Source organism: Eurosta solidaginis, chromosome X (genome assembly GCF_040869045.1).
Source record: "Eurosta solidaginis isolate ZX-2024a chromosome X, ASM4086904v1, whole genome shotgun sequence".
In the NCBI taxonomy this organism is placed as follows: domain Eukaryota; kingdom Metazoa; phylum Arthropoda; class Insecta; order Diptera; family Tephritidae; genus Eurosta; species Eurosta solidaginis.
Genome location: NC_090324.1, coordinates 187,875,402 through 187,947,490, shown reverse-complemented (window position 1 = coordinate 187,947,490; position 72,089 = coordinate 187,875,402). Strand labels below are relative to the sequence as shown.

The window sequence follows — 72,089 nt, the reverse complement described above, 5'->3', positions numbered from 1 at the left end:
CCCGGTGTAGCAATGTATGGTGAGGATGCCCGCAGACCCGACAGCGTTCGGTGGAGGTGCACTCGTTGGTGCAATGGGACAGCGCCAAGCAATTGAGGCAGTACTGGTGTGCCCTAGCGATTAACGTACGTTGTTGCGGCTGCATAGTTGCGAAGACAGGGCACCTCAGGAGTGCGTGATGCCGCATGCACAATCGGCACTTTCGGTAATCCGGCACTGCCTCGTTACGTTGCGAGCGGGTCGCGGGCACCACCACTTGCGATGACAGCGAGCGTCGGGGTGTTGGAACCGGAGGGCGCTGACGATCCATCTGTCGGAAGAAAGCATATAGGTGTACGTTAGTTTTACGCCTGAGAAGACGCGTCGAGTTAGGGACTGCCTGTGAGAGACACGGGATGATTCAGTTGGGTTCTGAAATAGTGTCGATAGGTAAGCTCAGTGGACTGTAGTTGGTTCGGGAGATGATAGGGAACCATGCGGGGCTGAATCAGGTTCCGCTGGTGGCAGGAAACACAATTTTGTGATAGGCCTGGTGAGCACACCGTTTTGCGTGCGTACGTCGACTACTCGGATATGGCCGTCTCTTCCTAGATGGGTGTCTTCCACGCGTCCTAGGCGCCATTCGGTAGGGGGTAGGTTGTCTTCCTTGATGACGACTAGATCGCCGATTTTAGGGGGAGGCTGAGCGGTTTGCCATCGATAACGCTTGTGTAACTCCATGAGATAGTCATTCTTCCAGCGCTTGCTGAATTGGTGATGTAAAACTTTCAACCGGTCCCAACGGTTGGCCAGGAGGGGTGCGCCTTGGAGAAAGTGGCCAGGTGTGAGGGCGGTGAGATCCGCTGGGTCCTGGGAAAGCGGGGAGATAGGGCGAGAATTGAGAACGGCCTCGATACGGATCAATAGAGTTGAGAATTCTTCAAAGGTGAAACTGTGTGTTCCGGCAACCTTTTTAAAATGGGTTTTAAAGCTTTTGACGGCAGATTCCCATAATCCGCCCATGTGGGGTGCGCCGGGGGGTATAAATTTCCTATCGATGCCTTGTGGCGCATACTTTTGGACAATATCTGTCGAGACTTCGTTGAGGAAGGTGACGAACTCTATTTCGGTAGCTCGCTTAGCACCAATGAATGTTGTGCCGTTGTCGCTCATCATTTGCTTCGGGTACCCTCGACGCCCTACAAACCGGGCGAAGGCAACGAGAAAAGCCTTACTAGTGAGATCCGAACACAATTCCAGGTGAATCGCCTTGGTAGTGAAGCAAACGAAAACGGCCACTAACCTTTTACGAGGGTTGGAGATCGGAGCATCGAAGCTTTGATGTGAAACGGGCCGGTGAAGTCTACGCCAGTAGTAGTGAAGGGGGGCGCGAAATTGCATCGTTGGGGGGGTAAAGCTGCCATTATTTGGGATTGCGTGTGTCGCTTATGAATGGTGCAGACTTTACATTGGAATATACATTTTTTCAGTTGAGGTTTGAGTCGGGGGGTATAGAATTCCTGCCTCATAGCTTGTTGCAGGAGGCGGAGGTCCGCATGGAGGAAGCTCTCGTGTAGAAACCTTATATAAAGGGTAGTAAATCTAGCCTTTTCGGGGAGAATGATGGGATGACACTCATTGTAGGTCATGTCGGCATTTACTAATCTTCCGTTGGCCCGGAGAATCCCGTTTGTATCCAGGATGGGGTCAAGTGCCAGTAGGGGACTTCGCTTTCCGATTGGTTTTGAATTTTCGAGGGAGGCTCTTTCGGAAGCGAAGAATCTCGACTGAGTCAAGCTTAGCAGACGGTTTTTCGCGCGCATGACGTCGGCGTAAGAGAGGGCGGGATCGTTAGGGGTACGATTGCCTCCTACAGCATTTCTCAGCCGAGTTACAAACTTCAACATGTACGCTGTTACGCGTAGGGCGCGGGGATAGGAGGAGAACCGTTCCAAGCAGTCTTCTGACTCTTCCGCTGCATGCAGTGATTCGACTCGGCGAAGTTCGGGGGGTACAATATTTCTGGCCGTTGGTGTTGGCCAGTCCTCGGGGGGTCGGGATAGCCACTCTGGGCCATTCCACCATAGCGATGAGTTAGCTAGCTCGAGTGGGGTGCATCCTCTGTTGCCCATATCTGCGGGATTATCCTTGCTGCGTACATGTCGCCAAGTGGCATTGCCGATGAGGTCGATGATCTGCGCAGTTCGATTGGAGACATAGGTTTTCCAGGAATGAGGTGGTTTCTCAAGCCAGGCTAAAACGATTTCGGAGTCAGACCACAGGGTTAACTTTCGCTGATTGAGGCCGAGATGGGATTGGACAACTGCGACTAACTTGGCTAATAAGACCGCGCCGCATAACTCCAGTCGTGGCAAACTTACGGTTTTTAGGGGGGCCACTTTCCCTTTAGAGACTAAAAGGTGAGAGAATACTTGAGTTCCTACGGTGGTTCTTACGTAAAGTGTCGCGCAATAAGCCTTTTCCGAAGCGTCGCAGAAGCCATGGAGCTCAACTGGTTTATCGGGGTGGTAGTTTATCCAGCGTGGTATTTGAATATCCGAGATCGTTGGGAGATTGTCGGCGAACTGCGCCCACTTGATGAGACGGAGGGGTTTCACTGGCTCATCCCAGTCAGTCCCGTCTAGCCATAGCTCTTGCATCAAGACTTTTGCTTGGATTATAATTGGCGTTAGCCACCCTGCGGGATCGAAAAGTTTCGCAATGGAGGAGAGGATTTGCCGCTTCGTGGCTGCAGTGGATGCCGGATTTGAGTCGACGGTATACGAGAATGTATCCGTTAGGGCGTTCCACTGGATGCCCAGGGTCTTGGCTGTGCTAGTCTTTTCGAACTCGAGAAAGTTTGTTTCCAGCAGATCAGTTTTCGATATTTTTTGGAGGATGTTGGGATGGTTTGCCGTGATCTTTTTTAGGGGGAAGCCGGCTGAATTGAGAGCGTCTATAGTCTCTGTTAGGGATTGCTCGGCTGATTGAAGATCATGACTGCCAGATAAAATATCGTCAACATACGTCTCGGATTATAGTATTGGGGCTGCGCGTGGATGGGAATCGGCTATGTCTTTCGCCAGCTCGTGTAGAGTGCGAATAGCCAGGAAAGGCGCGCAGTTAACCCCGAAGGTGACCGTTTTTAACTTGTAGTCCTTTATTGGACTGTGTTCGGGGGTTCGGAATATTATCCGTTGGTAGTCTCGGTCATCGGGGTGCAAGAGAATTTGGCGGTACATTTTCTCGACATCGCCATTAAACACATATTTATATGTTCGCCATTTCAGCAACATAAGTCGGAGATCGGGTTGGAGGGTTGGTCCGGTGCATAAAACATCGTTGAGGGAGTGACCGGAACCCGACTTTTTGGAGGCGTTGAACACAACTCTGACTTTTGTTGTCTTTTTGTCTGGCCTTACGACTGCATGGTGAGGGAGATAGAATGAGCAGTATTTACCCAGGGATTCTATTTCATTGGGACTGCATTCTTCCATGTGGCCTAGGGACAGATATTCTTCGAGTACCTGGTCGTACTGCTGCTTGAGATCGCCCTTTTTTGAGAGGGAACGTTCCATGCCGTGGAACTGTCGTAGGGCTGCAGTACGGGACTGACCTAGGTCGACATCGTTCGGGAATGTTGGTTTAAAGGGGAGCCGAACCATATATCGACCGTCATCCATGCGAGTGGTTGTGCTTTGATAAAAGTCTTCGCACATTTTATCTTCTGGGGTTTCCACTCGCACTCTGGGTATTTCTTCGATTTCCCAGAATTGCCTTAGCTGTTCATTCACCTGGACATTCGTCACTTCCCACGCTTGAGAGGAGTGTGATCCGACCTTTTCGGGGGTTTGGCCACTTATTATCCAGCCAAATATCGTGTTTTGTGCTAGCAGTGTGGGCGAGATCTTTTCTATGCCATTTAGCATGATTTGAGGGATAAGATCACTGCCTAATACCAGATCAATTTGGGAGGGGTTATGAGTGTTCTGGTCTGCTAGCTTGAGATGGGACCATTTACGCATTTGGTCATTATTTAGCCGGAGTGTTGGGAGTTGCCTAGTGAGCCGAGGTAGCACGATTGCCTGGGCCTTTATTTTTACCTTGTGGTCATTTGAGACTAGGGTCAGTGAGCATAGCTTGTTGGAGGTTTGTACTACTCCGCCTCCCATTCCCGATATTTCAAATAGGGAGTGGGTATATGGGAGGCCTAGCTTGATTTGAGCTTTCGACAAGACGAAGCTACGCTCTGACCCTTGATCCACTAAGGCTCTGAGCCTGAAGCAGTCCCCTCGGTGTTCTATGGACACTATCGCTGTGGGGAGAATGATCTTGCTATCATTTTCCGCATACAAAGATTGAATGCGGGCAGCGTTTGAGGTGGTGGGAAGTTCCTCGTTGGGATCTGGGTTGGTAACGTCCTGAGTAGTTGCTACTTGGGCTGCCGTTCTTCGAGGGCCATTGGTTTGGTGTGATATTCCGGTATCGTGGAGGGTGGAGTTGTGGCGACCTTGGCAGTATAGACACGTTCCTGTGCTTGTGCAATCTTTTACGAGGTGGGCTTGTGACAGGCAGTTTTCGCAGAGATTGCTTTCTCTCACGAATTTTTTCCGTTCGGGGATTGCCAGCTTTTTATAATGCAAGCAGCTTTGTAGCTTGTGGGAGTTCTGCTTGCACTTTCTGCAGGCGTATACTTTTTGATGCTCGGCCACATGAGCATTTGTGCGAGTTTGAGAGTAGTTGTTGTTCTGCGGGGGGTTGCGGCTTTGGTTAGGGGTTTGAGCCTGCCTGAACTGGGGATTGTTTTGACTTGTGGGAGGCTTTGAGAAATTAGTGGAGGGTGGGTTATATCGGGATTTGGCTGGTCGCCATTGATCCACCCTTTCCACTATCTCGTAGCGAGTAGTCAAAAACTGATCCATTTGGGACCAGTTCGGTAGGTCTCTTCTGGAGCTTAAAGATTGCTCCCAAAGCGCAACTGTATTTTCCGGCAGTTTTGAGGTTACCAGATATATTAATATGGGGTCCCAACTGTCTGTCGAGACTTGTTGGGTTGCTAATATCTGGAGACAGTTATTAACGGAGGATTGCAATCGCTGGATGTCTTCGCTGTTTTCAGTCGGAATGGGCTTGAGGTTCATGAGTGCTTTTATTTGGTTGCCGACCAGGACTCTTTTATTTTCGAGAGTTTGGGGTGGTTGATATAGACCGCCGTGAACATGTCACGGAAGGACGGCCATTGATCATAACTCCCGTAAAATACTTCGGTGTCACAAGCGGGTACTTTGAGGTGCATCCCGGAATTTTCTTGGGGAGTGGTCGTTGTAGCGGGGACGGGATTGCTTAGTACCCTTAGCTGGAGCTGATCGCCTATTCTTGCCTTTGTGTCTTCATATGCTATAAGGCAGTCGCGGTATTTATTGAAGGCTGAGGCCTTAAAGTCGACGGGAAGATCATTGTCATCAGATTCCACGACAGCGTCATATGCGCTCTGTAGCCTTTCCCAGAACACATCAATATTTTTGTCTTTTATCTTTAGGGATGCCTCGGTGTTATCTTGGATCTCGGTTGTGCCGAACCGAGCGCAGTAATCAGTAAAGAGATCCGTTTCGGATATAAATTTATTTTCGACCACGGTAGCCATTCTGAACAGGGACTTGCTTAATTTTATTTTAGCTATTTTGGTTGTTTTTTGGGACTGCCTGGTGTTTATTTATGAGGGAATACCAAAGGCAGAAGCTTTCCTATCGGCCAAGAGTGGGTAGGTTAGGACCAGTTAGACTCAATTGGGATTAGTCTGGGACCAGTTGGGATGACCTGCAGAATTTACCGCTGGGTATTTTAAGCAAGGTAAATGTGGCCGAATTTACTGCTGGGTATCGCCAACAATGTAAAAGTGGGGATATATATTTAAATTATACCGCAAGGGACACAAGTTAATTTTGTAAAAGTATGAGTGGGATTTGCTGGGTCTGTACTGCACCGCGATATGTATATATGTATATATTTTTCTGGCGGGAAAGTGTATTTTTTGGCGGGAAATTTATGTAAATGGCGGGAAAATCTATATATGTAGCTCTTGGGAATCGCCAAATTTTAATTGGGGATATACTTTGAGGAGTATTATTATGTTTTAAGGGGGCTGGTTCCGTCAAAGGCGACGAAGGACCATTAGATAATTCGATAGCCTACTAATCGCCGTTGTGGGGTTAGTTGTGTGGCTCTCGCTTCACGGCTGCATGAAGATGAGCGTTAGGAGGCAGTACTCTAATACGGGTATGGCGTGCTCAATCAATAAAAGTACTGATTCGAAATAGCTATATTTTATTTCCTCACAAGGTGAGAGGCCAGTGTACGTAGGATGAAACAAATTACCTGGGATTGTGTCCAATGGGAAGATTGTGGCGATCCGAAGTACAAGTATATAAGAGCGATGAGCATCAATTGGTGTGGTAAAATGCAACTGGTGTTCTATAAAATGATGTAGTACGCAGCTTGTGCCACGGTCCGCACTTCCAATGGTTAGGAATTCAAATAGGTGATGACTCCGGTGTCTTGCCTTCTGCGTGTGAAGCTTATGTAATCTGTATTTGTAATCTGATTCCGTAACTTTATGCCAGGAGAGGTTGTTGCAATTTTCAGGGCAGCTTGCCTTTATTTTGTATTACATATGCCTTTCGAATTTCAAACACTGTGTTGTTTATAGATTTTTTCACATACGTAATTTAATTATGGATTGATATATATAATTTTGTTATTCACACTCAAAAGAACTTTTTGTTAACCGAAGCTGATTTGCAAAGATGACAATAAACAATGTATAAAATGTAACAAAAAGGTGGTGGTTTTCTGACAGATGTCGATCATGCCAGATCGCCATCCTGTACGTGCGGCGAATTCGATTTGGTGGATTTTGCGCGGTGGAGGCTGCCACACGGCCATGAGCATTCCCAATAGGGAATTTAAGGGTAAATGCCATGTATTGATTTTGGGGGTAATTCAATATAATATAATTCAATATATTCGAATACAATACAAGATACGGGATGTATATAAATTCATAGATATACATAGAGAAAAGGAGGGGGATGGGACGGGTGACAGCCCACACCGCGCAAACAGCTAGTTTTAGTTTTTCGAAAGCGTTTTCGCACGCTTCGTCCCAAACAAATTCAACTTTTTCCTATTTAAACGATTTAAAGGTGCTGCCAGTGACGCAAAATTCGGTATAAATCGCCTGTAATAATTTGCAAAGGCGACAAATCGCCTAACCGCATCTTTGTCTTTTGGCTTAGTATACCTTTTAATAGCGTCTATTTTCGAATCATCTGGCAGCAAACCTTTTGACGTGCATTTATGGCCTAGAAAAGTTACTTCGGAACGAAGGAAATTGCATTTGTTTGGATTCAGCTTTAAATCAAACTTTCTACAGGTTTCGAAAACTTTTTCTAAATTTTTAAGGTGGTGTGTCTCACTACAACCAATGACGATAACGTCGTCAATATACATAAAAGCCTGGTTTGGCGAAATGCCTGAAAATGCTATTGACATCATACGAGAAAAAGAGTTTGGTGCAATATTTAACCCGAAAGGTAAAACTTTCCAACGAAAAGCTCCTCGATCTGTACTGAAAGAAGTTACGTCTCTAGATTTAGGGTGAAGAGGTATTTGGTGAAAACCAGAAAAAGGGTCTAAAGTTGAAAAGTATTTGGCTCTGCCAAGATTGTCGAGTATGTCATCAACGCGTGCTAGTGGAAATTTGTCGGCTATAAGCTTTTTATTGACTGTTCTAAAATCTACGCACATGCGATACGCTTTTTTGCCTGCTGAATCTTTTTTCGGTACCAAAATTAAAGGACTGTTATAATTTGAAAAACTAGGTTCGATTAAATCATTCTGTAATAGGTTTTCGACTTGTTTATTTAGTTCTTCGCGTTGTGTGTATGGCAAACGGTAATTTTTAATATAGACAGGACTTTTGTCAGTTAATCTAAGTTTTTGTTCATAGAAATTATTAAGCGTCATTAAGTCGGTTTTTAATGCAAAAATATCAGAATATTTCAAACATAAATCAAGTAATTTCTGTTTAGCGTAAGAAGGCATTTGTTCGGCCTGAGTGCGTCGTAAACCGGCAGTGGGTAGGCGCACAAGGGTCGATCTCGCTCAATGGATGATGCACTCAAAAGGAAATAAAGAAGAACACGGGAGGAGTTTCCTCGTTATAAAAATGCACTTTATTGGGTAGAGGTAAAATAAACTTGTTACAATATTACCTGAATATGCTGGAACACAGTGGAGATCGCTGGCGGCAGATGTTAGCTGGTTGGCTGTTGAAATCAAAGAGGCCGGTTGTATAGCAAGCTACAACCGTTGACCCGCAAAATCCTCCGTTTTGGAGGGGAAAGGCACCCACACATCAACCCCGACATGCATATGCATGAGTGCTGACAAAAAACACACATACACGTACATGTAAATGCATGCACATGCATGTGGCGGTGATGGTGTGGGTGGTTACAAATTAATTCGAGTATCGAGTATCAATTCGCAGGGTTGCATTGGGGGGATCGCAGACAGATGCGGAAAAAGTTAGGCATCCTGCCTAAACATGCCGGCCCCCCTTGCGATGCGCAACATCATTTTCCGCCAACGACCTCCACTGAAACGAGAAAAATGAATATAAATGAATATAAGACTTACGCACTAAACTTAATCTAGATGAGGAGTTCGTCTGACGACGCAAAATGGCCGGGAATCCCTTCCGACTTGCTTCGCATGCCACCTGAGCTAAGATTTGTAAAATTAGCGGTTATGAACAGTTAACAGTGAATATTTCTTGCCATTGAATTATACATAAATATAGAAATTCAGAATGTAATATGTGTATAGTCGATGGCCAGTAAGGCTGGACGAAAGGCCGAGGTCTCCGTTCCAGAGTGGCACCATTTCTTGTTATTCTTTGGTTTTTTGTCGTTCCGGATGGAGAGGCCGAGGTCTCCATTCCAGATTTGCGGTTTTTTTTGTTGGTTGGACGAAGAGGCAGAGGTCTCCGTTCCAGACTCGAGGGTTTTGAGGTTTTTCTGGGCTGGACGAAGAGGCCGAGGTCTCCGTTCCAGCGTATAACGTGTCGTGTCGCTCTCAGGTCGACTGTGGCATTTTATGGATGTGCCAGGGCGAGTGGCCATGAGGTTGGTTGGGTGAAGCGAAGGTGTTTTATTACAAAAGCGTATATTAAAATAGATGAATAAAAGCGAGTTTAAAGCGAAGCGTAGGGGCCGACGAAGGTATGTATTTAATTTTGCGCGAAAGCTCATGACGAGCAGCGCAAATCGTAATTAAATTGGAAAGTGTACCAACTGCCGGTGCTTGCATGCAGATTGGCGATGCGTTCTCAACGACGCGTTTTATCTGCACGTACCATTTTGAGATGGCGTGCAACCCTGTCGTGTATTTATTGGTCAGCGGACAGCTGGTATGGTGAATTTGTGGCGTGCGAATATATATACATATATGTATTTGCTTGCCCTTGAAAAAAAACTAGGTCACTGGGGCAGTAGCACACTAGGCCGGTAGAAACAGTTGACTTTTTTCCATTTCGGGATTTTGTCGTGTCGGGATTCTTTTATTTCGGGACCCGTATTGTTTTTGTACCGAGCCCTTATAATGACTGTTTGTGATGTTTGTTGTTGAAAAACAACAAGTCCTGTCCCCCGCCAGAAAACAGTGCCCAAAAAAAACGGAAAGGGTAAAAAAAAAAAACAAAAAAAAAATTTCTTGTAAAAAAAAAAAAAAATTTTAATTTTTTTTGCGAGGAAAGGTTGTTTTCTTTGTTTTGTCCTCCCCTTTTTTTGAGTTCCTTTGTTGTGTATGACTGCTTGGTACTGCAGTAGATGCCTATATTCGGCAAAAACACGTCAGTACCGATTCTGATGTTTTGCGGTTTTCGGTACTGCTTTGGTGTAGTTATCGGTATCCGCTTTTTTTTTCTTTCTTAATATGACAGCACTAATGAGGCTGCCGTTGGTATGTTGCGGGTTGCCACCCAGTTGTTTTCCCGTAACAGGAATTTTCCAGGGTACATTAATGTAGGATTGTGGTGGATAAATTACCCTCACCACATTGTTATTTGGAAAAGGATTTTCAAGCTGGTAAAACGTAAGTATGACAAATTCCTAACAGATTTTTTGATAATTTTTTCTATAATGGATTTTTTGCTCTTTTCGTTTCAGATGGAACCGATGCAACTGCTTTTAGTGTGTTTGGAGACTGGGGAAGAGGAGCCAATCCAGGTGGTGGCGGATGTCCAATACCCGGAGCGGCGGAGGGGCTCCTATATCCACCACGCGCCGGACGAGTTGGTGCAGCAGGCGGTGGAGGAGGTGTTGCGACAAGTTAGGCCCTGTGTGCTCCGGGCCCTGCAGACGCCTCTGGTGGTTAAGTTACGCGGGAGCACCACCGCCTGGTACGCCAGGTTCCATAAGGCGCACGAGAACGTGTTGTGGGAGCCGCAGCCAGCACAGGGTCCAACGCCTCAGGGGGGGTATCGATGTCGTGTGTGCCAACGGCATCTTCGGTCGTTTGGAGGCTTGATTGCCCATCTAAATGGGCATATGCAATTTTACCCGTATAGGTGTTGGAGTTGCCCCAAGCGGTATGCGTCGTCCGCAGCGCTCTCCGTGCATCGCCGTCTTCGCCACTGAAGTGGGTTTCTGTGCCACTCAGTTACGGCTGTGAAGTACTTTAATTTAATATTTGTTGAAAAGAAAAAAATAATAAATGGATTTATATTATCCTTCATATGATTTCGGCCTGATTAGTTAGGTGGGGGGGGGGGGGCCTCTTGTGATTTAACCTTGTGTTGTCTTCTCTACTCTTAGACAGACGCAAACAAGAAACGCACCATTGGGTGGTCGAGTTGGGTAACATGGCAACTCTGTCGTTTCTCGTTTTCTTGTATGTATCATATATACATACATACGTTGGTTGAACATTCCAGTATAGAGAATGAAGCAAAAAGCAAAAATGAATCGAAAGATTAATTTTACCGTTTTTGCTTCAATTCATGTAAAATTTACGAGTTGCTGGACACAAGGGTAAGTAGTAAAATATTTTGCAATAATTTTATTTCAATGACTATTTTTTATGGTATGTCAGATTTTTAATTCATTTTTCGTTTATTTTCAGGTGACTGGTTTTTATTTTAGTCAGTAGATAGTTTACAAGGATTAAAAAGGTATTTGCTGTTGGCATGTTGGAATATTGCTTGTATGTCTAGTTGTTGCCCATATAGCAGAAGACGCAGGTGCCTCACGGTTTTACACAAAGGAAGATATGGTGGAGTTAAGAGAAAGAGTACGCGCCATGTTCCAGCATGCTTACGAAGGTTACATACAGTATGCCTCTGATTATGATGAGCTACGCCCGCTGACGTGTGATGGTGTTAACCCATGGGGTTCATATTCGTTAACACTTATTGATGCATTAGACACACTTGTCACCGTGGGTAACTATACAGAGTTTAGACGCATGGCTAAACTCATTGAAACGATTGATTTCGATAAAGATATCAACGTTTCGGTGTTCGAGACAAATATAAGAATTGTGGGCGATTTGTTGTCGGCGCATATGTTATCACGACGCGCTGGTGTGGTGCTAGAGGAAGGTTGGCCATGCGAAGGGCCATTACTGCGTTTAGCTGAGGACGTAGCACATCGTTTGCTACCCGCATTTGATACAGCTACTGGCATGCCTTACGGTACTGTCAATTTACGGTATGGTGTACCGCAAGGTGAGACGTCGGTCACATGTACAGCTGGTGTTGGTACATTTCTAGTGGAATTTGGTGCACTTAGTGGTTTGACTGGTAATACAATTTGTGAAGATCTTGCTCTAAATGCTGTGTACGCTTTATGGGAGCGGCGTTCACCAATTGGGCTCCTTGGCAATCATATAGATGCGCAAACAGGCCGCTGGACGGCGCTGGATTCGGGTATAGGTGCAGGGGTGGATTCATTTTTTGAATACTTGGCGAAAGGAGCAATTAGGTTAAATCGTCCCGAGTTAATGGAAATGTTTCATGAGGCGCGCAAAAATATAGATAAATATTTGAAAAGGGATGACTGGTACGTGTGGGCTAATATGTATACGGGTCAAGTTACTTTACCAGTTTTTCAATCACTTGAAGCCTTTTGGCCAGGTGTGCTAAGTTTATTTGGCGATATATCGCCCGCAATGCGCACTTTAGTAAGATATAGTACGGTGTGGCGTAAGTACGGTTTCCTGCCTGAATTCTATACCATACCACTGGGAGAGGCCTCGCCAAATCGTGAGATCTATCCATTGAGACCAGAATTAATTGAGTCAGTGATGTATTTGTATCGTGCAACAAAAAATCAATTTCTTCTTGAGTTGGGCGAAGATATGCTGCACTCAATTGAGTTTAGTGCTAAGACACGTTGCGGATATGCAACGATTCGTAATGTAGTAACGCACCAGAAAGAGAATCGGATGGAATCATTCTTCCTCGCAGAAACTACAAAATATCTGTATCTACTTTTCGATGAGAATAACCTATTACATAATGATGGTGGCGTTGGTGAACGTCAGCAGACACCGTATGGCGAGTGTGCAGTCAATGCAGGATCCGATATATTTAACACTGAAGCACATCCTGTCGACATGTCTGCATTGCATTGTTGCCATGACATAAAGGCAGATATATTCGATGATCTTGAGTTTAAAAGGCTTGACCGTGTATTAAGTGCGCTCAACAATCTAACAAACTATACCCCGACCCTAAACAGGAAGGAGAGTGAAGGCGATGATGATTCAGTGCGTTTAATGTCACAACAAATGAAATTATTACGTGAAGACTATGAACAGGCGTTAATCAATACCACTGCTATGCAAGAACTCCTATTGAAAATACTTATAAATGGTACACTGAAAGAACCGCACATTTGTGCCACTGTTAAATGATGCAGAAATACAAGAATTGCGCCAAGAACAGAATGATGATAATGAGCAGAGTTATGCTCAGCCAGCTCTACTTTTACATGTGCGCAGAATTGTAGAAATTAAGAAGCGTATGGTAGAAACTTTTGAACGTTTACAAGCGCTAATGGCTGAAGGTGGCCCACATTCTAGCCATCCAAATGTTACACAATCAAATGAAGAAACAAATCAAGGCACAACAACGACAACCAAAGTTTATCGATTGTTTTGCCTATCGGGAATATTATCCATAACGTTGTTTGCGTATATTATATTGATGTATATATGAGGTAGTTAATAATTCTACATACTTGCATGGAACCTTAAAAGCCAAAAAAAGGAGCTTTTGATTCTAATATAAGCATAGCCTTAGCTGAAAATATATGTATGTAAGTACGTATATGAATGAGCTATATATTCTAGTTAAAAATAAAGTTATTTAACTAGTTAGAGCGCATAAAGGTGGGCTAGAAAGGAAAAAACAAAGGTAGTTGAAATATTTTTCAGTCGTTTTTCTGCATCGGCAACTAATTTTTTTCGTTTTTGGCATTTATTTTTCAGGCAGCTGTTGCAATTTGTTGGCAGCGTCAAAATTTACTAGTAGTGCTACATCTCACTAATCATAAAGAACGTGTGGAGAAGATTAATTATGGAATCTTCCACTGGCCAGAGTTGGCAGACTACGCTGATATTCAACAAGATTATGTACCTTGGCTGTTTGTATGTATTATTGAAAAAAAAAAATGTTTATTTGTATTAATTTATTCCTCTATTGCTTTTCTTTGCAGCCAGAGGCATTTGACATTGGAGTTATCCATTCCTACTCAAGTCATCGACTAAGACAACACCTTTGCAAATTGATCAGGCAATACAAAGCATACGGCCATGCAAAACGCCGCCAATTCGGTAATATTTTATTTATTTATTTCTCCCCTTTTTTATTATTTCCGACAATACTTCTGTATTTGAAATGCACAATTGGGAGAGGACGGAGCTTAAGTAGTGGGTACCACTTATATTCCCGCATCGCGGTCCTGTGGTGCGCCCATTCACATCCCGTTCTACATATAACGCTGCTGCCGGAATGGTCGTCCGCGAAATGCAGCGCAGTCCAGATACGAGTGGTGCAGCTTTGTTTGTACAAAGTATCGTGTTGTCATTACTTGATTTGTTGTTTTTCTGGGGTCCTCGCTCTCGGTGAGCGAGTGACCCGTGGTGTTATTTTGTAATTTCTTAAAAAAAATAAGTGTTTTGTGGCAGATCGGTTCGCCCTTCTGCGGTAGGCGTTTATGATGTCCTCGTTATGGGATAACGAGTGAATGGGATGGTTTCTGGGTCTGTTTTAATTCATGGTTGTAGGAACTTTTCATTCCATAAAAAGCGTTTTTCCCTTTTTTTTTTTGTGATCAACAACGCATCCCATTTTCTCGAAAAATAACTGGGAAGCTTTGCGTCAGTCCGCTACTTCCCCGCACCAGTGGTAAGGGGTAGCAGATACTGCGTAAAGATGTAAAAATGACATTAGTCGGATTTTCCTTGTTAAAACCTCGTTCAAGTCTGGCACTTCCCCCCACCAGTGGTAAGGGGTATCAGATACTGTTCGAGGTAAGGGAAGTATCCACCCGGTGGGATGCACTCCCGCTTTCAACGACCTTTTGTAAGTCTGGTACTTCCCCCCACCAGTGGTAAGGGGTACCGGATACTGCTCAAGGTTAGGGAACTTTTTCCCCCTTCCAAAAATTTTTTGACTTATGTGAAATTACGAAAGGATTTTTTTTTGATTGTGGGTTTACATTCACGTTCGTAATCAACTAAAGAGTCCAAAAAATATGTAACGACTTGATCAATCGGGAAGATTTCAGTAGTAGTGATAATAAGTTTGTAAGTTGTGGGGGGGAAATGATTCAGTTTCTACTGAAGATTTCGTGATTGATAAAGTCATGTTGGTTTGGTCACTTTTTCAGAAATTGTTTAGAGAACGCCGTACGTTAGACTTTTATTCGAAAAATGCACTATGTTGCCAAAACTCCCTCTACGAGCATAAGTTCAAAGCATTTTGTCACAAGAGGGGGTTGAGTTAATGAAAAGCATTCTGAGATACGGCGCTCTTCAACCCAGTTCCGAAATAGGACGTTTCTGTGCGACTCCTGCAATGGGAATTTTTTTTTTGAAAAATATTTTGTGATTGGGGTATACTCTACGCTGCCGCCGCTGGCACTATATTCCGACCTTAGCATGGACAGAAGAGTCCAACTTTTGTGCGCTCCTGCTAAACAAGGAGTTGTCACCCGTTTATGCAGAAATTTCGGAAAGCTCTTGTCCTTTTAAGACTTCATGGAAGGATTCCAGGTGAACCTTTAATTTCTCAAATATAACCTTCTCCCCAAATTCTTAAATAGAGACGACGGTTCCGAAAAATCATTTAACATGCTCATTGAATGCATTTCGTTATGGTACCTCCACTAGTTACCAACGATATGTATTCCTTTTGCGTTAAGCGAATCATTTTACTAGTCGAGGGTTTTGACGTTGAACGATGAATTTTGATTTGGCTTAGGTTTCGTAGGTTCATAGGTTTACGAAAGTCCACGATTCCATGGTTTCCGCAAAATTCGATAAGCCGAGGTTAACCCATGTTTAGAATATGACTGTCCCTACTCATTAAGTACACAATCCTGTTGGTCTCGTGCTTTTGGTTGAGTGGATTTATGTTCGGTTGCAGATAGTAGATCTGCGTCCTGGTTCTTGTGTTCATGGGGGCCACGGTTAGTATTGTTAAAAAACCATAGAAAAAAAATGCTTTTTGTTTGCGAGCTTTTGGTAAGCTCTCCCGTGTCTTCGTGCATCTCGCTCCCTTTCCCCATTGCCCAACAGTAGTCAGGTGTAGGATTCCCTCCGGCAGACTCGACACGACGAGACCGGGGGTAGAAAAAAAAGAAAAATAAGATGTAGGATCGCCCTCCGGTAGACTCGCACCATCACGAGACCGGGGTGGTTGATTATAATTAGGGCCTCGGGGGCGACGCAAGCTTAGGGATAGCGGGGCACCACGGCGCGTGGTTGAACGCGTCTTTATGTCCCGAGCTCCCTTTCCCCATTGCCATCGCGTAGTACGCCTTAGGTTTCCCCTCCGGTAGACTCGCACCCTCACGAGACCGGGGGGTTGATGATAATATATGGCTCGGGAGAAACACAAGCTTAGGGATAGAGAGACACAAAGACGTGGGTTCCTTAATATGCTTTCGATGCTATCACTAACCGTGGGCCTCTAATTGTAGGTAGTCGGGGGAAATAGCGTTGTGGCTTTCTGGGGTTTTGTAAGGCGGAATTTTGCCCCTTACATTTCCTCCTCCTTGTCGTGGGACGGAAGGAGTACCAATTTCGAAATTGGTCTAGTTATTTGTCCCTTGGTTGTCTGGACGTCAACAACACGCACACGGTGGATGTTTCCACTTATATCGTTTCTGGATCTCGGTGAGATATTCCGATTTCCATCTTTGGCAGAAAGTATTATGCAAGGCCTTCATTTTTTGCCATCTGTTGACTATTGAGGCAGGATTCTCGTCACAGTCGAGTTCGGGTGGAGCTAACAGATGCCCACCCACGAGAAAATGGCCTGGAGTAAGCGGCTCCAGGTCGGAAGGTTCATTTGATGAGGGACTCAGTGGTCTAGAGTTAAGACATGCCTCTATTCGGCATAACAGGGTCGTAAAATCCTCGAAGGTATATTTATGGTCGGACGCGATTTTTTTATAATGGGTTTTAAAACTTTTTACCCCTGTCTCCCACAAGCCTCCCATGTGAGGAGCACCTGGGTGTATGAAATGCCATACGAGAGTTTGGTGGCTATATTTATTCATGGTATCGTCCCTCCCTTCCCGAAGAAATGCCTTGAACTCCGATCGTAAGGATCGTGAAGCTCCGACATAGTTTGTACCGTTGTCGGATTAGACGTTTTTTGGGCATCCTCGTCTGGATACAAATCTGGAAAAGGCAGCCAAGAAGGACCCGGTACTAAGGTCGTTTGTCGCTTCAAGATGAATAGCTTTCGTTGAAAAGCAGACGAACAAACATACATATCCCTTTGAGGTCCGACACCCTCTCCCTCGGTAGGACTTTATGTCAAAAGGTGCGGCGAAATGTACCCCTGTATTTGTGAAGGCCCTGGCAAAAGTGGTGCGCTCCTTGGGAAGGATGCCCATGAGTTGAGTTTGTGCCCGCTTCTTGTAAATAGTACACACCTTACATTTTTGGATGACAGACCTAATCATGGTTTTAACACGCGGTATCCAGTACTGAGTGCGAATAAAGCGCAGCATCAGCTGATTTTCTCCATGGAGGGAGATCTTATGTATAAACTCAACTAGGAGTCTGGATAGCCTACAAGTGTACGGCAGGATAATTGGGTGTCGTTCCTTGTAGGGCATATCTTTGGATGCGTCAATCCTACCACCAGTTCTGATTATACCATCAGAATCGATAAATGGGCTTAAGGGTAAAATTTCACTCTTCGCATGAATTGGTTTCCCTGACTTCAAGTTGGCATACTCTGCTTGATAATATTTCCTTTGGCATATAGCGATCAATCGTTGTGACGTAGTTTCGATTTCATCAGGTGCGATTGTATGAGACTGCCTATTGAAGGAAACTCTAGTTTTGGGATGTGTTCTGCGGGCAAATCGAAAAATGTAAGATATAACCCGCAGCGCCCTTGAAAGGTCGGAGAACCTATCAAGGATATTAGGGTTGTTGTTCACTGACGCTGCATGAACCTTTATCCGCTTTTCCTCAACTGACGTGTTGTATTCGGTGTCTTGTGCTGGCCAGTGGGAATTGTCTTCTTGCAGCCAAGAAGGTCCCTGCCACCACAACGAATTGTCGACCAAGTCAGAGGCAGGTAGTCCTCTGCTGCCTAAATCGGCTGGGTTTGACTCCGAGTTCACGTGAAGCCAGTCCTTGCTACCGACCATGTCGATGATCTTGGTGATCCGATGTGCGACGAAAGTGGACCAGGAACAGGGCGGTTTCCTTATCCATGCGAGGACGATAGTTGAATCCGTCCAAAGGTGGACTTTCACTGGTCCCAATTTGAGGTTCCTGAAGAGTGATTCGGTGATTTCCGCTAAGAGCACAGCTCCGCAAAGTTCCAAACGTGGGAGAGAGAGAGTTTTCACTGGGGCTACTCGCGTTTTAGATAGCAGCAGGTTTGTGCCGACATCAACATCCGTTTTGACACGCATGTAAACGGCTGCTGCATAAGCCTTTTCGGATGCGTCACAAAATCCATGAATCTCGATGTCGGTTCCTGGAGAAAAGTTGACCCATCTAGGTATCCTGATTCTATCGATCTCATGGTATTGGTCGGTGAAAGTTCTCCATTGTTCCAACGTACTGGTCGATACTGGTTCGTCCCAAGCGGTGCCTTCTAGCCAAATACTCTGCATGAGTATTTTTGCCACAATAACCATTGGCGCAAGCCAGCCTAAAGGATCGAAAAGTTTGGCTATAGCGGATAGGACTGCTCTCTTCGTAATGTTTTCCGGGTTGTCCAGCGTCCCTGCTTTAAAATAAAATAAATCGGAGTGGGCATTCCATCGAATACCTAATGCTTTCACTGAACTGGTATCTTCGAATGCCAGGAAGTTTTCATTGAGCAGGTCTGCTTTGGGGATGTCCCTTAGAATGTCCTCTGAGTTGGAGGTCCATTTGCGAAGTGGAAAGCCCGCTGATTGTAGGACTTGACGAATTTCATCTCTGGCTTTAATAGTCGATGTGATCGTATGTCCACCCGCTAACACATCATCTACATACATGTATTCTCGCAGTATGCTAGCCGCTGTAGGGTGCGAGTTCGAGACGTCGTCTGCTAGTTGTAGGAGCGTTCTTATCGCGAGGTTTGGAGCGCAATTCACTCCGAAGGTAACCGTCTTTAATTCGTAAAGACTAATAGGGTCATTCGGGGAAGTGCGATGCACAATACGTTGAAATTTGGTGTGATTTTCGTTCACCCAAATTTGTCGATACATCTTTTCGATGTCGCTATTGAATACGAAGCGGTATAGTCTCCATCGTAAGATAAGTATGGGTAGATCGGCTTGTAGAACTGGGCCTGGGAGGAGAATATCGTTTAAGCTATTGCCGTTGGCCGTAGGGCTCGAGGCGTTAAATACTACGCGTACCTTGGTGGTTGTACTTTCTGCTTTTACAACGGCGTGGTGGGGCAGGAAATAATTATCCGAATTGTCGGATGGAATATTCTTTTCAATTTTTCTCATATGTCCGAGCGTTTCATATTCTGACAACACTCGAACATATTCTTTTCCTAAATCTGGGTTTTTTATTAGCCGCCCCTCATTCCGGAAGAATTGAGAGCATGCACGCTTCAGGGATGGTCCTAAGTTAATATTGTTAGGGTAATCCTGCCGGAATGGTAGTGACACGGTGTACCTTCCATTCTCACCTCGCTGCGTTGTTTCTTTAAATAGTTGTTCACAGTACCTTTCATCCTCATTCAATATTTTATTTTTGGGTACATTTTCTACCTCCTAGAAAGCTTTGAGTTGATTGTCTAACGCAACCTCGTTGTAAAAAGACATAATGCTCTTCGTTGGATTCGGTGATTCGATACGACCGGTTAGTATCCAACCGAACACTGTCTCTTGGGCTAAGAGTGTGTTTAGCACATTCTTCTTTATACCGCTCATTATAATTTGGGGATATATATCTCCGCCAAGTATGAGGTCTACGTCTTCGTTGACGTAGAACCTCTTGTCTGCCAAAACCAAGTCTGGGAATGCCTGCATAGTCATTGCGTTGATATGGCAGGATGGAAGATTCCCAGTGAGTTTCGTTAGAACTAGTACGGGTGTAGTCAGGCTGAAGCAGGGATCCACTGGTGAACGTAGTTCGATGTTGGATGCTTCTTTCACCTGAGCTGACACCGCATTTGTGATGCCTGAAACATGGGCATGCATTTTCCTCGCTGGCAAATTGATTCTGCGTTTCAGTCTTTCAGTTATAAAGGAACATTCAGACCCAGAATCAATTAATGCCCGCGCGGAGAAGTCGGTACCATTATGGTGAATGTGTACGCGAGCAGTTCCTAATAGCACGCCTGTGCTGGAATTGGCATGGCAGGATTTGACATTCTGATTCGCAGAGGAAGGTGGTTGTCCCGATTCCTGTCTTTTCCTTGCCTGTGCCGAAGTTGATGGGGCATTATCCGTATCTTTGAAGGGATTTCGTACCGCCGGTTGCTGAAGTGTGTCCGCATGCAGGAGCGTGTGGTGACGAGAGTGGCATTTGGAACAGTTGTATGAACTGGTGCACCTCGTCACTGTGTGTCCTGGGGATAAACAATTCAGGCAGCCATTTGTGGATTTGACGAATTTAATCCTTTCTACTGGGTTTAAATCGCAAAAACGTGAACAGTTGCGTAATCTGTGCTCCGTAGATTTGCACATTTTACACATTGATTTTGTTGTTTGCTTGGTTACTTTGGTTTGAAAAGCACCAAGTCTTTTTGTAGGGTTTTCCGTCGACTGGCGCGACGTGTTTGATTTTTGCACTTTAGAAGTGGCATTCCCTGTAAAACCAGACACGGGTTCAAGTGTCTGGAAACGATTTGACAAGAATTTGTCCATATCCTCCCACTTGGATATGTCCGTCTTGTGGTCAATGCTCTGCTCCCATAGAGCCAACCCGAATTAAGAGATAAATATTTTGAAGTCCTTAATGAATATTTAAGAAGAGATAATTAGAGATGGTAAATATCTATCGTTTTATCTATTCCATCATGCTGTCATAAAACCCGACAGCAAAACCACAAAAGTGCGAGTCGTCTTCAACGCAACAAAAATTTCACATTCTGGCAACTCGTTGAACGACGTGCTTCATACAGGGCCCATACTACTAAATGACTTAATGCTCGTTATACTTAAATGGCGACGTTATAAGTTTGCTTTTAACGGCGATATTGAGAAAATTTATCGCCAAATTCTCATCCATTAAGAAGATAAAGATTTTCATAGAATCTTTTTCCGAAGACACCCACCTCTTCCGATAGAAGATTTTCGACTGAAGACAGTTAATTTTGGTGTAAATTGCGCACCATATTTGGCAATTCGAACCCTACACCAACTCGCCCACGACTGTCAAGATGAATATCCGCTCGAAAAAAATATTTTATTGAATGAAACGTATGTTGACGATATTTTGTCAGGCGGTCATAATATACAGTCCATTTTGAACTCCATGACTCAAGTTATCGAAGCTTTAAAATCGGCAGGGTTCCCTCTGAGAAAGATGTCGTCAAATCGCCGTGCAATTTTAAAACCCGTTCCCGACCCTGATTTGCTAGACGTCGATTTTATTAAATTCCACTATTCGAGTTCCACAAAAACCCTTGGAATTCAGTGGAACGCGCTAACCGATACCTTCACCTATACGTACGACCCTCCATCGGCAGCAAACACGACTACGAAAAGGCAGATTTTATGGGCAGTTGCGAAACTGTTTGACCCCGTAGGATGGCTTTCGCCAATAATGATTCGTGCAATACTGTTGCTGCAACATCTCTGGAAGGAAGGAACGGATTGGGACGAAGACGTGAAGCCCGGGGCTCTTCAAAAATGGACCTCAATATACGAAAATTTACCTCACATAAGAGAAATTAAATTCCATAGGTGGGTACAGTATTCCCACGAAAAACTAATCCAGCTGCATGGATTCTCAGATGCTTCGGAAAAGCAATTTGTGCCTGTGTATATTTACGTGTACAAACCCATGGAAATAGTTTTTCATCCAATTTGCTAGGTGCTAAAAGCAAAGTAGCACCCCTTCAAACCGTGAGTCTTCCACGGTTAGAACTCTGTGGAGCAGTTTTACTCTCCAAATTAGTGAAACAGTTCCGAAGTGAGCTGAATCTACCCCAACACGAACTCATTCTCTGGTGCGATTCTGACTTAGTACTGGCATAGTTAGAAAAACTACCCCAAACCTGGAAAACGTATGTCGCCAACAGGACATCGGAAACTCTTAAGAACGTCGACAACGCCACTTGGAGGCACGTTTCCAGTAACGATAAACCACCGGATTTGGGCACACGAGGCTACAGGCCTCAGGACCAGAATGTCCATTATGGTGGGAAGGACCTAATTGGCTTACAAATCCATCAACTTCGTGGCCAAAGGATATATCTCACCACCCAGCTCCACCCGAACAACGACATGTGGAGGTGTTCCACACCCTGCATGAAGAAAAACTAGATATACTCGACCGTTTTTCGTCGTTTTCTCGAGCACTAAGAGTCGTGGCCTATATGTTGCGGTTTATCCAGAAAGCAAGGAAACTAAAAGTTCCAGCTACGTTCAACCTCACCCACGCCGAAGTGAATGATGCCAAAATCAAAATCATCATTCAAGCTCAACGGAATCATTATGGAGACACGATAGAGCTGCTTCAAACGGCAGGACCCTTACCCAAAAAGAACACCCTTCTGACTTAGAACCCCATGTTAGATGACTCAGGAATCATGCGAGTTTCCGGAAGATGAGCCTATGCCACAGGTAGCTTTAATGAGCGGCACCCAATTATCATACCCAATAACTCTCGACTTTGTTCTCTTCTGTTGGACTTCCTCCATTCGAACCTGCTGAACGCCGAAAACCAGATTATGATCCGAATGATACAGCAATAGTACTACATTCCACGTTAGAAGCAAAAGGTCAAAAAGCTCATCTTCCACTGTAAAACCTGCACCATTTACAAACAGTAGATGAAAACGCAGATAATGACAGCCTTGACACCCGAGAGGTCAACATATTCCCTACCCTTTCATACAACAGTAGTCGGCTTTCCTTTTGCCCGATTCACTGGCCGCCGTGGCCTACCCCATCAGATATTTTCTGACAACGGAAAAACTTACGTCGGCGCATAACGCGTTCTACAAAGGGAATTCACCACATTCCTCAAGGAAGTCACTACAGGCGTCGCCGAAAAATATGCTACTCACAGATTCTCGTGGAAATTCATCTCACCATACGCTCCACACATGGGTGGTCTATGGGAAGCGGCCGTGAAAAGTTTTAAGATACACTTTACGAAAGTAGCAGGGAACCCGAAATTCTCCTTCGAAGAGCTCACTACCCTCTTAGTACGCATAGAGGCGGTCCTCAACTCCCGACCGCTCTCCCCCATGTCCGAAGATCCAATGGATCCCCTAGTCCTAACCCCAGGGCATTTCCTACGTGGCGCGCCACTCTTATCATTGCCGGAGCCAACTGCAGAGCATCTCACCCTAGTCTCTAAATGGCAGAAACTAAAAGTGCTTCACCACCAGTTCAGCACACGATGGAAGAACGAGTATCTCAAGGAGCTGCACAAGCGGTACAAATGGAAATGCCCTCAACGCAATATTCAAGTTGGAGATTTAGTCGTGGTAAAGGATGATTTACTACCCCCGAACGAATGGCGTTTGGGGCTGGTAACCACTTTACATCCTGGATCGGATAACCATGTTCAAGTTGTGGAAATCAAAACCCAAAACGGACTAATAACTCGGAATATTGCCAAACTGTGCGTGCTACCTACCGCCTAGCAGTGATAACCCTACCTCTGGTACCCTCTGCTTCATGCCCCTAGCAATCTAGATATACGCTACCCTCACCCACGTATTTTTCTAACCCATTTTTTGAGAAATACGTATTTTCTTTTCTTGTCTTTACAGGACCCGCAGATCTACCGAAATGCATAAATGCCGTCTATGTGGGCAGCAGCACGTGCTAAGGCAGTGCCGGGCGTTCCTCACGATGAAGTCTGAGGAGCGCTACGAGTGCGCGAGGAGCCACCGGTACTGTATCAACTGCCTGGCAGTGTCGCACAGCACCGGGGCATGTTGAAGACATGATCCAGTTTTCGGAATAAGTCCGCCCCCTCCGCCTAAGCGCAAGTGCAGCTCAGCTGTGCTTGCCGACCACCACCGCGCTCACTCTCAATTTTTTAGTTTACTTAAAACTACCAGCAATCACGCATCACGATCGTGCCAACATCATTCGCCATGTTTTTTTTTTAAATCGGAGTTTCTCCCGCCCGCCGTCGCGCAGTTCCCTTTTTAATATTTACTTTAAGTCAATTTTATAACTTTGTTTATTTACTTTAAAGATAAAATTGTGAATAACAACAATATAATTTTCTACTTCCTTTATGTTGGTTTTTTTATATTTTCCCGCTAATTTTCATACAAAATTGTAGGCTCTTGCAATCCATTTTTAAGTAACTTCCCCGAAAGCTAAATTCTTGAAACTTGGAACACATGGGTCAAGCTAAAGTAAGGGCAAAAAAAACTTAGGTAGGTGGCCCAGGGATCGAGAAAATTCTAAAAAAACGTCCGAAATTGGAAATTTTGCATTCCAATTTTAAGAAAATTTCCGATAACTTAGATATCTGAAACTTTGAACGTTGATTTGCGCTCTACTATGTTATAATATTTAGGATAAAAGAGTTTTGACTGATATTTAGAGAGTCCAATTACAAACCTGTGGAATCTCCCTACCGATTTTTGAGTAACTTCCGCTAGAACTAGATTCTTGGGACTAAGAACTTACTTCAGAAGTCCATGGCAATGCCACACAAAGAAAATAAGTTATCGCTAGGAGGGTCAGGGTCCGTGCAAATTAAAAAAAAATAGCCTGGATTGGGCAATTTTGCTTCCGAGCTCAAAGGAACTTCGCGATAACTCAGATATCTAAAACTTTGAAAAATGCTTTGGGCTCTATTAGGTTGTAATACTCAGGACAAAAAAGGTTTTGGATTGGACAGCGATCGATATATTTTGAATGTTTACTTGTAAAATGTAGAATATTGCGACCGCTGCTTGAGTAATTTCCCGTGGATCTAGATTCTTTAAACTAACAACCTGCATCATGCGACTGAGCTTGGAACTAGGAACTTGGTTGTAGTCCCTCCTAAAAAATCTATATTCGTGTCAAGATTTGAGAAGGAGACTACTGAGGAGGATCTTTAATCTTATATCTCCTCAAAAAGGAAAACCGATCACGTAACAATTCGGAAATTAAATTTTAGTTATGAAAGAAATGTATCTTCCTTTAGATTAGATGTATCTATTGAACATTTTGACAGTAACGATTTTTGGCCCCCTGGGACACTTGTACGGAAATTTTTATATAGGCTGAATAAGAGTGTTCCAAAATTAGCAAAGATTCTGTTACGTGGCTGACTGTTAGGGTGGGGAGGAGCGGAGGCAAGCAGGTGTGCTTGCGGGCCCAGGCTAGCTCGTCGTCTTGGGCGGGGTATTGCACCACCGACCTCACCCGCAGCCACATGAACAAGAAGGGTTCATACCTGCATATGTTCTAAAAGAAGGGAAAGCTGAAAAAGATGGAAACATACGTGAGGGGCAAAGTTAAGAGGGGGAACAATATGAAGGCCTGTCCTGTCAGGTGGAGTCTACCCTCCCTCTGCAGTGCAACTTGCAACGCACCGCGGACACTGTGCTGACTCCTGTTTACTTACAGTGCCCCCAAACCTGACACTAGTCTGTCCGTCTGTCACTCAGTCATTTCCCTAATACCCACCTTCCCCGAACTTTGCTACGCACAAGCGCAGCACCAACACCACAAATTATGAATTTAGCCCTGCATTGTTGTAAATCCCATGTTTTCAGCCATATATTTCAAAATTTTATTGGACAATTCGTTATCTCTTACGTCTACCCCTTTAAGCTATCTAGTCTATCGGATGTAAACCAAAATTATTAGCAGGAAACAACGCTTAAAAATTAAATTTCGAAATGAACAAAATAGAATAATAACAATATACGATTTAAATTCAATTAAATTTCAAAAGAAATAAACTACAATAAGAATACACTATTTAAATTCAATTCAATTTAACAAACTTGTTTGAAGAGAAAAAAAAATATAAGTAAAAAAGGAAAGCAAGGAGTGGGGGACCTTACAGCCATACAAGTAAGTATCTCTGAGCCACCCTAATGTATCATACTAAAACCTATCTTAAAATCAAAAATCATATAATTCAAATAAATCTCTTTAAAGTAGTGTAATCGAGGGCGAAACAAAACAATGCCAAATCCGTACGCTGCACAACAATTAAAAAAAATACCGGTTGTGGTTGGTGTTGCACCGCCAATATATCACAAATAGTGTAGTTGTTGCTGAGCGGTATGTCGCCATTGTAATATTGTTGTTGTTGGGCGTTACGCCGCTAATATAAAAAAGATGCTATTGTAGTTGTTGCGGCCGTACGTTGCCAATAAAAAGTGCTGTAGTGATTGTTGTTGTAGTGTGCGCCACTAAATTAAAAATGTCGTGCGTGGTGGTTGTTGCCGGGTGGTATTTATCGAATATTGCCGTGCCCAGTGGTGCTTTCCAGCAGGGAGTGCCTTGTTAGTATACGAAAAAGGTTATTCCTGTAAAATCGCTAGCGTTACAAATTGGTGTGAATAATGATATTTGCTGTCTGCATGATTATATGCTCACCGACACACATATGTCTGTATGAAAGCGTGCATACGTGCATGCAAGTTTGCTTTTGTCTTGCTTGGAAGATTGGCTATATAGAAGCCAACTTCCCAGTGGTCATGCCAATCTGAAAAAAAACCCATCCAAAGCCAAAGAAAATCATTAGGCTTACCTGGTTTTTAGCTGTTGCGACACACGTTTTGGTTAAGCTCATTTCTGCTGTCACGGTCAGGATCGGGAGCTAGGTGGCAAACCAGATTGGTTTTGTTTTAGCGTCCGCGATACTCTTTTCGCCGCGCATAACCCAAAAAAACTTTAACTGTCCAAACTATTTAGCAAACAGGCTTTACTTCGATTTGAGGCACGCACTAAGAACTGGGTGTATTTAAAGATTTTTAAGGCTTTAACACTGCACTTACACTCACTGGCACGGATAAAATGATACTTCGGCCCGTTGGATCATTTCCCCCCTTCTTATAGCCACCGCCGTGGTAAGGAACGTTACGCAGAAACGGAAAATTCCTACCTATACAAGCTAAACCTTCTTTTCGGCTTTCCCGTATTTTCCACCGATACGTTCATACAATGCTGCACTCATACATTTACACGCTTACCGCTACACACAAAACGAACACCTACACAGATACATTTGGTTCGTGCCTTGACCGCTCATACTGATACATTCACACGTTCATAGCCTTGTACTAATACACATCTACATACATAATACAGAACAAAACAAACATGGCAGTGCATGGCGGTACATGGCATTCGTCAGTGCTGCTAGGCTGTTAGCAACATAGTGACTGCTGCTAACAACCTGATGCCAACGCGCAATATCTCATTTCCGCTGCAACATTGTGTTCATTGTAGGTACAATGTTGTCACTACGCGATGTTATTAGGTTAGTGGCAACATTGCGGCTAAGGCACGGACCTGGACACAAAACGCATAAACACCTAGACGCATATACAATCTGCCACCCATTTAAGCCAGTATGGAGGCAGGCTGTCGTTACAATCCCTCTTAATAACACTGAGTTAAAAACATGAACGTAAAATATAGACATATTTCACCAAAATGTTAGACGGTGAAACACCAAATTAACTGAATTGTTTTTAAAATCACTTATCTTAAGTTCCGATATAATTGCTTTTACTGAAACTTGACTGAAACCTCATGTCTTTAATTCAGAGATCCTCTGTAATGACTACCAGATATATAGAAATGACCGCCTGAACAGAGTTAGAGGTGGGGTTCTATTTGCTGTACACTCTTCAATACTATCTGAATTTTACCGTACCCGCCATAGATACAATTGAGTTCTTGTGCATACGCATTCAGCTAGCAAATAGCCGCATTTATTTAGCCATCTGTTATATCCCGCCATCTTCTGAATTATCTGTTTATATGCATCACATTTTCTTGCTAAAAACTGTTAATTCGATGCTAAAGCCTTCTGATTCCATTATTATCTTGGGTGACTTCAATATGCCGCACATATCACGATGCATCTCCGACTTAAATATCGTACCAGTTTCGTCAAAGTCTTCTAACAATGAATTTCTAGACCGAATATCTGATCTGTGCTATCAACATCCAATCGAATAAATTTCAAAAAGTATTAGATTTACCCGTTGTGGATGATGACTCTAAATAGTCCATTAGTCGATGCGAACCCATTATTGAACCTGAAGATGCTTCCCACCCTTCCCTCGAAATAGTTTACGAAGTGGTAAGTAATGCTCGTAATCGCGGCAATAAACGAAAGAACTCCTGTTATCGCTTTGACTTTGCGAAGGCCAATTTCAAAAAATGTGATCTATCTCGAATAGTGTGGCCAATATTTAATGCCGACATGGAGCAACGCGTTTCGAACTTTTACAATGCCATTTACTGTCTCGGTCTTTCAAGTTGTTCAAAAATCGGCTTTACATAACCATTACTTACAGTGCTCGATTCTACGCTATAAGTATTTTCAATTGAACAAAATGTTACAAAGCTTATCTCTTTAAAATGGAAAGAAATATGACTTACAATTCGAAGGCATTTTATGTATTCGTAAACTCTTAACGCAGGCTGAAAGGGTTTCCATCATCCATGAAATTCCGAGATAATATTCAACGCGATGATCAAGAGATTGCCGACTTCTTTGCGGAATTTTTCAACTTAAATTACTTTATTGAGACCAACGTTTCGCCTAATGAATGCCCATACCGTCTTGATTCATATAGTTCAATCAGTGTTCCATTTATATCTTCAGAAGATGTAAGTTGGTTATTTGTTAATTGAAACAAATAATTTTTTTGATTTTGTACCGAACCCAGACACTACGGAATGAAGACTGATGCCCCTATTACCGTTTACAACTCAACTCTGGTTTGGTATAACAGATTACAACTCAACCTGTCAAAAAAAATGTCGGTTGAGTTGTCTAGTCTAACAACTTTTTGTGGCATTACCGTTTACAACCTTGTGTTGGTGTAGTTGTCAAAGACGTCAAAATCTTATAACTGATTACTAGCAGTTATCTCATACAATTTTGCAGTTGTTTTGAAAAAAGGTAACGTTTTACAAGACGGTTCCCCACCTAATTGTTAACAAAAATTTTAAAAGTTGGTATCAAAAGACACGTTTCGACCTCCGATTTCAGAATCCGAAAACAAAAATTAAAAATTTAATTTCTGTCATATCATTTCGGTTCAGATTTTCATGTGGTTGTATTTTGCCAGATTTTTTTAATGCAGAAAGGCGTTGGGTGCACCCAGGCTGAAGGCCGCCAACGCAGAAAGATGTTCTGTGCAAAAAACTATGGATCGGGCCTCATATTTCGGACCATCTCGGGGCCATTTTGTGGGTTTTTGCAAATATTTTTCGATAGAAATAAAATTTTTAATTTTCCATTTCGAATCCTAAAAACGGAGATCGAAAAACGTCTTTTGATACCACCTTTGATTAGAGTTAGATGGTGCACGGTCTCATCAAGCGTTATCCAAAAAAAAAAAAAACAAAAAATTTAAAACCGGTAGTTAAACCTTTTTTAATCAAACAACAATCAACAATTTTGTACACATTTAAAGAAAAAACAACGTTTAAACGAAGGATTACATTGAATAAATTTTTGACTTTATGGAGCGACAATCCGAAGTTAGACGAGGCTGGCCGCAGTTCGGATGCAGCCAAAATAGGTGAAATTATGTGAACGTGAGTCCCATTGATACTAATCACAACTCCTGGGAATCCTGTTTTAGAGTAAGATACAATTTTTGCTGTTTGGATTTTAATCCACTTTGCACAAATATGCTCCTCAATAATATCTAAAACCAGTCCAACACCAAAATCATTTCCACAGCATTTTTGATAGCTGCCATCAGCAAGGAATCTGAGTGTGGCGCATAATTTTAAAATAGGGAAAGCCTTCCCTCGAACGCGTTTGCGGAAATGGTCCTTAATTGTGTTTAGTAATGAGCAAAATGCTTCCTTTCAAATCTGCAAAATAACTTCATTTGAAGCTCATCATTTGTCACTTAAACATTTTCTTTTTTGGTGCTTAGTAGTTCCAAGGGATTGGAATGATCACGCGAATGTTTTTTGTATTCGCCACATATCAATCGCAAACATTTTCGCCTTTACAAAATAGATTTTAACAATTTCTGTTGTTATATCGGCCTACTGATTTGTAATATCGCGAGTTAATATCGAGCTCAAGGCCTAACAATAATTATTTTATCATTATTATTGTTATAATATATTTTTTCTTAATTGAAAAAATTTTAAATTAGAATAGAAGAAAGAAAAAATTTTTAGACAACTGCCAAAGCTCGTTGTATAGATCCATTTCGGGAACTGCTAAATTCCTTCATCGGCAACGTTTAGGCGCCGCTGCTATAACCATTCAGCCATCACAGCGGTTTGTTGTTTGTCTTCATTATTCCTACTTCAATTCTGGTTCTTGCCAATTGATATTCACAGCACTGCGACATCTGTTACATAATAGTTGTGAAAATTGGACTTTGTTTATGGCGATGATGCCATAGTGTCATATTTTATTGACACTTTTTCCCCGTGCTCTGGGATGTATTAACAATTTTTGTTGTTATATCGGCCTACTGATTTGTAATATCGCGAGTTAATATCGAGCTCAAGGCCTAACAATAATTATTTTATCATTATTATTGTTATAATATATTTTTTCTTAATTGAAAAAATAGATTTTATATAATATCCGTTTTCCTTTTAATAACAAAATCACTTTTGCAAATGCTTACATTTCCGCCACAAATTGATCAGCTGTTGATTTATCTGTCAAATCCATACATATAATACTTCTATATCAATACCTTCCTAACTTCCTAATGTGCAAATTTCATTGCTTTACAAAATTAAACTTTTGCATTACCCTGGATCACCACTATTTTTTTTATTTGCTATAGCCCCCTAATTATAAAAATGGTCGAAATTTAAAATTCTATGGATACGTTTTTTTTGTTTTTTTTTTTTTTTTTGTTTTCTAAAATTTGCCTTTTCTGAAAAGGTAGATCAATTGATTTTATCATATCTCTGCAAAGGGTTGTCTGATTTTGTTGGAGAAAAGAGCATATAAAGCAAATGATATTAACTTAAAATTGTTTAAATAACATCTTTTTAAATACTTATTGGTTTCAGAGTTATTTGCATCGCATTATAAAAAAATCGATTGTTTGTATTAAAAATTTCCATTTTTTTTCCTTAATTCGTAAAAATTCGAAAGAGACAGAAACTTACGACTTTTATTAGATGATCGTAAAACTGTGAACATTCCAAACAAGGCAAGCTTTATTTCATGAAAATCCATGGATAAACGGTAATATTATTAACAATTAAGTGAATGAAGGGAAAATACGTATTTTTAATATTTTTGTTTATTTAGCTATTTAAGATACCTTTATTAAAGAAATTCTACAAAATTTAGTACTTGAAATATTTAAAAATAGTTTCTACTTTTTGCTTGTCTACTGTTATTTTCTGGGTTTATTCTCGTATAAGAAACCAATTATAATCCCCCATCATATTTTCGTTCCAGAATCCTTAATAACGCTCCTCCATTGACTTAAGTTGTTGGTGAAATCGTTCTCAATGCTCGTCACTGACATCACTAAGATTTGAAGGGAAAAAATCCAAATGGGAGTGTAAGAAATGCATTTTTAGGGACATGTTTGCACCTGAAATTATATGTATATGTAATTTAGGGGTTACAATTATGATGAATGATTTTTGTATATCCTATCATATTCTTACTTACTGATTTTCGAATAGTTGGTTAGTAAATCAGAAATGATTTCCTTATAATTTGGACCCCGATTATTTACTAAAAAGTTTGAAACAATCAGCCTAAATGAGTTCCAAACAGCCTTTTCATCGAGTGATAGTAACGTCTCGAATTTTGAGCTCTGTAGTGTTTTTCGGATTTGTGGACCATCTAAAACACCTTCAGAAATTTTTGAAGCGGATAATTTTGGAAATATTGTTTGAATATAATCGAATGCTTTTTCATTTTTGTTTAGCGCCCTAACAAAATTCTTGACTAATCCAAGCTTGATGTGTAATGGCGGAAAAATAACATTCTCCTTTTTTATTAGAGCAGCAATTTTATATTGTGTGTGCCTACTTCGTGATTGGTTCTTGCTGGCCAGTCCTTCCTTACATAATGTGTGCTTCGATCTCGGCTATCCCGAAGGCAAAGAAAACAACAATGTTTTGTGTAACCACCTGTAGTCCAGTTAGTAAAGCTACCACTTTCAAGAAGCAACATATTTTCCAATCGTGTTTTTCATAATGAATATATTTTAAAAGTTTGGACATGGTTTCATAAGTCTCCTTCATATTTACGGCGTGTGCGATGGGTATTGATGGCTTCTGATTGCCATTGTGTAATAAAACTGCTTTAAGTCTTTCTTTGTTACTATTGTTACGAAAACCCGCGTTGCCAACTTAAATTTTCCATTCAGTATGAGGCATTTTTTTCTTATGATCTGCGTTTTGCCTTAAGAAAAATTGACGGGGAAAAATTTCTTGAGTGTCATTATGGAGTTTTCTCATTTCTGGCGATGCCCGTAGTAAGCTTTAAAAAGACAAAGTTGCGCAAAATTTCATACCTAAATAATTTGTTTGTCAAAAACAATAATAGGCTTGATATGCAAAATTTTCGCTAAATTGGGTATTTTCACTTTATTGTTAATAAAACCAATATTTATTCATGTATTTTCACGAAATAAGGTTTCAATTATTTATAATGTTTACAGTTCTAAGACCGTGAAATAAAAATGGTAAGTTTTTAAAACCTTCGATTTTTTATGAATTTTTGAAAAATAAAAAAATGTTCGATTTTGCAAAACAAATTTTTTTTTAATTTTTATGTGAATAACCCCACAACCGTCGATCATATAAAAAAATTTTCTTATCAAGACTTGAAGAAAATTTTGCGGTGAATCCACTGGTGTTTCTCTCAACGAATTTTGATAAGCAATTTCCAAGATATGATAAAATAAATGGAAAGATCTCTCTGAAAATTCGTGATTTTAGAAAAAGAAAAAAAATCGTATCCATAGAATTTTAAATTTTGGATGTTTTTGTACTTAGGGGGCCATAATACATCACAATTAAATAGTTAGACTCCAAAGTAATTTCTCTTGTTGACTAGTGTTTTCTGTCAATCATTATTTGCTGAAACTGTGCAAATGTATGTTTTGTTAGTGTTAGTAAAATATAGTTGCGCGTGTAAAAAAAAGTATTAAAGGGGTAACAACGGGTCACTATCCCCTTTACCCAACTTCTGCATACTAATTGTTATAAAATCTCCGTTTAGTCGATTAAACGATGAAAAGGCCAACAAATACACTACAAGGCTTGATGTATTTGGGGTATTCCATCCCGTTTCGACCAGTTTTGAACCCGACCCCTTTAGAATTGGCTGAAAGTTTTTCTTTTTTTCTAGCTTACGAAAGACGTTTTTCAGAAGTTCTTCAAATTTTTTCATCCAACTCAAAAAAAGTTATGAATTTTAAAAAAAACACCGTTTTTGTTTTCAAAATGCTATAACTTTTTCAAAAATTGACCGTTTGGGATCTTTTTTTTTAACAATTTCTTTTTAAATGAACTTTTCGGAAAAAATTCAAAAAAATGTTTAAAGTTTTTTTTGTAATTTTTCAGTTTTTCGAGATTTTTCGAATTTCGCGCTTTTTTTCTCATAAAAAACTTCAATCAATTCTGCAATCATCCCCACTAATCCCGGAGTTGGCCGAGAATTTTTTTTTTATTTAATTGAAAAAAAAAACTTTAAAATTTTTTTTGTATTTTTTCCGAAAAGTACATTTAAAAACATATTTAAAAAAAAATGATCCCAAACGGTAAATTTTTGAAAAAGTTATAGCATTTTGAAAAAAACACCGTTTTTTTCAAAATATTTAAAACTTATTTTGAGTTGGAAAACGGTGTTTTTTTTTTCAAAATGCTATAACTTTTTCAAAAATTGACCGTTTGGGATCGTTTTTTTTTAAATATGTTTTTAAGTGTACTTTTCGGAAAATACAAACAAAATTTTAAAGTTTAGCATTTTGAAAACAAAAACGGTGTTTTTTTAAAATTCATAACTTTTTTTGAGTTGGATGAAAAAATTTGAAAAACTTCTGAAAAACGTCTTTCGTAAGCTAGAAAAAGAAGAAAAACTTTCAGCCAATTCTAAAGGGGTCGGGTTCAAAATTGGTCGAAATGGGATGGAATACCCTATTTATTATTTAAACATGGGCTGCAGCCATACAAAGTACATTATTTACATAAATAGTAAAACAACAAGTAAGGAAAGCTAAGTTCGTGTGTAACCGAACATTACATACTCAGTTGAGAGCTGTGGAGACAAAGTAAGGGAAAATCACCATGTTGTAAAAAGAACTTAGGGTAACCCTGGAATGTGTTTGTATGACATGTGTATCAAATGGAAGGTATTAAAGAGTATTTTAAGAGGAAATGGGCCATAGTTCTATAGATGGACGCCATTTAGGGATATCGCCATAAAGGTGGACCAGGCCTGGCTCTAGAAGTTGTTTGTACGATATGGGTATCAAATGAAATGTGTTAATGATAATTTTAAAAGGGAAAGACCCTAAGTTCTATAGGTGGACGCCTTTTCGAGATATCGCCATAAAGGTGGACCAGGGGTGACTATAGAATTTATTTTGTACGATATGGGTATCAAATGAAAGGTATTAATGAGTATTTTAAAAGAGAGTGGGCCTAAGTTCTATAGATGGACGCCTTTTCGAGATATCGCTATAAAGGTGGACCAGGGGTGACTCTAGAATTTGTTTGTACGATATGGGTATCAAATGAAAGGTGTTAATGAGTATTTCAAAAGGGCGTGGGCCTTAGTTCTATAGGTAGACGCCTTTTCGAGATATCGCCATAAAGGTGGACCAGGGGTGACTCTAGAATTTGTTTGTACGATATGGGTATCAAATGAAAGGTGTTAATGAGTATTTTAAAAGGGCGTGGGCCTTAGTTCTATAGGTGGACGCCTTTTCGAGATATCGCCATAAAGGTGGACCAGGGGTGACTCTAGAATTTGTTTGTACGATATGGGTATGAAATGAAAGGTGTTAATGAGTATTTCAAAAGGGCGTGGGCCTTAGTTCTATAGGTAGACGCCTTTTCGAGATATCGCCATAAAGTGGACCAGGGGTGACTCTAGAATTTGTTTGTACCATATGGGTATCAAATGAAAGGTGTTAATGAGTATTTTAAAAGGGCGTGGGCCTTAGTTCTATAGGAGGACGTCTTTTCGGGATATCGCCATAAAGGTGGACCAGGGGTGACTCTTGAATTTGTTTGTACGATATGGGTATTAAATGAAAGGTGTTAATGAGTATTTTAAAAGGGCGTGGGCCTTAGTTCTATAGGTGGACGCCTTTTCGAGATATCGCCATAAAGATGGACCAGGGGTGACTCTAGAATTTGTTTGTACGATATGGGTATCAAATGAAAGGTGTTAATGAGTATTTTAAAAGGGCGTTGGCCTTAGTTCTATAGGTGGGCGCCTTTTCGAAATATCGCCATAAAGGTGGACCAGGGGTGACTCTAGAATTTGTTTGTACGATATGGGTATCAAATGAAAGGTGTTAATGAGTATTTTAAAAGGGAGTGGGCCTTAGTTCTATAGGTGGACGCCTTTTCGGAATATCGTTATAAAAGTCGACCAGGGTTGACTCTAGAATGCGTTTGTACAATATGGGTATCAAATGAAAGGTGTTAATGAGTATTTTAAAAGGGCGTGGGCCTTAGTTCTATAGGTGGACGCCTTTTCGAGATATCGCCATAAACGTGGACCAGGGGTGACTCTAGAATTTGTTTGTACGATATGGGTATCAAATAAAAGGCGTTAATGAGTATTTTAAAAGGGCGTGGGCCTTAGTTCTATAGGTGGACGCCTTTTCGAAATATCGCCATAAAGGTGGACCAGGGGTGACTCTAGAATTTGTTTGTACGATATGGGTATCAAATGAAAGGTGATAAGGAGTATTTTAAAAAGGAGTGGGCCTTAGTTCTATGTGTGGACGCCTTTTCGAAATATCGCCATAAAGGTGGACTCTAGAATTTATTTGTACGATATGGGTATCAAATGAAAGGTGTTAATGAGTATTTTAAAAGGGCGTTGGCCTTAGTTCTATAGGTGGACGCCTTTTCGAGATATCGCCATAAAGGTGGACCAGGGGTGACTCTAGAATTTGTTTGTACGATATGGGTATCAAATGAAAGGTGTTAATGAGTATTTCAAAAGGGCGTGGGTCTTAGTTCTATAGGTAGACGCCTTTTCGAGATATCGCCATACAGGTGGACCAGGGGTGACTCTAGAATTTGTTTGTACGATATGGGTATCAAATGAAAGGTGTTAATGAGTATTTTAAAAGGGCGTTGGCCTTACTTCTATAGGTGGACGCCTTTTCGAGATATCGCCATAAACGTGGACCAGGGGTGACTCTAGAATTTGTTTGTACGATATGGGTATCAAATAAAAGGTGTTAATGAGTATTTTAAAAGGGCGTGGGCCTTAGTTCTATAGGTGGACGCCTTTTCGAAATATCGCCATAAAGGTGGACCAGGGGTGACTCTAGAATTTGTTTGTACAATATGGTTATCAAATGAAAGGTGTTAATGAGTATTTTAAAAGGGCGTTGGCCTTAGTTCTATAGGTGGACGCCTTTTCGAGATATCGCCATAAACGTGGACCAGGGGTGACTCTAGAATTTGTTTGTACTATATGGGTATCAAATGAAAGGTGTTAATGAGTATTTTAAAAGGGAGTGGGCCTTAGTTCTATAGGTGGGCGCCTTTTCGGAATATCGTTATAAAAGTCGACCAGGGGGTGGGGTGCGATAAAGCCATGCGAGATAACGCCATATGGCTCTATCTCCCATCCAATTGCGAGGTAAAGCCATATGGCATTATCACGCTTCGTATTGAGAGATAATGCCATATTTTTTTTTTTGTCAATTGTGAGTTAAAGCCATATAGCCTTATCTCTCATATGAATTTATTTGTCATTGTGAATGTGCATTTAATTGTTATTCATTTCGGGAAAATTTTAGAATAGCACCCCCCGAGTTCGGGGTAAAACTTGGTATCAAATGAAAGAGGGAGTTCTCCCGAGCACAAATATATATATTTTAAAGTGCGCAAACTTATAATTTTAAAGTTATTTGTTGTTAAAGTTTGCAAATTTAGCAAATTTCTATAGCACTTTAAATTACAATTTACATGTCTTTCAAAACCTTAATCCACATACATACATATCTATATAAATTGGCAACGATAACCTTAAATTGCATTTTTGTATATTTCACATTTCATTTTTGCATTGTTTTTACTTATTATAAATGTTTTTATTAAATCAATCGCGCTTTTGTAGCAACATGCACATTTATATATATATATATTTTATTGATGACATTACAAAGCTGTGCTGCCACATAAACAAAAAAAACAAACATAAATATTACCTTACCACCTTTCAGTTAATAAAGAAAAAGGAAAATATATATTTTTACTACTCATTTTGAGAAGTTGAAACACCTTTCCGCGTAGGCGGCCTTCGGCCGCGCTTATAAAAAATAACCCTGGGCTACGCCATGCCAAGTCCGCATGTGTGGTATAACCGTGGCTACCGCCACGGTGATGTCCTTCTGCGTAGTACAACCTTCTGCGCAGAAGAGTGTACTACGCAGAGGGACATCACCGTGGCGGTAGCCACGGTTATACCACACACCCGGACTTGGCATGGCGTAGCCCAGGGTTATTTTTTATAAGCGCGGCCGAAGGCCGCCTATGCAGAAAGGTGTTCTACGCAGAATGACTGTACATGACGCAGCCGGTGTTGGATTGGCTAACATAACAATAAACATAAGAGTTATAAGGTAATATCAGCTCGTTCACGAATGCAGCGAAAATATTCCGTAAAAGGGAAAATCAAATGAGAGATAAAGCCACACGAGATAACGCCATATGGCCTTATCGCTGTTTGAAATTGGAAATAAAGCCATACAGAAATTTTGGCGCGAATATGGCTTTATCTCTCTTTGAATTGAGTGATAAGGCCATATGGCGTTATCTCGCATGGCTTTATCGCACCCCACCCGACCAGGGTTGACTCTAGAATGCGTTTGTACAATATGGGTATCAAACGAAAGGTGTTAATGAGTATTTTAAAAGGGCGTGGGCTTTAGTTTCGGAATATCGTTATAAAAGTGGACCAGGATGACTCTAGAATGCGTTTGTACAATATGGGTATCAAATGAAAGGTGTTAATGAGTAAATTAAAATGGCGTGGGCCTTAGTTCTATAGGTGGACGCCTTTTCGAAATATCGCCATAAAGGTGGACTCTAGAATTTATTTGTACGATATGGGTATCAAATGAAAGGTGTTAATGAGTATTTTAAAAGGGAGTGGGTCTTAGTTCTATAGGTGGAAGCCCTTTCGGAATATCGTTATAAAAGTGGACCAGGGGTGACTCTAGAATGCGTTTGTACAATATGGGTATCAAATGAAAGGTGTTAATGAGTATTTTAAAAAGGAGTGGGCCTTAGTTCTATGTGTGGACGCCTTTTCGATATATCGCCATAAACGTGGACCAGGGGTGACTCTAGAATGTGTTTGTACAATATGGGTATCAAATGAAAGGTGTTAATGAGTATTTTAAAAGGGCGTGGGCCTTAGTTCTATAGGTGGACGCCTTTTCGAAATATCGCCATAAAGGTGGACCAGGGGTGACTCTGGAATTTGTTTGTACGATATGGGTATCAAATGAAAGGTGTTAATGAGTATTTTAAAAGGGCGTGGGCCTTAGTTCTATATGTGGACGCCTTTTCAGAATATCGTTGTAAAAGTGGACCAGGGGGACTCTAGAATGCGTTTGTACAATATGGGTATCAAATGAAAGGTGTTAATGAGTATTTTAAAAGGGCGTGGGCCTTAGTTCTATAGGTGGACGCCTTTTCGAAATATCGCCATAAAGGTGGACCAGGGGCGACTCTAGAATTTGTTTGTACGATATGGGTATCAAATGAAAGGTGCTAATGTGTATTTTAAAAAGGAGTGGGCCTTAGTTCTATGTGTGGACGCCTCTTCGAGATATCGCCATAAACGTGGACCAGGGGTGACTCTAGAATTTGTTTGTACGTTATGGGTATCAAATGAAAGGTGGTAACGAGTATTTTAAAAGGGCGTGGGCCTTAGTTCTATAAGTGGACGGCTTTTCGGAATATCGTTATAAAAGTGGACCAGGGGTGACTCTAGAATGCGTTTGTACAATATGGGTATCAAATGAAAAGTGTTAATGAGTATTTTAAAAGGGAGTGGGCCTTAGTTCTATATGTGGAAGCCTTTTCGAGATATCGCCATAAACGTGGACCAGGGGTGGCTCTAGAATGTGTTTGTACGATATGGGTATCAAATTAAAGGTATTAATGAGGGTTTTAAAAGGGAGTGGCCCTTAGTTGTATATGTGAAGGCGTTTTCGAGATATCGACCAAAATGTGGACCAGGGTGATCCAGAACATCATCTGTCGGATACCGCTAATTTATTTATATATGTAATACCACGAACAGTATTCCTTCCAAGATTCCAAGGGCTTTTGATTTCGCCCTGCAAACTTTTTCATTTTCTTCTACTTAATATGGTAGGTGGCACACCCATTTATCAAGTTTTTTTCTAAAGTTATATTTTGCGTCAATAGACCAATAAAATTACCATGTTTCATCCCTTTTTTCATATCTGGTATATAATTATGTCATTTTTTTCATTTTTCGTAATTTTCGATATCGAAAAAGTGGCGTGGTCATAGTCGGATTTCGGCCATTTTTTACACCAATACAAAGTGAGTTCAGATAAGTACGCGAACTGAGTTTAGTAAAGATATATCGATTTTTGCCCAAGTTATCGTGTTTACGGCCGAGCGGAAGGACAGACGGTCGACTGTGTATAAAAACTGGGCGTGGCTTTAACCGATTTCGCCCTGTTTCACAGAAAATAGTTATCGTCCTAGAATCTAAGCCTCTACCAAATTTCACAAGGATTGGTAAATTTTTTTTCGACTTATGAGCGGAGCCACGCCCATTTTGAAATTTTCTTTTCTTTTGTATTTTGTTGCACCATATCATTACTGGAGTTGAATGTTGACATAATTTACTCATATACTGTAAAGATATTAACTTTTCTTTTAAAATTTGAATTTAAAACAAGTAAGAACGGGACTGTCTTCGGCTGTGCCGAAGACTTCATACCTTTCATGAATGGGGCTGAACAATAATCTTATCCCGTTCGTAATCTCCGAATAATCAGATGTATAAGATAAGAAATATATAGCGAACAGATCTACATACCTTAACGATTTTTAAGATAAATATAAAATAAACAAGTAAGGAAGGCTAAGCTCGGGTGTAACCGAACAGTACATACTCAGTTTAGAGCTATGGAGACAAAACAAGCAAAATCACCATGTAGGAAAATGAACCTAGGGTAACCCTGGAATGTGGTTGTAGACATGTGTATCAAATGGAAGGTATTAAAGGGTATTTTAAGAAAGAGTAGGCCATAGTTCTATGGATGGACGCCATGTAGGGATATCGCCATACAGGTGGACCAGGGCTGACCCTAGAATTTGTTTGTACGATATCGGTATCAAATGAAAGGTGTTACTGAGCATTTTAAGAGGGAGTGGGCCTTAGGTCTATCAGTGGACGCCTTTTCGAGATATCGCCATTAAAGTGGACCAGGGGTGACTATAGAATGTGTTTGTACGATATGGGTATCAAATGAAAGGTGATAATGAGTATTTTAAAAGGGAGTAATCCTTAGTTCTATAGGTGGACGCCTTTTCGAGAAATCGCCATAAAGGTGGACCAGGGGTGACTCTAGAATATGTTTGTACGATATGGGTATCAAATGAAAGGTGTTACTGAGCATTTTAAGAGGGAGTGGGCATTAGGTCTATAGGTGGACGCCTTTTCGAGATATCGCCATTAGGGTGGGCCAGGGGTGACTCTAGAATGTTTGTACGGTATGGGTATCAAACGAAAGGTGTTACTGAGCATTTTAAGAGAGAGTGGGCATTAGGTCTATAGGTGGACGCCTTTTCGAGATATCGCCATTAGGGTGGGCCAGGGGTGACTCTAGAATATGTTTGTACGATATGGGTATCAAATGAAAGGTGGTAATGAGTATTTTAAAAGGGAGTAATCCTTAGTTCTATAGGTGAACGCCTTTTCGAGAAATCGCCATAAAGGTGGACCAGGGGTGACTCTAAAATATGTTTGTACGATATGGGTATCAAATGAAAGCTGTTAATTAGTATTTTGAAAAGGAGTTATCCCTAGTTCCATAGGTGGACGCCGTTTCGAAATATCGCCATAAAGGTGGACCAGGGGTGTCTCTAGAATGTGTTTGTACGATATGGGAATCAAATGAAAGGTGTTACTGAGCATTTTAAGAGGGAGTGGGCATTAGGTCTATAGGTGGACGCCTTTTCGATATATCGCCATTAGGGTGGGCCAGGGGTGACTCTAGAATGTTTGTACGATATGGGTATCAAACGAAAAGTGTTACTGAGCATTTTAAGAGGGAGTGGGCATTAGGTCTATAGGTGGACGCCTTTTCAAAATGTCGCCATTAGGGTGGGCCAGGGGTGACTCTAGAATGTGTTTGTATGATATGGGTATCAAATGAAAGATGGTAATGAGTATTTTAAAAGGGAGTAATCCTTAGTTCTATAGGTGAACGCCTTTTCGAGAAATCGCCATAAAGGTGGACCAGAGGTGACTCTAGAATATGTTTGTACGATATGGGTATCAAATGAAAGGTGGTAATGAGTATTTTAAAAGGGAGTAATCCTTAGTTCTATAGGTGAACGCCTTTTCGAGAAATCGCCATAAAGGTGGATCAGGGGTGACTCTAGAATATGTTTGTACGATATGGGTATCAAATGAAAGCTGTTAATGAGTATTTTGAAAAGGAGTGATCCCTAGTTCCATAGGTGGACGCCGTTTCGAGATATCGCCATAAAGGTGGACCAGGGGTGTCTCTAGAATGTGTTTGTACGATATGGGAATCAAATGAAAGGTGTTACTGAGCATTTTAAGAGGGAGTGGGCATTAGGTCTATAGGTGGACCCCTTTTCGAGATATCGCCATTAGGGTGGGCCAGGGGTGACTCTAGAATGTTTGTACGATATGGGTATCAAACGAAAAGTGTTACTGAGCATTTTAAGAGGGAGTGGGCATTAGGTCTATAGGTGGACGCCTTTTCAAAATGTCGCCATTAGGGTGGGCCAGGGGTGACTCTAGAATGTGTTTGTATGATATGGGTATCAAATGAGAGATGGTAATGAGTATTTTAAAAGAGAGTAATCCTTATGTCTATAGGTGGACGCCTTTTCGGGATATCGCCATAAAGGTGGACCAAGTGTGACTCTAGAATGTTCGTACTATATGGGTATCAAATGAAAGGTGTTACTGAGCATTTTAAGAGGGAGTGGGCATTAGGTCTATAGGTGGCCGCCTTTTCGAGATATCGCCATTAGGGTGGGCCAGGGGTGACTCTAGAATGTTTGTACGGTATGGGTATCAAACGAAAGGTGTTACTGAGCATTTTAAGAGAGAGTGGGCATTAGGTCTATAGGTGGACGCCTTTTCGAGATATCGCCATTAGGGTGGGCCAGGGGTGACTCTAGAATGTTTGTACGATATGGGTATCAAACGAAAGGTGTTACTGAGCATTTTAAGAGGGAGTGGGCATTAGGTCTATAGGTGGACGCCTTTTCGAGATATCGCCATTAGGGTGGGCCAGGGGTGACTCTAGAATGTTTGTACGGTATGGGTATCAAACGAAAGGTGTTACTGAGCATTTTAAGAGGGAGTGGGCATTAGGTCTATAGGTGGACGCCTTTTCGAGATATCGCCATTAGGGTGGGCCAGGGGTGACTCTAGAATGTTTGTACGGTATGGGTATCAAACGAAAGGTGTTACTGAGCATTTTAAGAGGGAGTGGGCATTAGGTCTATAGGTGGACGCCTTTTCGAGATATCGCCATTAGGGTGGGCCAGGGGTGACTCTAGAATGTTTGTACGGTATGGGTATAAAACGAAAGGTGTTACTGAGCATTTTAAGAGGGAGTGGGCATTAGGTCTATAGGTGGACGCCTTTTCGAGATATCGCCATAAAGGTGGACCAAGGGTGACTCTAGAATGTTTGTACTATATGGGTATCAAATGAAAGTTGTTTCTGAGCATTTTAAGAGGGAGTGGGCATTAGGTCTATAGGTGGACGCCTTTTCGAAATATCGCCATTAGGGTGGGCCAGGGGTGACTCTAGAATGTTTGTACGATATGGGTATCAAACGAAAGGTGTTACTGAGCATTTTAAGAGGGAGTGGGCATTAGGTCTATAGGTGGACGCCTTTTCGAGATATCGCCATTAGGGTGGGCCAGGGGTGACTCTAGAATGTGTTTGTACGATATGGATATCAAATTAAAGGTATTAATGAGGGTTTTAAAAGCGAGTGGCCCTTAGATGTATATGTGAAGGCGTTCTCGCGATATCGACCAAAATGTGGACCAGGTGATCCAGAAAATCATCTGTCGGGTACTGCTAATTTACATATATATGTAAAACCACTAACAGTATTCCTGCCAAGATTCCAAGGGCTGTTGATTTCGCCCTGCAAAACTTTTTCATTTTCTTCTACTTAATATGGTAGGTGTCACACCCATTTTACAAAGTTTTTTCTAAATGTTTAGGCCACAGGCCTAAATATATCTCCCCTCCCTCGTAACATAATTTCCTTAGTTATTTTCCTCCGTTTACTACCACCTACATATGCTTGTACTAATACACACAGGCATGTGTGAGTGGTGGTACGTATGTATCTTAGATTTTTACCGCTGTGAGCCCGCGGTACAGCAACTTTGTTGCCGGGAAACCCAACGAAGGAGCTGTATCGTGGGTTCATCGGCTCATGTGGAAAAGAGTCTCGTCCTCTTTTGGTCCAGTAGCCAGCAAAGGTACACGTTATCCCACGTTCACGTAAGTTGAAAATTTCCTAAAATATATTTAATATTTTCATTTCCACAACACCTGTTAAAACTTTTCTTAACACTTGTTGTATTTATACAAATAAAAGCACATTGTGAATTCTTTTTATTAACACGAAACTTTTTGGTGTTTTTACTTTCTTCCTTGTTTTTCGCCTTAATCAACCTCTAACAAATACGTGGTGCGCGCCGTTGCCACCACGCATTTGTTCATGGTCAATCTACGCCGAACTAAGAGAACCAGATATATTTATCATACAGTCCACTCCACGTTTTAGCAAGGAACGATATTAATATACACAAAGTTTTGGCCACAACATCCTATCATTCTTGAGCGACATTAACAACATCCAAACAACAACAAACACACAATCATCACATCACCATCCAGATTTCACTTCAACGAAATTCCATATTCCAAGGTACGTGGTTTAATATATTCCGTGCATAGGGAATAGATGTAAAAAAAAAAAAAAAAATTTTAATAAAAATTCGAAGTGTAAAAATATAACTTTGAAGATTTTAGTGACGCGTAAGTGAATGTGAAATTGGTATATTTTTATTTACATTTGAGTGCATATTAGCAATGAACATTTTTTTTTAATTCGTGCCCTTTCTCGTGCACACACTTATCTCCACAAAAGACAGGCAGTTAGTTAAAGTTTGTACACTTCCACCTTGCGACTATCTGGAACAATCCCCCACCAGCGGTAAGATTGTCCGGACACAGCTCAAGGTAGTACGACACTGCACTGTACCGGTTAACATAACCACAAATTTCAATTTCAACTCAAAGTTCACTGTCACATCACAAAAAATTTTTTTTTTGTTCTCAAGCTGAATTGACTTGAAATTAGCGTTAAATAACGTGGTATATTTTATTTTAATTTTATAGGAAATTTGTATTCCATACAAAAAAAACATATCGTTACCAAGTTCAAAATCACTTTTGCTCAATTCCACTAGATACACTGCAATTGCGTTTTTTGTTGTTGTTGTGGTACAAAGTACGTTGACTACAAAACACGTACGCCTTTGTTGTTTGGGTGGCCAATAGGCTTAGTTCTCATACATTTTTTTAATAAAAAAAAAAAATTTGAAGAATTCATTATTCTCACTTGCGGCAATACACAAATCAGTTTTGACTGATTTATTTTTGGTGATATAAAGACACTAATCACTTTAAAGTCTTAATACAGTCCTTGGTTAGGCTCTCTAAAAGTCCATAACGAGCGTTTATATATACTGTTTCACTAACACCACTTTTTCACTAGCCATTACTTATTGGCTTACACAATTTGTTAAAACAGGTGCATTAGCACATTCATTAACATTTACGTGGGTGCGCGCCGTTGCCACCACGAAATTGTACTTATCCCACTTGGCACATAAGCCTCTGTACAGTCCTTTTCACGTTAGCCATAACTTATCGGCTTACACACTCAATTGGTAAATTTGTGCATACATACGCATACACCAAATCCTTTCACTTGTCACATTATCACTTCCAAGTTCTGTCCTTTGGCGACATTTTCACTCACTACTCTCTGCAAAGGCAATTTCTGTATAAACTTTTGGGTTTTTATTTTTATCCACAATGGAGACCTATACACGCCAATCAGATGCAGTGACGGAGTATGAAAATGACTTCAACGACATGTCACCTTCACAACACAGTAAACACTCCCTAATACACCAAAGGGATGAGTTAAAAACTCTGTGGGAAGCTACGAAGGTGACATACGAAAAGCTCTTAGGTTCATCAGAGCTTGATTCAAAGGACTTATCGGCTATCAAGAAGAAGCATAAAATGTGCTATTTTAGCTTCCTAAAGTGTCAGGCGGCAATAGCTAAGCTTTTGGAAAATTTTGAAAAGAAAGATAAGAAAGTAGATGTCTCAGATAACATGGAATATCATGTGCGCCTGCCAGCATGTGATACGGATATTTTCAAAGGTGACTATATTTCATGGCCGTCTTTTAGGGACATGTTCACTGCCATATATATTAATAATAGTAAACTCCATGCACTATTTAAGGCAAAAAACTCAAGGGGAGGCCAAAGAGATAGTGGAACGGTGTTCCTTAACAACAGACGGTTTCGATACAGCGTGGAAAAATTTATGTGACCGATACGAAAACAAACGTATCTTGGTCAATGCCCAATTAAAAATTCTTTTTAGTTTAAAAGCAGTTGAGAGCGAATGCGGTAGCTCCATTAAAAAACTGCAACGTGAAATAAACAATTGTATCTCAGCGCTTCAATGTCACAAGATTGACACGTCAAACTGGGATGCAATTCTAACGTATTTGTGCTCCACAAAACTGCCAGAAACCACACTGGCTCTATGGGAACAAACCATAGAAAATAAAACAGAAATTTCAAAATGGGCAGATATGGATAAATTCTTATCCAACAGATTCCAAACGTTGGAAACTGTCGTAGATATAAGAGGGGATACTGTTTCAAACCCCTCTAAGCCACATGCTTCTCGTTCCTCGGCAGATACATCGTCGAAACGATTAGGGTCCTACCAGGCAAGTGCAACAGTAGCCAAACCTACGTGTAAGATGTGCAAAAGTCCTGCACATCGAATTTCAAAGTGTGAAAAGTTCTTACGTTTAACACCCAATAAACGGTTTGAACAAATTAAGAGCAGCCGTGGGTGCATAAACTGCCTTTCTGCTGGCCATTCGGTGACAAAGTGCACCAGTCAAATGAACTGTGCCACATGTCATTTAAGACATCATACGCTGCTTCATATTTCCAATCAGCCAAAACCAACAAATACTCCTGACACTATCGGAGCATCTACCTCACGGGAAGCTCAAATACGACGCAATGCTGAAAGAGAAAACGCTCCGATTAATAATGTGAACTCATGTTTCGCAAACACAAATAAAGGGGTATTACTAGGGACAGCTCAGGTCAATATTCGTTTTAATGGTGTTGACTATTCGGCGAGAGCCCTAATAGACTCGGGATCTGAATGTTCATTCATTACCGAGAAACTAAAGCGCAGAATGAATCTGCCATCCAAACGCCTGCATGCCCAAGTTTCGGGCATCAGTAATACAATGTCTGCACAAGTAAAAGAAGCGTGCAACATACAATTGCGGTCACCAACAGACCCATTAATCGAGATCAATACGATCATGCTGGTTTTACCACAATTAACAGGGAATCTTCCAACTTGCCAAATAAACGCAATGACTAGGCAAGCATTCCCTGACTTAGTACTGGCTGACAAAAGATTCTTTGTCAATGAGCCAGTCGACTTAATTCTGGGCGGAGACATATACCCCCAAATTATGCTAGGCGGTATCAGGAAGGACGTGCTAAACACATTAATAGCACAGGAAACGGTGTTCGGCTGGATTTTGACAGGCCGGACAGATGCGGTTGATACAAATAAGACCCTAGTTTCATATTTCAATGAGGTCACTTTAGATAAACAATTGGCGGCTTTTTGGGAGATAGAGGAAATTCCAAAGAAAAGGAGCATCAATAACGATGACACTTACTGCGAGGAGCTATACAAATCCACAACAGTTCGGAACAACGATGGCAAATACGTAGTCTCCTTACCCTTTAGGAAAGAGTTTAACTTAGGCCCCTCATTAAGAAGTGCGTGCTCTCAATTCTATCGCAACGAGACACGACTTGCGAAAAACCCAGTCCTTCAAACGGAATACAATAGAGTTGTATCCGAATATGAAACTTTAGGGCACATGAAACAAATAGGCAATATTTCGCCAGACTCAAATGACTGTTACTTCCTACCTCACCATGCTGTTATAAAGGAGGGAAGTACAACGACAAAAGTCAGAGTCGTATTTAATGCATCTTGTCCTACCACTAATGGCAAAAGTCTAAATGATGCCTTATATCCAGGTCCGATTCTTCAATCCGACCTGACAATTCTTATACTACGTTGGCGGCTGTTCAAATACGTATTTAACAGCGACATAGTGAAAATGTATCGCCAAATATGGGTCAATGAAGACCAAACAAAATATCAGCGAATCATATTTCGCAAATGCCCCAAAAACCCAATTAACATTTATGAATTGAAAACGGTAACCTTTGGGGTTAATTGTGCTCCGTATCTTGCGATTCGAACGCTGCACCAACTAGCTGATGACGTGGAGATATCGCATCCAATGGCAGCAGATATACTGCGAAATTGCATGTACGTTGATGACGTACTCGCCGGTGGACACAGCATCGAAATTGCAATCATGGCAAGGGACGAAATATCATTGGCATTGCAATCGGCAGGTTTCCCATTGCGAAAATGGACGTCCAACTGCAAGAAAGTCCTACAGGGTATACCGAAGCAACACCTATTAAGCGAGGATTTTCTTGAGTTTGAAGACACCAGCATGGTAAAAGCACTCGGTATCAGGTGGAACGCCCATTTCGACTACTTTTACTTCACAGCGAAACCCTTTGACAATAACCACGCCGTAACAAAAAGGTCAATACTTTCTGCGATCGCAAAACTTTTCGACCCTCTTGGCTGGCTGGCACCAGTCGTAATTGTAGCCAAAATAATAATGCAAAATATTTGGTTGGAAGGGACAGGCTGGGATGAAGATGTGTCTGAAACTACTCTACATCGGTGGCAATCATTCATGACGGACTACGAAAAGATCAACGATATACGCATACCGCGATGGGTTCACTACACATTGAAGGACAATGTCGAAATACATGGATTCAGCGATGCCTCGGAAAAAGCATTTGCCGCCACTGTTTTCCTGAGGGTACAAACAAAGGATCAAGTCTTCACCAACCTGTTGATGGCCAAAACGAGAGTAGCCCCGGTCAAAACCATATCATTGCCATGACTGGAACTCTGCGGCGCAGTCCTACTTGCAGACATTATAGAGTAGGCCATAGAAAATATGCAACTTTCAAACATTAAAGTAACCCTTTGGACAGATTCGACTATAGTACTGGCATGGATCCGAAAAACACCATGTTCGTGGTCAACGTTTGTGGCACATCGAATAACGAAAATCATCGACAAAGTTGGAGACAAAGTATGGCGGCATGTAGACTCTGCGTCAAACCCTGCAGATTTGGCGAGTAGAGGCCTCCTCGCTTCGGATCTAATCGACAATTCTTTGTGGTGGCAGGGACCTTCTTGGTTACAAGAAGACAACGAAAATTGGCCAACACAAGAAGAAGATTACAATACGAATATGGAGGAAAAGAGGGTGAAAGTTCATACAACTTCGGTCAAAAATAATTTTGATATTCTGGATAGGTTTTCCGATCTACCGAGGGCGTTGCGGGTTATATCCTATATTCTTCGGTTTTTCCAGAATACGCAGCCAACAACTAAAGCCTCTTTTAAAAGGGATTCTCATTCAATAGCTCCTGACGAAATAGAAAAAACAACACGAAGATTGATAACAATATGCCAGAGGCAACATTATCAAGAAGAGTACGCAAATTTGAAGTCAGGAAAACTAATAAATGGGAAGAGTGAGATTTTACCCCTGAACCCATATATAGATGACGAAGGCATCATTCGAACTGGGGGCGGACTGGGGCATCGAAAGACATGTCCCATAATGAAAGTCATCCCATTATTCTTCCTTATACTTGCAGGTTATCCAGACTTATAGTCAAATCCTCTCATGAGACCACCCTGCATGGAGGGAACCTGCTGATGCTACGTCATATCCGCACTCAGTACTGGATCCCACGCGTTAAAGTCATGATAAGGTCGGTTATCCACAACTGTAAAGTCTGCACTATTTACAGGAAGCGGACGCAAACGCAACTTATGGGGATCCTTCCGAAAGAGCGCACCACCTTTACTAGGGCCTTCACTAACACTGGGGTAGATTTCGCGGGACCATTCGATATAAAATCCTACCGAGGGAGGGGATGTCGAATTTCAAAAGGATACGTTTGCCTGTTTGTCTGCTTTTCGACGAAAGCCATCCATCTAGAAGCGACAAACGATCTTAGTACCGGGTCCTTCCTAGCTGCCTTCGCCAGATTCATATCCAGACGAGGCTGTCCGAAAAACGTTTACTCCGACAATGGTACTAACTTTGTCGGAGCTTCTCGATCTTTACGATCCGAGTTTAAATCATTTCTGCGTGAAGCAAGGGACGGAACATTGAATAAATATAGCCATCACACTTTAGAATGGCATTTTATACCGCCAAGCGCTCCTCACATGGGAGGTTTGTGGGAAGCGGGGGTAAAAAGTTTTAAGACACACTTTAAAAAGATCGCGTCCGACCATAAATTTACTTTAGAAGAGTTTACAACCCTCTTATGTCGAATTGAGGCCTGCCTCAACTCGAGACCTCTAAGTCCCTCATCTAACGACCCATCCGACCTGGAGCCGCTTACTCCAGGCCATTTTCTCGTAGGCGGGCATCTTTTAGCTCCACCTGAACTCGATTGTAGTGAAAACCCTGCCTCAATTGTAAACCGATGGCAAAAGATGAAAGCCCTTCATCAAACCTTTTGCAAAAGATGGAAATCGGAATATCTCACCGAGATCCAGAAACGGTATAAATGGAAACATCCACAATCCAACTTAAAACCCGGGGACCTAGTCGTCATCAAGGAGGATAACCTACAACCGAACGAGTGGAAAATGGGGAGAGTCGTCAACACACACCCAGGTTCCGATAACCGTGTACGTGTTGTTGACGTTCATACAATGAAGGGACAAATTACGAGACCAATCGCGAAATTGGTACTACTTCCGCCCAACGACAAGGAAAATGAACTTTAATAGTTCATATCCCTTTATTCCAAATAATCCAGCTCTCGTTCATCCCGAACGAGGCCAACACACCGATAACCCTGCTCTCATTCCCCTGAACAAGGCCAACATACCCTAACGCAGACTCAATATCTTCCCCAGAATACAATTGAATTAGCAATCACACCCCAAACATCAATTGCCATATGAACCACACATTCAAACTTAAAAGTATTTTCGAATATAAAATTAAGGTACACGTCGTCAAGGTTTAAAAGTGCAAATAAATGTTTAACAAGCCGGCCCAATAAAACCGCACGGCGTTCTTTGCCCTAACCCAAATAAGCATGCGTTGCGACAATGTAAAGCATGTGTGCAAACGTCGAATCTAAATGTCACGCAGAACAAAAATTGGAAATCGAGTTAGGTTTTCACGCAGCAAATTCAACTTGGGTTGCTCTCATATAACTTGTATGTACATGAGACATTTTTTGACAGAAAATTACTTGCGTGCGTTTATATTGGGTTGGCTGTAGGAAACACAAGGTGGTGTTCTGAATAGCAATCCGGCCTGTTCTGGATTCCGACTCGTTTTGAAAGATCAGGCGGAGTTGATTCCGAGTCGATTTCTTTTTGGTGTTCTCAGTTCCGATTTAAACAAATTGATTCGAAGCTGATTTCGTATCGTTTTCATATCGAGTCGATAATAAAGCGAAACAGCTGTTTTTATTTATTTTGGTTTTAGTTAAATTAAAATTGTGCAAAAATTTGAACAAAATGCCAGCACCAATGGTTTTCGGAAATGCAGAGGCAACAAGACAATTGCAATTTTGCATAAAAATTTGCTAAAGAATCGATCGATCGAAATTGAGAACACGTCGGCTTGCTTTCGACCGGAATCGCTTTGCTTGGGTGGGACATTTCTTGATCGGAGTTTTCAAATTGAGATTTATTATACTAAATAAACAAATAGTCCAGCAAAACGTTGTAATAGATCTTCCAAATAAAATGAATAATTTAATAAAACTTATTTGTGAGGAAAATAATAATGTAATGATCTGTGCTTAATGGGCTAAATACTTTCGATTCCGGAGAACAGGTCCAAATAACTTAAATCCCAATTTGAATATCCTAATATTTTCCACATAAGACAATGAAAAGCGGAACATTAAACTAAAATAAAGTGACTAACACAAAAGGGTATTAACTCAGATTTCTGCACACTATCCTTTATGTGCATTGCATTCCAACCAAAGAAATTTCGCAAACTATTTGGAACATACTAGAACCGGGAGACTTGGGTGTTGAAGTATTAAGCATCAAAATCAACATTTCAGACGCTATTTTATAGTTAAGCAAATAAAATGCATTTTCAAACCCTACTCATACGTACATCTATCTTCAACTTAAGTATGCTTTGAGAATCATTTCAAGAGAGTAGCTAAACCCCTGGTGCCTACTAAAGAATTTGGTATCGCTGACTTCGCTTATTCTTTCAGTAAATCGGGATAAAGAATTTTTGAAAAGAAGAAAAGCTGCACCCATCTCGGGTAACTTAACAACTTGAGGTCAATTTGAAGCATGCCCGACTTGGGCCATTTTATTTAAACTCATGGTTCTTTTCTAATTTTTGGGAAAAAGTTATGCGTAGAGAGCATGTAAAAGGCAAGAAATCAACAAATTAATCTGGCTCAGGATCTTTGCAACGAGATGATGGCGTATCTGACCAACATTATGGCTCATTACCGCGAGAGATTTCGAATCGTCATTTACTACTACTCACCTGAACGATATCCATATAATAGCGTCCCTCTTCAACCGCTCCTTGTATTTCATAATGCAGCACTGCAGCTTCTGACGTTGGTACGTTGCCCTCGTCGGGCAATAGCGAAAGAGTTGTATGAGTTAGCCATGTTGATTACACAATCTTCCCTCAGAAAAAAAGAATATAATTATATTAATAAGCCTTCAGTACCTCCAAGATGTAATTTTATACACACATACGCAAATGTAGGACAGACTTGGCTCTATCGACACCCGCTACCTCCGGTTCTAGCGCGCGTTGTCCTGGTCGGCACTTAGATATAAAGAATGTTTAGCAGCACAACTTGCAACAGCACCTTATCAATTGTCAATGGTTATGAGCGTTTTGCCGGTATAGCAGGCCGTTTTTAAGTGCCCAAAGTTTCGCCTTCGTATGACGTATGCCAAAGCGGTGGCATATAGAAAAGTGGTGAAAGATCGCTTGACGATAGAAAGCTGACGATTAAGTTATTGAGTTCGGTTGAGCAATGTAAATTCAGTCGTGGAACCTGTTTTCGACAGCGCTCCATTATGTGCAAGATTTTGGATTAAAATAGAAACCAAATTGCTCTTTAGAACGTAAACACTTCCAGTTACCTCATTTTACTTCCTTTATATTAGGCCCATTTCAAGTTGTCAAGTTTCATCACAAAATTTTGCATTAGTTCTACTTAGTTATATTTTTGTATCTTTAATCTAATACAAACTGTCAGCATGAGTTCAAAATTGCCGGTGTAATAAAAAAGGTTAGCAAATCTTACAACATTACAAATCAAGAGGAATCTGGATTCCAAGACGATGATGAAACTTTAGCAAATATCGTGACCGCTGAAGAATACCTCCAACATAAGGATATATGTACAAAGGCTTGAGTATGAACAGCTGATTTTTTTTGGATATGGTGAACTCTGATGGTTTGCTAGTTTGCGCAAAGGGTTTGCACTACGATAGCGTACTTACAAATATATTAAAGGTGTACAGCGATCCAGGCAATTTAGTGCTTGTAATGAATTGTTCAGATTGGGAGGAGCATTATTATAAATCTAAATTGGAACAGAAATATGTACATGAAGTAGCGTACACAGTTACGGACAGAGAACGCGTTTACTTGGAAGACGGCATTCAATTCATAGGCACACGAATTCTAGGGGTTGATCTTTTAAAACGTCGTTCACCCAGTGAGCTAATAACGGGCATCGTTGTGCTACGCGCACACACCATTATTGAATCCTGTCAAGAAACATTTGCTTTGCGTGTCGTATCGTATGAGTAATAAAACTGGTTTTATAAAGCATTTTCCAACAGCGCCGAAGCTTTCACAAGTGGATTTAGTCATATTGAGTGCACGATGCGTAATCTGTTTGTAAAACAATTAGTTATTTGGACGCGTTTTCATGCTATTGTACAACAATCACTGAAGCCTCATGAGGCACAAACTATTGAGTTGTTCCCATGACGCTAATACAAACACATCTGCTTAATATAATGAATTGTTAGTGCGTGAAATTAAGCGTATAAACAGACCGGAAGATTTGGAAGAGATCACAGTAGAGAATTGTATAACAAAAAATTTCATAATATACAGCAAGCGCAACTGGATTGTATTTGGCATCAATTGAATTCGCAGACTACATTGATAGTAGCTGATTTGAAAATTTTACGCAATCTTATGATTTCCAATACATATCATGATGCAGTGGCCGCGTATGCACTAACCAAACGTTATCACACTACAGAGTATGCGCTTCGTAATTCGGGTTGGGCGTTTTTAGATTCAGCTGAGCAAATATTCAATTTAACCAGAGAACGCGCTTACAATGCGCAAGGTGAGTTTGAACATGAACCCTATCCCAAATGGAAATTTTAGCTGAAATACTCAAAGTTGAAATACCGGGCGAGATGAAAGGTTCACGTCCCGACTGCGTAAGTGCCACCCAAAGTCGTAATACTTTGTCATGATACACGTACCTGCCTTCAATTGCGTCTATTTCTCACACAAGGTGGTGAACGCTTTCTCTTATTTGCTGCAAGGCAGCATGAGATACCAATCGGTAAACTAGCTGATTGCTATAAGTTAAGGAAATGGTAAATGCACTAACGCAATTTGAGAAAACTCTCAGCGGCAAAAACACAAGCACACAAAAGAGGAATAGCACTCAACCAAATGCGAAAGAGAATGACGTTCTAAAGAATGAAGCTTCGGACTCAGAACAAAGCACCCCTATGGATGAGCTGACGCAGCTGTTGACTGATGCTAATGGTGATGAAGATCTTGCAGCAAAATATTTTCAAGAAAGTTATATGCTAACTATTACACAATTAAGTGATGCTGACGAAACTTTAACTTATGCTGGCGCCGATGCAAATGCAAGCGGGGCTACGGAGACCTCTATTATGGATACCTCGGTTTCGAGCCATTTCCACAGCTAGAACAGCTGGATATAACTGCGGCTGTGGCGGCACGTAAACAACCACTAATCTGCATACAAACATTCAAACCAGAACGAGAGGGTGCTATGTCACTCGATCGCATACTCGATGAAGTACAACCACAGTATGTTATAATGTATCATTGTGATGTGGCTGCAATAAGACAATTGGAAAGATGGGAAACGCGTCAACGGCGCGCTCCGAAAATCGGACGCATGTATCCTTCCCTTTACATGCGCACACCGTAGAAGAACAATCGTATTTGACTAGCCGGCGACGTGAGAAGCAAGCATTTAGAATGATTATTAAAACGAAGAGTGTAGTGGTTATACCAGAGTACCAAGATGGCAAAACAGATGAAGCTTTCATGTTGTATAGAACCTATGCAGAAACTGAAGGCGTGGACGCGTCTAATGCGGCTGGTCGTGAAGCAGGCGGTCAAGCGAGCCTCATACCTTTTGTTTCAGCCAAATTATCGTAGATATGCGTGAATTCCGTTCTGATCTGCCATGTTTAATACATAAAAGAGGCATGGAGGTGCAACAAGTTACTATCACGATTGGCGACTATATACTCACACAGATATTTGTGTTGAACGTAAATCAATCTCCGACTTAATTGGTTCACTAAATCCCGGACGCTTATACAATCAATGTGCACAAATGCAACATTATTCTGCCAAACCAATAGAAAGCAAAAACATATTTTCTTGGGAGTAATATAAAGCCAACATATTTTCGTGTCGAATTGAATGGCACAAATAATCCCAATATGCTATATATAATTCGAAAAGGCCGTTTATACATATTTCCATGAAGCGAAAATCTGGAAAGAAAAGAAGAAACTCAATTAATTAATAAAAATATAACCAAGTCTATGAGTGTAGTGTACTCACCGCCGCGTGTTAAATGAATGACATTTTTTTCATTCAGGAAATGGAAGAGCGACATCTGCTAGTCAAAATCTCTACACTCCATTTCTGACTGTCAATGCACTGTGTTACCGACATTATGCCTTACGCGTTGTTACACGCAACACATGTCGCGTATTACATATCTCGATCAATCATTCATTTGGTCGAGATTTAAAATACTTAATTCCACGAATCTCAACATTATCGACAATACACGTCAAAAATAATGTTGAATGGTGGAAGTGATACTCTGTAATACCTTTTCAGCCAGGTTTCTAACCGTTCCGTGTGGTGGCAGGCCACTTGTTGTGAAAACAAAGTTTACCACAATTCAAAAATAACTTGTTAGGACTACTTCGGCGACATCTACCGACATAAAATAAATTATAAAATGTACTAAAGGCGCTAAAGCAACAGCCACATCGCTTGGATGCGTGCTAAATCCAGTCTTTCTTCCTTTCTTTGCGCGCATAAGTATTGACTTATGACTTTTAATTTTTTATTTCAATTAAATTTTATTTCAATAAAATGTTTTTTTTTTGGATAATATATTAGAGATAATTTTTTTTTGGTTACGCCACCCAAACAACATTCCGCCAACCTCAATCATGATCAATGATATCAACATTCTTTCAGATCATGACCCGCTACGAAACTCTATTGGCCAAGTCAGAGGGGGGCGCCAAGCGCTTCGACGTCGCCTGCCAGCTCTGCGGTAGAAACTATAGTATGAGGCTCTGCGCGGAGTACAGAAGCAAGTCGCCCGAAGAAAGGTTACGGGCTGTCCTACTACATAAATACTGCCCCAATTGTTTGTCGCCGTTTCATCGCGTTGACAACTGCAAAAGTAAATATCGATGCAAAAGGTGTAACGAGAAGCACCATACTACGCTTCACCTCGAGGACCAACGCCCTGCATGCGCAGAAACCATTGTCGTCGGCGACGACAGCCAATCGGACGACGAGTTGTCGATCCACTTATCGGGACCAACTAACTCTTGGGCCCAACAAGTCGAGGAGGCAGAGTTGGAAGAAGAAATGGCTAGAGCCGAACAAAACCCCTCAACCAGCAATCTTGGGATGCGTAGTTTTCGGCCGCTGCTACAGCATGAACGGAAGGCGGAAAAAGTTCAAGAAAGAACGACAAGAACAAGACAATTGGCGGCAGCAGGACACCGAACTCCATACCACATCATCGAAGGGAAACGCTGCCCATGGTCGGCCCAGAGCAGCTAAACGCGTAACGAGGCAAAATCGAAACAAAACCGCGCCATATCAAAGTCACGCGAGCAAAGTCGACAGTAGACGAGCGCTATTACAAGCCGGACCAGCCGGCTTCCGAACGGGACGCCTATCCCAGACAACGACCCCATCACCCATCATGCGACCATTTGTGCCCATCGCACCGACTGCCGTCGTACGGATCGAATCGCGGGGCCACTTGCATTTTGTTCGAGCTATAGTCGATCCCTGCGCCACAAGTACAATTGTCGATGCAGAGCTGGTGCGCGACCTACAGTTAGAGCGTCAAGGATCAGGGCAATGCACAATAATCCTTCGCGGGAAATTCGGGTCATCCACACACTTGACCACTCAAGCCAGCATTGTTGCAAGCCACTATCGGTTGAGTCCGCCATCAAATGTAGATCCAAAGATTGCCGCTCCATTCCAATTCATGCGGCTGGCCGACCCACAGTTCTACCGCTCATCGCCAATTCGGCTTACACTCGGCGCAGATATGAACGCCGAAATGATGGTGAGTGGAACGCCAGCAACAACAGTTGGCGGTCTCCTGACCCAACCGACCGTATTCGGGTTGGTAGTCTCAGGAGCCTGCCAAAAATAGTAGTTTTTTTCCTAATAATAAGTAATTACAGCACGGAATTTAAAACCACGTACGTATATCTAATAACTTCTTTTCTCTTTCCACAGGAGAGCGAAACGTGAGGTCAACCATCTGGCGTGCAGTGCTTGCAGTCCGCACCTGCACTGCCTTCTTTCGTTACAGCGCCTTACTGGACGTGCGATCACGTGGCATCCCTTTTTTTTAATTTTTTCTTTGTTGCTTACGGCAAGGGGGCCGGTATGTTTAGGCCACAGGCCTAAATATATCTCCCCTCCCTCGTAACATAATTTCCTTAGTTATTTTCCTCCGTTTACTACCACCTACATATGCTTGTACTAATACACACAGGCATGTGTGAGTGGTGGTACGTATGTATCTTAGATTTTTACCGCTGTGAGCCCGCGGTACAGCAACTTTGTTGCCGGGAAACCCAACGAAGGAGCTGTATCGTGGGTTCATCGGCTCATGAGGAAAAGAGTCTCGTCCTCTTTTGGTCCAGCAGCCAGCAAAGGTACACGTTATCCCACGTTCACGTAAGTTGAAAATTTCCTAAAATATATTTAATATTTTCATTTCCACAACACCTGTTAAAACTTTTCTTAACACTTGTTGTATTTATACAAATAAAAGCACACTGTGAATTCTTTTTATTAACACGAAACTTTTTGGTGTTTTTACTTTCTTCCTTGTTTTTCGCCTTAATCAACCTCTAACAAATACGTGGTGCGCGCCGTTGCCACCACGCATTTGTTCACTAAAGTTATATTTTTTTTTTAAAGTGGGCGTGTTCGTCATCCGATTTTGCTATTTTTTACTCAAAACACATTAGTAAAAGGAGTAACGTTCCTGCCAAATTTCATCATGATATCTTCAACGACTGCCAAATTACAGCTTGCAAAACTTTTAAATTACCTTCTTGTAAAAGTGGGCGGTGCCACGCCCATTGTCCAAAATCTTACTAATTTTCTATTCTTCGTCATAACGTCAACCCATCTACCAAGTTTCATCGCTTTAACCGCCTTTGGCAATGAATTATCGCATTTTTTCGGTTTTTCGAAATTTTCGATATCGAAATAGTGGGCGTGGTTATAGTCCGATATCGTTCATTTCAAATAGCGATCTGAGATGAGTGCCCAGGAATCTACACACCAAATTTCATCAAGATACCTCAAAATTTACTCAAGGAATCGTGTTAATGGACAGACGGACGGACGGACGGACATGGCTCAATCCAATTTTTTTTCGATACTGATGATTTTGATATATGGAAGTCTATATCTATCTCGATTCCTTTATACCTGTACAACCAACCGTTATCCAATCAAAGTTAATATACTCTGTGAGCTCTGCTCAACTGAGAATAAAAACAGGTAGGTACTTTGTGTGAGGATGCAAAGTTTCAGGATTTTTGTGGTCTGCGTGTAAAAACTATGACTACAAATCACGTATTTCAACAATATATGACGTAAACGTAACTATTTGATGGAAATTTGATGAATTTTGAAGCTTCTAGCCGTAAAAAGGGGGCAAAAATTAGAGTTAATATGGGGTATATAATATATATACCACCGATCTCTATGATTTTTTCAGACAACAATATATGCTATATACGTAAGCATATAGTGAAATTTGAAGCGTTTAGCTGTTAAAAAGGGGCAGAAATTGCGCAAAGTTTCTTAACTGAACAATCGGTTGTATGAGATATATACTATATATACCACCGATCTCAATGATTTTTTCAGACAACAATATATGCTATACACGTAAGCATTTGGTGAAATTTGAAGCTTCTAGCTGTTAAAATGGGGAAGAAATTGCGCAAAGTTTCTTATCTGAACAATCGGTTGTATGGGATATATACTATATATACCACTGGTATCTATGATTTTCTCACACAACAATATATGCTATACACGTAAGCATTTGGTGAAATTTGAACATATCTAAACGATTTTTAAGATAAATATTAAATAAACAAGTAAGGAAGGCTAAGTTCGGGTGTAACCGAACATTACATACTCAGTTGAGAGCTATGGAGACAAAATAAGGAAAATCACCATGTAGGAAAATGAACCTAGGGTAACCCTGGAATGTGGTTGTATGACATGTGTATCTAATGGAAGGTATTAAAGAGTATTTTAAGAAAGAGTAGGCCATAGTTCTATGGATGGACGCCATTTAGGGATATCGCCATAAATGTGGACCAGGGCTGACTCTAGAATTTGTTTGTACGATATGGGTATCAAATGAAAGGTGTTACTGAGCATTTTAAGAGGGAGTGGGCCTTAGGTCTATCAGTGGACGCCTTTTCGAGATATCGCCATTAAAGTGGACCAGGGGTGACTCTAGAATGTGTTTGTATGATATGGGTATCAAATGAAAGGTGGTAATGAGTATTTTAAAAGGGAGTAATCCTTAGTTCCATAGGTGGACGCCGTTTCGAGATATCGCCATAAAGGTGGACCAGGGGTGTCTCTAGAATGTGTTTGTACGATATGGGAATCAAATGAAAGGTGTTACTGAGCATTTTAAGAAGGAGAGGGAATTAGGTCTATAGGTGGACGCCTTTTCGAGATATCGCCATTAGGGTGGGCCAGGGGTGACTCTAGAATGTTTGTACGATATGGGTATCAAACGAAAAGTGTTACTGAGCATTTTAAGAGGGAGTGGGCATTAGGTCTATAGGTGGACGCCTTTTCAAAATGTCGCCATTAGGGTGGGCCAGGGGTGACTCTAGAATGTGTTTGTATGATATGGGTATCAAATGAAAGATTGTAATGAGTATTTTAAAAGGGAGTAATCCTTAGTTCTATAGGTGAACGCCTTTTCGAGAAATCACCATAAAGGTGGACCAGGGGTGACTCTAGAATATGTTTGTACGATATGGGTATCAAATGAAAGGTGGTAATGAGTATTTTAAAAGGGAGTAATCCTTAGTTCTATAGGTGAACGCCTTTTCGAGAAATCGCCATAAAGGTGGACCAGGGGTGACTCTAGAATATGTTTGTACGATATGGGTATCAAATGAAAGCTGTTAATGAGTATTTTGAAAAGGAGTGATCCCTAGTTCCATAGGTGGACGCCTTTTCGAGATATCGCCATAAAGGTGGACCAAGGGTGACTCCAGAATGTTTGTACTATATGGGTATCAAATGAAAGGTGTTACTGAGCATTTTAAGAGGGAGTGGGCATTAGGTCTATAGGTGGACGCCTTTTCGAGATATCGCCATTAGGGTGGGCCAAGGGTGACTCTAGAATGTTTGTACGATATGGGTATCAAACGAAAGGTGTTACTGAGCATTTTAAGAGGGAGTGGGCATTAGGTCTATAGGTGGACGCCTTTTCGAGATATCGCCATTAGGGTGGGCCAGGGGTGACTCTAGAATGTGTTTGTACGATATGGATATCAAATTAAAGGTATTAATGAGGGTTTTAAAAGCGAGTGGCCCTTAGATGTATATGTGAAGGCGTTCTCGCGATATCGACCAAAATGTGGACCAGGTGATCCAGAAAATCATCTGTCGGGTACTGCTAATTTATTTATATATGCAATACCACTAACAGTATTCCTGCCAAGATTCCAAGGCCTGTTGATTTCGCCTTGTAGAACTTTTTCATTTTCTTCTACTTAATATGGTAGGTGTCACACCCATTTTACAAAGTTTTTTCCAAAGTTATATTTTGCGTCAATAAACCAATCCAGTTATCATGTTTCATCCCTTTTTTCGTATTTGGTATAGAATTATGGCATTTTTTTCATTTTTCGTAATTTTAGATATCGATAAAGTGGGCGTGGTTATGGTCGGATTTCGGCCATTTTTTATACCAAGATAAAGTGAGTTCAGATAAGTACGTGGGCTAAGCTTAGTAAAGATATATTGGTTTTTGCTCAAGTTATTGTGTTAACGGCCGAGCGGAAGGACAGACGGTGGACTGTGTATAAAAACTGGGCGTGGCTTCCACCGATTTCACCCATTTTCACAGAGAACAGTTACCGTCATAGAATCTATGCCCCTACGAAGGATTGGTAAATTTTTGTTCGACCTATGGCATTAAAAGTATTCTAGACCAACTAAATGAAAATGGGCGGAGCCACGCCCATTTTGAAATTTTCTTTTATTTTTGTATTTTGTTGCATCATATCATTACTGGAGTTGCATTTTGACTTAATTTACTTATATACATTAAAGATATTAAATTTTTTGTTAAAATTTGAATTTAAAAAAAATTTTTTTAAAAAGTGGGCGTGGTCTTCATCCAATTTTGCTAATTTTTATTTAGCACATATATAGTAATAGTAGTAACGTTCCTGCCAAATTTCATCATGATATCTTCAACGACTACCAAATTACAGCTTGCAAAACTTTTAAATTACCTTCTTGTAAAAGTGGGCGGTGCCACGCCCATTGTCCAAAATCTTACTAATTTTCTACTCTGCGTCATAACGTCAACCCATATACCAAGTTTCATCGCTTTAACCGCCTTTGGCAATGAATTATCGCATTTTATCGGTTTTTCGATATCGAAATTGTGGGCGTGGTTATAGTCCGATATCGTTCATTTTAAATAGCAATCTGAGATGAGTGCCCAGGGATCTACACACCAAATTTCATCAAGATACCTCAAAATTTACTCAAGTTATCGTGTTAACGGACAGACGGACGGACGGACGGACATGGCTCAATCAAATTTTTTTTCGATACTGATGATTTTGATATATGGAAGTCTATATCTATCTCGATTCCTTTATACCTGTACAACCAACCGTTATCCAATCAAAGTTAATATAATCTGTGAGCTCTGCTCAACTGAGTATAAAAATAGGTAGGTAATGTGTGAGGATGCAAAGCTTCACGTTTTTTGTGGTCTGCATGTAAAAACTATGACTACGAATCACGTATTTCAAAAATATATGACGTAAATGTAACTATTTGATGGAATTTGATGAATTTTGAAGCTTCTAGCCGTAAAAAAGGGGTCAAAATGACAGTTTATATGAAGTATATAATATATATACCACCGATCTCTATGATTTTTTCAGACAACAATATATGCTATATACGTAAGCATTTTGTGAAATTTTAAGCTTCTAGCTGTTAAAACGGGGCAGAAATTGCGCAAAGTTTCTTATCTGAACAATCGGTTGTATGAGATATATACTATGTATACCACCGATCTCAATGATTTTTTCAGACATCAATATATGCTATACACGTAAGCATTTGGTGAAATTTGAAGCTTCTAGCTGTTAAAATGGGGCCGAAATCGTAAAAAAAATATATATATACTATATATATATACTATATATACCATGATATATATATTATATATATCACCGATCTCTATGATTTTTTGACACAACAATACATACTATATACGTAAGCAATCGGTGAAATTTGAAGCTTATAACTGTTAAAATGGGGTAGAAATTGCGAAAAGTTTCTTATCTGAACAATCGGTTGTATGAGATATATACTATATATATAACCGATCTCTATTATTTTTTCAGACAACAATATATGCTATATACGTTGTTACGTGGCTGACTGTTTGGGTGGTGAGGAGCGGCGGCAAGCAGGTATGCTTGCGGGCCCAGGCTAGCTCGTCGTCTTGGGCGGGGTATTGCACCACCGACCTCACCCGCAGCCACATGAACAAAAAGAGGGTTCATACCTGCATGTTTATAGAAAGGAGAGAAAAAGCAGAAAAAGATAGAAATGAACGTGAGGGGCAGAGTTAAGAGGGGAAAAAGATGGAGGTCTGTCCTGTCAGGTGGAGTCTACCCTCCCTCTGCAGTGCAACTTGCACTGCACCGTGGGCACTGTGCTGACTCCTGTTTACCTTACAGTGCCCCCAAACCTGACCTGAGTCTGTCCATCCGTCAATAAGTCATTTCCCTATTACTCACCTTCACCTTACCTTACCGCGCGCAAGCGCAGCACCAACACCAAAATTCGACTTAGCCCTGCATTATGAATGTCTTAAAATTTCATCCAAACATAATTCTTATAATTTATTTACAAAATTTTTGGTTTACAAATTACCGACTAACACCCTACTACCAGTTCAATAATTTCAATAAAACTTTAAACTCAAAGTTTACTACAAAATAATTTTCCAAGGGCTTCAAAAGTTTACTCAAAGTAACAATAAAAAAATTGCTCAAACTTAATGCTAACTTTTATTACTGGCGAACATTAAAAATTCATAAGAGTGCAAGAACCAGTAGATACATTCCAAATTCAATTCTATAAAAAAAAATACCTACGACTAATAGACCAAGTATCTGGCCTCAAACAAAAAAAATTTAAACTTTTAGGGCCACCCTAATGCGATATTATTAATAGGATCTAATTCTAAAGTCTATAGATACAAATTCAAATAAAATAAAATAAGAGGGTGAATAAAAAAATTCAAGTACCCTAATCCCTGACCTACCGCAACCGCTCAAATAAACATAAGATCAATTATGTACACAGCAAAAGTAGGTCATCAAGGAAAAGAATTCATGTGTATATGCAAACAAATGGTATGTATGTAAGTGCAAATGTACGTTTGTGACGTTTTTCATGCATGCACATATGTTCGTTGCAATCTGTTTTTATTTTTCTGATTTGCTAATTCCTGTTCTATTTTTGCAAGAGCAGGAATCTGTGCTAACACATGTACATACAACTAAACAGGTGTATTTTGATAAATTTTAACGTTTCACTCAAAACACTCACCAAGTTACTCTTCTCATCCAACGGCGCCGCTGCAGTTGAGTAGCTGAAACAAAAAACTCAAACATACATATGTACATATGACCACGTTCGAACACGGATCCAGATCGATCGCTTACGATCTTGGATAATGAGTGTATATGAGGTAGTAATAAATTTGTAGCGTGATGACAATGTCAAAAAAAAACCAAACGTGTGTAAAAGTAAAAAAAAATTATCAAGATAAAAAAAAAGGATTTAATGTGGGTGCTTGTATGCAAGCCCGTAGTGTTAAATGCGGGAAGGATAAGGGTAAGTTTGCCGGGAGCGTTCTGGCAAATATATGTAAGTGTAATATGTGCCGATGCAATAAAAAAAAGGAATATTCAAAGTTCCATAATTTCGAGTTAGTCGCGGTCTAACCGAAAAGGAACAGAAAGCATGTACGGAAGTGGAACTATAGGCAGAGCACAACGATAAAGATCGGTGTACTTTGAATATAGTAACTATCCACAAAAGGAATGCAAAAATCAAAACTAAAAGAATCCAAATGAATGTCAAAAATAGAGAAAGATATGCAAATGAAAAATTAATCAAAGAAACTTCAAAAAGAGTCAAATGAAAAAAATAAAGATAAAACAAAGTGAAATATTAGTAAAATATTAGTAATATTACACCGTAGCACAAATTTCTTAGCAAAATTTTTGGGCTAATAACCACAAGCCTTTGTTTTTGCCCAACAATTTCTCCTACCAGAAATTCTACATCAAAAAAAGGGAATACCTATGTGCGTAAACCTACTTATAAAAAGAGATATAATGCCAAAAAAAAATACAAAAAAGGCCGATTTGTTTCGAAACGATAGAAAAATTACTGACATTAAGGTTTAACGATTATTTCTGCTGCTGCCGTTGGGGTGTGTTGTTGTTGTTGGTGATCTCTGCCAATCCCGCTTTTAGGCTGCTCTTCCTGTTGGCAGTGTTGTTTTCGCTAACTCCTCACTTGTGTATAATATGTGCATATTTTAATAACCTTGCCCTATTCTTGGTGATTTGGTTGCTGGCCTCTAGTGGCTTGACGAGCTGGTAACAGTGACTTCTGTGGACCTGGCCGGTGGATGTGTGGCTGGTATTGTTGTTTTTGTGTCGATATCTGCTGATACAATACGTGGCTGTTGTTGGTGTTGCGTCGCCGATGCCAAAATAAAAGAATGATGTGTGGTGGCTGGTGCAAATTGATATCGATGTTGACAATTTTTATTGTGTTTTTTTAAGAATTTGTACGAAGTATTTGTTGTTGTTTTTGGTGCGCGCATGCAACGAATTAAATAGAACGTAGTGTTTGTGGATGCGTGGCAATTGTTTTTGGCCGGAATGTCACCAGTGTGATGTTGTTGTTGTTGGCCTTGCGTCGCCAATGTAATGGGGGTGATATAGTTGGCGTTGAGCGGTATGTCGCCAATGTGAAGTAGTTGTTGTTGGGCGTTACGCCGCCAATATGAAAAAATGCTGTTGTGGTTTTTGCGGCCGTATATCGCCAATATAGAAAATAAATACCGGTTGTGGTTGGTGTTGCGCCGTCAATATAACAAAAGTGTATACAGGTGGTGGTTGGTGTTGAACGAATGGAAAATGAAAAGAATATATGTTGTTGTTGTGTGTGTTTGCGCCGTCTAGGTGACCAAAAGGGTGGTGTTGTTGTAGTTGTTGTTGTGGTGACAATATATTACCAAAATATGTGGCCGCAGGTGGGGGTTGTTACTGCCAGTAGAAAGGTGACGCACTTGTTGTTGGCGTTGCGCCGCTGATGACCAAATAAGGAAATAACGATTCGTCTGGTGAAAGCAACTGGTGTGCCGTTGAAAAGAAAAGTGTGTTGTGTTGTTGTGGATGCTGTGTGCCGTCGGAACGCTGTGCCCAGTGGCTCATTGCGCTGTCGAGGTTGCCTGGAATACCAATGGTGGGAATTAGTTAAAAGTACACATTTTAGATCAAAACGCTTAGGGAATATGCACAGGGGGCTTTTGTGTGTGCATGGCTGTAGATGCATATACATGCATCTGCGTATATATGCATCTGCATTAATGCAGTTTTTATCTGGCTTGCATGAGCAATTCGCTAGATGGGAGCAAATTGACTGTATGCACGCCAAGTAGCAGATGCTTTTGACTTACCTCGATCCTTGGTTTTCCGGGCAGGTTTTCTGGTCCTCGTCTGGCGTCTGGCACTTGTCAGGGTACGCGCGTTAACCTGCGGTACGCACAACAAAAAAACCAACGCAAATACCTTTTTTTTTATTTAAATCCGCGCACTTTACTTGCACTTTGGCACTTCTTTTTTTTTCGGTTTAAGTCGCGCACTTTACTTGCACTTTGGCACCTTTTTTTTTTCCGGTTTAAGTCGCGCACTTTACTTGCACTTTGGCACTTTCACTAGGCACAGATAGAATAAAACTTTATCCGTTGGCTAACATTGTGCCCTTTTATAGCTACCGCCGTGGCAGGGAACGTTACTCAGAAACGGAAAATTCCTACCTATACATGCCCAACTTTCTTCTCGGCTTTCCCGTATTTTTCATCCATACGTATATTTTACTCATACATTCACACGCTTACCGCTCCACCAAAACGAACACCTACACAGATACATTCGGTTCGTGCCTTGACCACTCACACTGATGCATTCACACGTTCATAGCCTTGTACCAATACACATCAACATACATAATACAGAACAAAACAAACACATAGGTGCATATCATTCGTCAAGGCTGCTAGGTTGTTAGCAACATGGTGAAATTTTACTTATTATAACAACATGATGCCAAGCGCAACATCTTACTTCCGTGGTAACATTGTGTTCACTATAGGTACAATGTTGTTAATGTTAATGTTATTATGTTAATATTATTTTACTGGCAGCATTGCGGCTAAGGTACGGACCTGGACACAAAACACACAAACACATAGACGCATATACACTCTGCCACTCATTTAAGCCAGTATGGAGACAGGCTGTCGTTACAGGCTCGCAACCGCCGATGGTGCCTGCACTATGGAGCGTGGGCGTAAAGAATTCGAACGTAGCCTGACAAGTATTATTTCCTGCGTCCAACGTGTGGCCTCGACCCACGACTCAATGCCGGGCCTATTTTTCTTCACGCCTTTAAATTTTGGTTCTGTTTAACTACGAACTAAATCACTGGGCTAATGCTACTACTTAAACGTATATCGCAGATACTACTCTACATATCTAATAGTAAATAAAATATCACAGATAAAATAAATAAAAAAAATAAATAAAGAAGAAATAAAATAAAATAAAATGTCACAGATGGCAAAAAAAAATGTATATAAAAAAAAATATCACAGATCAAATAGTCAAGTAGGTAAAATAAATAGATAAATAAAAAAAAATAAATAAACGCAAAAATAATCAAATAAACAAAAAAGTCAAAAACAAAAAAAAAAATATATAACTTAATAATATAATCACATACGTCGATAAATTAACAAATACAATACGTCGATAAATAAATAAATAACATAGAACGAGAGTACTAACACTACAAAAAAAAAATATTAAGCTATTTTGCAAAAATGTCTTTAGCATGGTATACGCCGATCTTTTTCCCACTACTATCGCCAAGTTCATACATAGAATTCCCTATAACGTTTAAAACAATGCATTTGACTTGTTTTGGTGCTAACTTAGCGTTGTAATTATCAACTTGGGAGCTTTGTTTGAAGTTGCGGCGATATACCACTTGTCCAATCTGAAACTTTATATCCTTACTCCTGGTGTCGTAGACCTTTTGACTTCTATCGTGGGCCAGCTTCAGCTCCTTCATAATTCTCTTTCTTATGAGCTGCATTTTATCACCAGCCGTATCTATCTCCACGTCACCATCCTTCAACGCCGCCAACTTTCGATATAGCTCATATGATGCAGCATGCTGTATCATAGGCATACCGAAAGTGGCATAGTATGGCGACATGTTGATGGCTGAGTGAATAACGCTGCGTAGTGCAAATGCGGCATCGCTGACGCATTTGTCCCAGTTCTTTTGGTTGCCCTTTACGAAGGACCTAATTATCTGCTGCACAGATCGGTTGACTCTTTCCGCAGCGTTACCCTGAGGTGAATAAAATGCAGTTTTCACGTGTGTCGTGCCGTACTTCTCCAAAAACTCTTTGAACATTTCCGAGACGAATTGTTTGCCGTTGTCCGAATGGACATATTCAGGCACTCCAAACACGTGAAAGACTTCTTTCTCTAAAAATTTTATAACCTCAGCTGAAGTGGCCCTTCTCATAGGTTTTAAGAACACAAACTTAGTAAAGTGATCTAGACAAACAAAGACATACACATTACCATCACTAGAACGGGGATAAGGACCCATAAAATCAATGAATAAACGTTGGAAAGGTCGTTCTGTTAGCTTCTGTTTACCCATCATCGGTTGTTTAAAAACGTTTTGAGTCTTATTTACTTTACAAATTTCGCAATCTTTGATATATGCGTCTACGTCTGTAGCCATACCTGGCCAGTAATACTTTTGACGTAGTCGTCACAGTGTCTTGTGGATGCCACCATGACCAGCGGACGGTGAGCCATGAGACGACTCTACCAGCCCCGGTCGCAGTTCCGACGGAACCCAGAGCTTCCAGGTCTGGTCCGCTAGAAGATCGTCCCCCCTGTCGAATTGCGTCCGTTTATAAACGTAACCGTCCGATATGCATAAGTCTGGCAACTTATCTTTGTTCTCGGTCACCGTCTTTTTTAACTCCGTATACTCCTCCGACTCGAAGCATGGTGACTCGAGACACACGTCTATGGCTCTGTCGTTCGTCAGTATTTCGTCCATGTGCATTCGTGAGAGTGTGTCGGGAACCACGTTTTGCGCACCTTTTCGATGTTGGATATCAAAATCATAACCCTGGAGTTTCAAACTCCACCTTGGCAGCCTCCCAGAAAGATCTTTCTGATTCATGAGCCATTTGAGGCTGGCATGATCAGTTATGATGGTGAACGGGGTTCCTTCCACATAAGGTCGGAATCTTTTCACACTCACGATCGCGGCGTAGCATTCAAGTTCAGTAATGCTATAGTTTTTCTGCGCCTTATTAAGTTTTGCCGAAACGTAGGCAATCGGTCTTTCGTTCTGGTCATCGTCAAGTTGAAACAAAACCCCTCCCACTCCGTCCGTTGATGCATCACATTGAATATAAAAACGACGCTTAAAGTCAGGATGTGTGAGCACCGGTGCAGTAACCAAACTCTGCTTTAAAATTTCAAATGATTTTATTGCTTCTTCCGTCATTGCAAACCTTTTGATTTTGTCTTTCTTGAGGCAGTCGTGCAGCGGGGCTGCAATAGTCGCATAGTCCTGTATAAAACGTCGGTACCAGCCCGACATACCCAGGAACCGTCGTAGTTGCTTCGGGGTTTTCGGAACTGGGAAGTCCCTCACAGCCACCACTTTATTGGCGTCTGTCCTAATACAATCATCCCCGACTACGTATCCTAAATAGCGAACTTCTTTAAAACAAAACTTGCTTTTTTCTACGTTAATTGTTAACTTAGCCTCGCGAAGACACCGAGCGACCTTTTCCAGTAAACACATATGGGACTCGAAATCTACAGAACAAACTAACAAATCGTCAAGATAAACAAAAACACATTCACGTAAAGCGGCCGGAATGACCTTGTCCATGAGACGACACATTCGTTGTGCTGCATTGCACAACCCGAAAGGCATGACGGTAAATTGGTAAAGGGGTCGGCCAGGGACAGTGAAGGCAGTCTTTTCACGTGATTTCCTCTCGAGGGGAATCTGCCAGAAAGCGTCCTTGAGATCAATTGCAGAGATATACATATTCCATCAATATGTGGTAAGGGGTATGCGTCCTTTATAGTTCTTTCATTCACTTTGCGAGCATCTAGGCACAGCCGGTTCTTCGTTCCTTTAATGACGAGTGATACGGGGGAATTCCAACTACTGTTGGACTCCTCGATGACTCCCATGTCCAACATTCGATCTAACTCTGCGTATATGAGTTTTTGTATGGCCGGCGAAATTGGATAATGGCGTTGCTTGACCGGCAGATTCTCGTCCACCACCTCGATGACGTGTTCCTCTTTGTCTGTCCGGCCTAACCCCAGTACCGCGAAGGACGGGAATTGGGTCTTCACGCGCTCCAACATATCATCTTGCTCCGGCGATAAAACGTGCTGCACAGCGTCAAAAGACAAGTCACCCTCGGCAGGCACGAGCTCCGCCACACTGGCACCATTCACACTACCACTCACACCCTTACTCACAACACTCATACCAAAGGCCTGCCAAAAATCTATCCCAAAATATACTTCCTGTTGCAGATCAGGAACTATCAAAAATTCTAATTCCCTGATCGTATTATCCCACACGACTGGTAACTTTATGACCCCTACCACGGCGGTTTCCTCCCCGTTCGCGGTTCGGATATTTTGGCCCTTGATTGGCATAATCAAGGCTTCCTTTCCCCGAAGGAGTGCAGCTGAGTCTTTGCCTAAGCAGCTGGCACTCGCCCCTGAGTTCAAGAGAGCTAAAACTTCCCTACCTCCTATCGCGGTTTTGGCGAAAAACCTGTTATCGCCTTTTACAGTCACAATTGTTGAAATTATTTTATTTCTTAAACGTTTGAAATATTTCCCCTTCTCCCTCATCTTTTCTATCTTTTTAAAATTTCTATTTCTCCTATTGTTTAGTATTGCTTCACAAAAAATCCTACGTCTTGCCTCCTCGTAATCTAACTTCCTCTGGTGCAAACTTTTGACCTCCCGTTTTTCTGTTATCCTTTCCTCTACCTTAACTTTATTCTCTTTCATTTCCTTCTTCAAAATCTTTACTGCTGGGTTGCCGGGTTGTCTGTCCTCTGGCTGGAGTCCCCGGTCAACTCCGCCAGTCTCGGGTTTCCCTGCTGAGGCTTAAATACACAAAAGGACGAATCATTACCACAAGCAAAACAGACCATATTGTGAAACGAGGACGTACACTTATTCGGCTTTTGGGCTTCCGCCGGGTTTTTCACAAAGTGATCCACCGGCATACCGCACGAAAAACACAGCATCAAGTGGAAGGGAGAAGCACAAAAGGAATTCACAGTCGACTTAGACGCAGGACTAACAGAAGGACGAACACTATTGGGGTTGGCTGGGGTTTGGTGTAGGGGTTGAGGTTGTGGTTGGTATTGGGGTGGGCGCTGAGGCTTCCTATCAAAAGCTTCTAACTTTCTCTCTCCCAGTATATCGGGCTGTTCGAACCCTATCTCATTAACTGGTTTGGACCGGTTCTTATTTTCCTTGATGAGTTTTTCCGCTCTCTTACACTCAGCTTTGAGCTCCGCCAACGAGTCCATTTTAATGGCGAAGGTCAGGTTGGCTAGGTACGGTTTAAGATTTCCCCTAATTATGCCAACCAATTCCCTCTCAGGGATTCTCTTCCGCAAACGGAATGTCATATTGTGGACTTCGGCATAAAAGTCATCAAAAGCTTCCGCGGGCAGCTGTTTCCTTTCCATGATTTCACGGAT

At 41.2% G+C, this 72,089-nt stretch overlaps 1 protein-coding gene and 1 pseudogene across 1 annotated transcript; both read left to right on the top strand.

Moving 5' to 3' along the window:
- The first annotated feature begins 6,844 nt into the window (after positions 1-6,844).
- LOC137235327 (ER degradation-enhancing alpha-mannosidase-like protein 2) lies at positions 6,845-13,812 on the top strand. Its single transcript, XM_067758348.1, has 6 exons — positions 6,845-6,947; positions 10,209-10,370; positions 11,255-12,916; positions 12,963-13,186; positions 13,534-13,688; positions 13,761-13,812. The coding sequence occupies exons 1-6, from the start codon at positions 6,845-6,847 to the stop codon at positions 13,810-13,812; spliced, it is 2,358 nt and encodes a 785-aa protein (XP_067614449.1).
- A 14,759-nt stretch (positions 13,813-28,571) lies between these two features.
- On the top strand, positions 28,572-55,775 carry LOC137235326 (DNA repair endonuclease XPF-like; annotated as a pseudogene).
- Positions 55,776-72,089: the final 16,314 nt, after the last annotated feature.

Coding starts and splice junctions, on each gene's coding strand:
- LOC137235327 (XM_067758348.1), top strand. CDS start 6,845: ATGCCAGATCGCCATCCTGTACGTGCGGCGAATTCGATTTGGTGGATT. Junction 6,948..10,208: donor TCCCAATAGGGAATTTAAGG/GTAAATGCCATG, acceptor TTTTCGTTTCAG/ATGGAACCGATGCAACTGCT. Junction 13,187..13,533: donor GCACAACAACGACAACCAAA/GTTTATCGATTG, acceptor TTTATTTTTCAG/GCAGCTGTTGCAATTTGTTG.